Source organism: Microtus oregoni, unplaced genomic scaffold, assembly GCF_018167655.1.
Source record: "Microtus oregoni isolate MIOR12 unplaced genomic scaffold, Mior012 000015F_ref0000493, whole genome shotgun sequence".
In the NCBI taxonomy this organism is placed as follows: domain Eukaryota; kingdom Metazoa; phylum Chordata; class Mammalia; order Rodentia; family Cricetidae; genus Microtus; species Microtus oregoni.
In genome coordinates, this window is record NW_024543074.1 from 16138486 (window position 1) to 16210226 (window position 71741).

At 42.5% G+C, this 71741-nt stretch overlaps 2 protein-coding genes and 1 non-coding gene across 3 annotated transcripts; 1 reads left to right on the forward strand and 2 right to left on the reverse strand.

The window, feature by feature from the left end:
• Positions 1–373: 373 nt before the first annotated feature.
• On the reverse strand, positions 374–1990 carry Znf830 (zinc finger protein 830). Its single transcript, XM_041664780.1, has one exon. The coding sequence runs from the start codon at positions 1965–1967 to the stop codon at positions 849–851; it is 1119 nt and encodes a 372-aa protein (XP_041520714.1). The 5' UTR covers positions 1968–1990; the 3' UTR covers positions 374–848.
• A 317-nt stretch (positions 1991–2307) lies between these two features.
• Positions 2308–41471, forward strand: Cct6b (chaperonin containing TCP1 subunit 6B). Its single transcript, XM_041665365.1, has 14 exons — positions 2308–2327; positions 4167–4230; positions 6133–6267; positions 12581–12754; positions 13642–13745; positions 23206–23316; positions 23927–24086; positions 25499–25581; positions 26636–26732; positions 27411–27558; positions 37205–37338; positions 38670–38772; positions 40693–40765; positions 41251–41471. Exons 1-14 carry the CDS (start codon positions 2308–2310, stop codon positions 41321–41323), a joined length of 1479 nt encoding a protein of 492 aa, XP_041521299.1. The 3' UTR covers positions 41324–41471.
• A 5511-nt stretch (positions 41472–46982) lies between these two features.
• Positions 46983–47086, reverse strand: LOC121457261. The gene has a single exon (XR_005975755.1). It is a non-coding gene; the product is annotated as a U6 spliceosomal RNA (small nuclear RNA).
• Between the last annotated feature and the right edge of the window lie 24655 nt (positions 47087–71741).

Consider the following 71741-nt stretch of genomic DNA (forward strand, 5'->3'; position numbering starts at 1 on the left):
TACAGGGGCAGGGAGTACAGCAAATTTACAGACCATGTTGGAGGAAAACAAATTCTGAGAAAATAGAGAAACAGATTTGGACACAGGGCAGCTGCTCTCCAACCTGGGAATATATTAGAATAACCTGGGAACATTCGAGAATACTGTCATCTGAACCTCATTTATGGAATCTAAGGCTAAGGTTCACATTAAAGCTTCATAAGTGATTCAACAGTCTACGCATAATCAGAAGTTTCACAGGTGATACAGACCTACACTTCACAATCAGTGGTCTTATCAAAAGAAATGTTGGCTTAAGGAGGCTGGGCATTTCTGACATGTTCTCAGTGATCTCACGAAGTATGTTTTTGAAAACAAAATACTCATTCACCGATTTAAGAAAAATATATATGTTTATGAGTAGCCTTTTAAAAATAACCTCCCCAAAGTCCCAACCCTTGGGAGTTTAAGGCTCAAAAATATATATGTACATCGAGGTCATATAAACGTGTGTCTTTTTTGTATGACTTCTATTTATAAGTTTCAAACAGTGACTTTATGTAAATATATACTTTGCTACGTACAGTATTTACAATTTAAGATTTTACAACTGAAAAATCAACATTATGCCTGTAAACGCAAAAAAGTTGGCGATTTGCGGTTATAATTTCAAAAATGTCACAAACTGTTTTACCTTGAATATTTTATAATAAATAGCACCGCAGTACCTTCCCCAAAGTATTACTGCTCAGTGGCTTATTTTCTCTCAACAACTCAGGGTACCCAAGGACCGAGTAACCCAAGTACTAGGACACAGCACTTTTTTACGGGGCAGCCGAGAATGATGGACAACCTGGATCTTCAAAACCTTACAGCAAAGCCCCTTTCACCCGCCAATCCTGAGACAGCAAATCCTGTAATTCTCCCTCGTCATCACTGTCCACATTCTCTTCTTCTTTTTTCTGCAATTCTTTTATGGTCAGAACCTCTTTAAGTTTGTTTTTTATCTCATCCTGGCGATTCCGCAGCTTTTCCACTCGACGGTAGCACTCTATCTGCTCATCAATCTCTCCAATCTGCCGGTCCAACCGTCCCTCCTCATCCTCTTCAGCAACTATAGCTTCGGAAATTGTGTTGACTTGCCTCATGGCCTTTTGAAACTCGTCCCACTCTTTGTCCATCTGATCCTTTGGGGCATCAACCTTCCGGACCTTTGCGTCTACCTCAGGGTCGTCGAAGAACCCTTCTGGTAATGCTTCGGCGGTGTTCTCTCTCCTTTCCACCACTTTTTCGTGTATTTCTGCTTTCTCAATGGAACCTGAATGAGGAACTAAGGGGGCCTTGGGAGGGTTTGTATTAAAGGGATCGTTTGGCAGCACATTGCTTGTTGTCTCCCTCGGAGGAACAAGCGAGTGTTCTTTGTCTTTGCCCTGTGCATCTGTAAAATGCTTGCTGCTGTCCCTCCTTCCTTCTTCACCCCCCTCTTCTTCCTCCTCCTCTTCCTCATCTTCATAATCAGGGAGTAAACCGAGTCCAGAAGGTTTACTGGAGGTTGCCCTAGCGGCCTCCTTTCCCGATTTCTCAAAGGTGGCAGACGAGGCCGAGGTGGAGGGCTGTACCTGAGGTCCCACGGAGGCCTTGGCTCTCTTGGTGTCTTGGCTCTCCACATCCGTCGCTCTCCTCTTGATGGGCTGAGGCGCTGCGCTGGCCGACGGGCCTTGGGTTGCTCCCTTGGCGCCTTTCAGCTCGGCTACTCTCTCCCGGTGCTGCTTTCCCAGAACATGGGTCTGCCACAGGAGCTCGCTCTTGACCGGAGTGTTACAAAGCGCGCAGCTCAACTGCCCCAGACGGTTGTACTTGGCGAACGGGGATTCTATCCTCTTCCGGTTGGTGCTCAGGCGCTGCTTCTCCTTCATCAACCGCCTCAGTTCTTCCTGATTCACCACCCGTTTCCCCGCCGGAGTCCCAGCGGAGGCGGAGGACGCCATGTTTGCATCAGAGAGTCAGGCGGTTCTAGCTTCTGAACCGGCGAGGCGTGATAGCGTCACTTCCTGTTATGGGGCCGATTGGCCGAAGCTCAGGAGGGTGGGCGTGGCGCCAGGGTTCCGTGTCTGCAGGTTGGGGGCTTGACCGTTGAACCACGGCAGCGATCAAACTCGCCAACCCTGGGGCTGAGGTGACGCGCAGCCAGGCGGCTTTGGCTGTGAATGTCTGCGCCGCCCGAGGGCTGCAGGATGTGCTGCGGCCGAGCCTGGGTCCTAAGGGCGCGCTAAAAATGTGAGATGCCGCTAGGGTGTGTGTGGGTTGTCGCGGCGCCCTCTGGGGCCGATGATGTTCAGTGAAGACCTGCGAACAAAGCTGCAGTTTTCCTCCCTCTCGCATTCTGCTCTCAGATCTTCAGCCTGTTCGCCCAAAAGAAAAGGCACCACCAGTAGCTGTGGCACCCTCCTCCCCCACCTTTTCACTAGCTTTCATAAACAGCTATTCGTACCGTGACTCCCTGTAAACATTAAGCCTCGAACGCTTCTGGAGCTTCCTTCACCATTCTCCTTTTTGGGGATGTATTTAACCTTGTGCGCGCGCTCAGCAAACGTTGGACTGCAGCCCCACCATAGACCGGATTGTTGTGACTTGGCAGTGTGGTGTACCACTGGCTTTGGTGCTAGGCAGGCTTAGGTTCAAACTCAAGTTTCATCATCTGTTAGTAGTCAAGTTCCTGCAACTCTCTGTACCTAGAGTTCTTTATATTTATCTATCCATTTGGACATACATTTATTTAGCACCATTGTTTTACACAGGAAGAAAAGAAAATGGGGAGAGGAAAAGGTCTCTTAGCAAAGTGGCACCCCGAGAGGAATGAGCAAACTGACATTAACAGTAAACGAGGCCACTTAACATCAGATGCTGGGAAAACAAATGAGAGAGTTTCTATTCATTTCTAAAAAAAAAGAAAAAAAAGTTTGATTTATATGTGTGCACCTATCTGAATTTATGTGCACGAGGTGTGTGCAGATGCTCCCAGAGGTCAGAGGGTGTCAGATCCCCCGAACTTGGGTGAGCCATCTGATATGGGTGCTGGAAACCAAGATCAGATCCTTTGCGAGAACAGTAAGTGCTTTTAACTGCTGAGCCATCTCTGCAGCTCTTGAGATAGCATCTCAAGGACATGGTAGTGACAGGTGGGTCAATTATATATAGATGCAAACGATTTTACAGAGGAAAGGGGTCCAATTACTAATGGCTGAAGGAAAAACCTCTCAAATAACAGGTGATGTCTGATCAGAGTTGTAGAAGAGTGAGTTGGGCAGTTGGTGAAAGGACTAAAGGCCTCTCAGTGGTGTAAATCCCTCAGAAACCAACATTACAGTGCATTAAGGGGACTGGAAGACCTACTGTGGGAATGATGGGCGATGGAACAAGAGCGTTTGGGAAAGGCCAAGTATGTTGTTTTTTTTTTCTTTGTTTTTTTTTTTTTTTTTTTTTGGTTTTTCGAGACAGGGTTTCTCTGTGGTTTTGGAGCCTGTCCTGGAACTAGCTCTTGTAGACCAGGCTGGTCTCGAACTCACAGAGACAAGTATGTTATTGTTAACTTACTTTGAATTTTACCTTGAAGATGGTGGAGGACATAAAATCATTGAAGGGCTGTCTATCAGGAAACTAAGTCACATTGCCTTTTAGAAAAATATAGTGCAAAGAGTTGATTCAAATTTGGAGGCAAGATGGCTATCTAAGCAGTCTAGAAATGATAATAAAATTGGAGAGAAGGGGCTAAGATTCAAAGGTATTTTAAATTGTCGAATTGGCAGAGCTTGGTGCATCTAATAAATGCAAGGATGAAAGCAACTAAATTCAGTGACTGAGTTATGACATTTACCAAAATAAAATCGTACAGGAAATTTGCAGATTTGTGCATTGTTTTATACTTTTCATTAGGCAATGTTTATGACCCATCAACTACTCTCTAAGCCCATAAATGCTCCACTTGGAATGAAATCACTATAAGGTCATCTGGGAGAAATAATTCTAGGGGCTGCAAGTGGCAGTCATTACCACAGTATCACCCCGTTCGATGTGGAGTTTCCAAGCCCAGTCATCTGTGTTTAGAACAGTGGATGGCAAGAATTGGGAGTGAATGTTTTTTGAGTCTTGACTTGTGGAGTTAATAAGTACCATTGTTCTTTGAACAGGCTTGTTTCAGGGGCAGGTGATATCAAACTCACAAAAGACGGCAATGTACTGCTTCATGAGATGGTGAGCTAATGCTCTTCTTTGTTTTCTTTTCTGAGACAGGATCTGCCTGTGTAACCATGACTGGCCACAAACTCACAATCCTGCCTCAGACTCCTGAGTGTTGGACTCAGGCATTCTATACAATGCCCATCTGCTGCTGCCTTTAATAAAATTTATAAGCCTTAATTAAAAACATGGCACACAGGCTGGGAATGCAGCTCAGTGGTAGAGCACTTCCCTAGCATGTACAAGATTCTAGGTTCAACATTGCAGGGGAAATGTACACTTTGTATCTCATATGCAACTTTATTTATTTAAAGGTAGTTTTGTGGGCTGACGAGATGACTCAGTGGTTAAGAGCACTGGCTGTCCTTCCAGAGGACCCAGCTTCAATACTCAGAACCCACATGGCAACACACAACTGTCTGTACCTCTAGATCCAGGGGATCCAACATTCTCACACAGGCATGCATCCAAGAAAAACATCAGTGCACATAAAAGGAAAGAAATTTTTTTTTTTAGCCAGGCTTGGTGGTACACACCTTTAATCCCAGCACTTGGGAGGTAGAGGCAGTTGGATCTCTGAGTTTGAGGCCATCCTGGTCTATAGAGTGAGTTCCAGGACAGCCAGGACTGCACAGAGAAGCCTTGTCTTGAAAATTTTTTTTAAAAAATAATATTTGCAATGTTAGGGATTGGGCATTGGGCCCTCTCATGTGCTAGGTAAGTGCTCTTTACCACTAACGGTAGCTTCAGCCTTACAGTTCGTAGTTTTAAAGATTTATTGATTTTTAAATTTTACTCGTATGAATGGCTATCTGTATGAGTGCATGCCATGTGTATGCCGGTGCCTGATGAGGCCAGAAAAGGGTCCCTGGAGCTGGACTTAAGGCAAGTGTAAGCTTCCTGTTGTGGTGCTGGGAACCAAACTCCACTTCTCGGGAAGAACAGAACATACTCTTAGTGGCTGAGCTCTCTCTCTAGTTCCACAGTTTCTTCTTTCTTTTCTTTCTTTCTTTTCTTTTCTTTTTCTTTTTTTTTTTTGAGATAGGATTTCTCTATATGTAGCCCTTTCTGTTCTGGAACTCTATAGATCAGACTGGTCTCATATTCACAGAGATCTACATGCATCTGCCTCTCAAATGCTGGGATTAAAGGTATGCACCACTACCGGCTGGCACCACAATTTTGTATTTTTTTAATTAATTTTTTTATTTATTTTACATGCCAGCCACAGTTTACCCTCCCTCCACATTTTTTTTTGTGTGTATTTATTCTTTTTTTTTTTTTTTCCCAAGACAGGGTTTCTCTGTGTATCTTTGGCTGTCCTGGAACTCACTCTGTAGACCAGGCTGGCCTTTCTCACAGATATCTACCTACTTCTACCTCCTGGGTGCTAGGATTAAAAGCTTCTACCACCATGCCTGGCTCACAATTTGTATTTTTAAGATAAAGCTGTCAGCTAAAAACTACATTCTTGAGATATGGTTGTTGGACTAAACATCAACAGAATGAAATTTGACTATTTTCAAATGTTTATAGAGTCTAATAACTTAGGGATACTTACAAATTAATAGCATCTTTTTGGAGCACTTCATTATAGTCTTTGTAATCATGGAAAAAGAAAAAGTCCTTTGCCATTTTCATATATGTATTCATCTTTGAGATTGAAGGGCTTAATCTTTTCTTGTAAATGTCATTGCATTTTTAAGCAAAGACTTTCATAAAATGTTCAAACCTCATTAATTCTCAACTGTAAAATTTTGGATTTGACATTTACTAAATATTGATAATGTAAAACTTGTAAATGTGCAACATGAAGTTTGTTTCTTAATTTTACTATTGACCCTTGGGTTATCTTGGGTTTAGTGGCCTTCTTTATCATAGTCCCTGTATTTTTAAATCAGTGTTTACCTTTTCCAGCAAATTCAGCACCCAACAGCTTCCATCATAGCGAAAGTAGCGGCAGCCCAGGACCAAGTCACAGGAGATGGCACCACCTCCAATGTCCTGATCATTGGGGAACTGCTCAAGCAAGCCGATCTTTACATTTCTGAGGTATTAAAATTTCATACTATTTCAAAGAAAGTTTTTTAAGTTTAATTTTAGAGAATAAGAACTAATTGTAATTAAGATAATTTAGGGGACTGGAGAGATGGCTCAGCCGTTAAGAGCACTGCCTGCTCTTCCAAAGATCCCCAGTTCAATTCCCAGCAACCACATGGTGGCTCACAACCATCTGTAATGAGGTCTGGCGCCCTCTTCTGGCCTGCAGGCATGACTGCAGGCAGAGTACTGAGAATACTGTATACATAATAAATAAATCTTTTTAAAAAATGGACTTTAAAAAGATATAATCTTAGGTAGTCATAAGTGGAAACCGATTTTTATTTTCCAACAAAGTAATATCCTTTTTGCTGGGACTGAGGTTTTCCTGGTCCATACATTCCTGAGAAGGGGAGTGAGGACTGGGGAGAGAAATAGACAAGTGACAGAAGGTAGAGTCGGGAGGGCTTTCAGTGATGCTGTAGAAAAGCCCCAAGCTTAACACTCACAGTCCTTATATACCCTAATCTAAAGGGGAGGGCACAAGACTCCCATGATACAAGGAACAAGCAAGCATAATTACCTCTTTACATCTCAAAACACCTAGTAATCATGCCCAAAGGCAAACATCCTGTTGTCTGGCCTTCTAGGAGCAAAGCTCTCAGTAGCCACACCTTTGTTCAAGCATCCTATTGTTCATTCTTGAGAGCAAGAGTAGGTTTGAACTCTGATCTTTAGTCAAGATGGAATGGATCCAAAACTGGGCTCTCACATTTTTATTGCAATTATGTATTTTTAAAAATATAAATATTTGGGCTGGAGAGATGGCTCAGAGATTAAGAGCATTGCCTGCTCTTCCAAAGATCCTGAGTTCAATTCCCAGCAACCACATGGTAGCTCACAACCATCTGTAATGAAGTCTGGTGCCCTCTTCTGGCCAGCAGGCATACACACAGAATATTGTATACAAAATAAATAAATAAATATGTAAGAAATGTAAATATTTAAATATGTATAGAAAGGTTAAAAAAAAGAAAACTTCCCATGTACCCATGAATCATGCTTACAAAAGAAAATATTACTATTAAAGTTGAAACAAAATTATGTTTCTTTAAAATTAACTGGGGAAAAATTACTGGAGGGTTTTCACCTTGTGCCTGTGTTTACTTTTCTAGTCCATCCTTCCTTCATTAACCACCTCTCTGCTCTCATCTCTTCACTGGCCTATGGAGTCGTCATTCATATTTCTGTGTCTGTGCCTTTGCCCAGTCATGCTCTTTCCTCAACATTGGAGATGTCTTTTCTACAATTATTTGAGTGCTCCCTCTTATTCAGAGACTATCTTGGCAAAGCATAACCTGGTCGAAGTGGAGATTCTGGCTTCTTTATGTTCCATTTAGTACTGGGCATTATCTATTCAGTGCCTGCAACTTATCTCATTTAGAATGATTGGGCTTAAATACTGGAAACTTAACTAAAACTGTCTTAACTATGCAGAAATCCTCATCTCATACAAGAGAACGGTAAGGGATAAGGTAGGGTCTGTGGCTGGTAAACTTAAAAGTTCAGCCAACCATCAAATACCCAGGTTCTTTTGGTCCCTAAGCTCTTCTGAGTGTAATACTGCTTCCTTCTAAGTTGGATCTTGAAGGTCAAACAATCAGAGGAAGTCAGTGCTACTTATTTCTTCTCTGAATGGTTGAGAATAAGTTGCAATGTGTCCTACTTTCAGTGTGACTTTTTTCTTCTGTTTTGTTGTCACTGTTTGTTTGTTTTTGTTTTGAGACAGGTTTCACTGTGTAGCTCAGTCTGGTCTCACACTTGTTGTGTAGATGGGACTGACTTCTAACTTACCACCTTGCTCCAGTCTTCCAAGATCTGGGGTTACAGTCATGTACTCCCAGCACTTAGCATAATTTTTAGAATCACTGAATTCTCATTTATAGTCACAGTATATATATAATAAACAGGAAATTAATCATAGCATCAAACAGCTACAGAGAATTCTATTATCCAGTCTGCAGATTTCTTTCAAATTTCACCATTTGTCATAACAGTGTCTTTCCCAGAGAAAGGAAGCTCTAGGGTAATGCCTTGTGTGTAGTTGGCATATCCCGTTAGTTCCTGAAGTGCCGTTTATAGTTCACGGCATTGCTACTTGAAAAAATTACTCTTATTATTTATATGTGGAGGTCAGAGGTCAACCTGTGAGAGTCAGTTCTTTCCTTCCCTTTGTGGGCCCTGAGCAAACTCAGGTTGTCCCTCTTGGTGGCTAGTACCTTTACCTTCTGAGCCATCTTGCTGGCCTGGAATTGATACTTGAAAGTATCTTAGATTTATTTTTATTTTATGTATGTGAATGTTTTGCCTACATGTATGTATGCCAATCACATGCATGCCTGGTGCCCTTTGAATTCAGAAGAGTACATTGTATCCCTTGGAACTGGAATTGTGGATGATTGTAGGCCACCACGTGGGCTCTGTAAATTGAATCCAGGTTATCTGTAAGAGCAACAAGTGCTCTTAACAAAATATAAAAAAATTGGAATAAACCCGTGTATCTTATCAGATCACCATGACTTAAAATTAGAATTCAACAGCAACACTAATTCTAGAAAGCCCACAAACACATGGAAATTAAACAATGCTCACCTGAAGCATCAATGGGTCAAGGAAGAAATAAAGGAAGAAATTAAAGACTTCCTAAAATTCAATAAAAATGACCACACAACATATCCAAATTTACGAGACACAATGAAAGTAGTGTTAAGAGGAAAGTTCATAGCACTAAATGCCTACATAAAGAAGCTGGAAAAATCCCACGCTAGAGAATTAACAGAACATCTGAAAACTCCAGAACAAAAAGATGCAAACTCACCCAGAGAATTAGATGGCAGGAAATAATTAAATTGAGAGCTGAAATCAACAAAATAGAAGCAAAGAGAGCAGTACAAAGAATCAATGAGACAAAGAGTTGGTTCTTCAAGAAAATCAAGTGATGTGAGATTCCCCTCTGTATGCTGTGAATACCATTGGTTAATAAAGAAACTGTCTTGGGCCTGCACAGGAAATAGAGGTAGGAAGGGAAAACTAAACTAAATGCTGGGAGAAAGAAGGGTGGAGTCAGGGAGAAGCCATGTAGCCCTGCTGGAGACAAATGCCGGAACTTTATCCAGTAAGCCACTGCCATGTGGCAATACACAGATAAATGTAGATGGGTTAAATTAAGATGTAAGTTAGCCAATAAGAAGCTAGAGCTAATGGGCCAAGCAGTGATTTAAATAATATAGTTTCTATGTGATTATTTTGGGTCTGAGGCTACCCTGAAACCCAAACCACATAAAGACATTACTAAGAAAAAAAATTATAAACCAATCTCACTCATGAACATTGATGCAAAAATACTCAATAAAATACTGGCAAATTAATCCAAGAACACATAAAAAATAATCTGTCATGATCTTGTCAGCTGCATCCCAGAGATGCAGGGATGGTTCAAAATATAAAAATCTGTCAATGTAATCCACCATATAAACAAACTGAAGAATAAAAACCCACATGATCATTTCATTAGATGCTGAAAAAGCTTTCAACAAAATATAATATCCCTTCATGATAAAGGTCTTGGAGAGAGTAGGGATACAAGGAACATACCTAAACATAATAAAGGCAATATACAAAAGCCAGCAGCCAACATCAAACTAAATGGAGAGAACCTTCCAGTGTTTCCACTGAAATCAGGAATAAGACAAGGTTGCCCACTCTCTCCATATCTATTCAGTGTAGTTCTTGAGGTCCTAGCTAGAGCAACATGATACCAAAAGGAGATCAAGGGGATACAAATCAGAGAAGAAGTCAAACACACTATTTGCTGATGATATGGTAGTTTACATAAGGGACCCCAAAAATTCTACCAAGGAACTTCTACAACTCATAAACACATTCAGTAATATAGCAGGATACAAGATTAACTAAAAAAAAAAATCAATAGCCCTCCTTTACACAGGTGAGAAATGGACTGAGAAAGAAACCAGAGAAACATCACCCTTCACAATAGCCACAAATAGCATAAAATATCTTGGAGTAACTCTAACCAAACAAGTGGATGACCTGTATGACAACTTTAAATCTTTAAAGAAAGAAATTGAAGAAGACACCAGAAAATGGAAAGATCTCCCATGCTTTTGGATAAGTAGTATTAACATAGTAAAAATGGCAATCTTACCAAAAGTAATCTACAGACTCAATGCAATACCCATCAAAATCCTAGCAAAATCCTGGCCTCGAAAGACCAGTACTCAACTTCATATGGAAAAGCAAAAAACCCGGGAGAGTCGAAACAATCCTGTACAATAAAGGAACTTCTGGAGGCATCATAATCCCTGACTTCAAACTCTACTACAGAGCTACAGTACTGAAAACAGTCTGGTAACGACATAAAAACAGACAGGAGGACCAATGGAACTGAATTGAAGACCCAGATATTAATCCACACATCTATGAACACCTGATTTTTGATAAAGAAGCAAAAATATCAAATGGAAAAAGAAAGCATATTTAACAAATGGTGCTGGCATAACTGGATATCAGCCTGTAGAGGCATGAAAATAGATCCATATCTATCACCATGCACAAAACTCAAGTCCAAATGGATCAAAGACCTCAACATAAAGCCAGCCACATTGAACCTCATAGAAAAGAAAGTGGGAATTACTCTTGAACGCATTGGCACAGAAGACCACTTCCTAAATATAACCCCAGTAACACGGACACTGAAAAAAACAATTAATAAATGAGACCTCTAGAAACTGAAAAGCTTCTGTAAAACAAAGGACATGGTCAACAAGACAAAACATCAGCCTATAGAATGGGAAAAGATCTTCACCAACCCCACATCAGACAGAGGACTGATCTCCAAAATATACAAAGAACTCAAGAAATTGATCATCAAAGAACAAATAATCAATAAAAAAATTGGGGTACGGACCTAAACAGAGAACTCTCAACAGATGAATCTAAAGTGAGTGAAAGACACTTAAGGAAATGCTCAACATCCTTAGTCATCAGAGAAATGCAAATCAAAACAACTCTTGAGATTCCATCTTACACCCGTAAGGATGCCAAGATAAAAAACATTGATGACAGGTTATTCTGGAGAGGTTTTGGGGTAAAGGGAACACTCCTGCATTGCTGGTGGAAGTGTAAACTTGTACAGCCCCTTTGGATATCAGTTTGGTGATTTCTCAGAAAATTAGGAAACAGCCTTCCTCAAGACCCAGTAATACCACTTTTGGGTATACACCCAAAGGATGCTCAATTGTACCACAAGGACATGTGCTCAACTATGTTCATGTCAGCATTGTTTGTCATAGCCAGAAACTGGAAACAACCTAAATGCCCCTCACCCCAAGAATGGATAAGGAAAATGTGGTACATTTACACAATGGAGTCCTGCACAGCAGAAAAAAAATAATGACATCTTAAAATTTGTAGGCAAATGGATGGATCTAGAAAATATTCTGTTGAGTGACCCAGAACCAGAAAGACAAATATCATACGTACTCACTCATAAGTGACTTTTAGACATAAAACAAAGAAAATCAGCCTACAATTCACAATCAGAGAACCTAGACAACAATAAGCCCCCTAAGAGAGACATACATGGATCTAATTTACATGGGAGGTAGAAAAAGACAAGATGTCCTGAGTAAATTTGGAGCATGGGGACCATGGGACAGGGCTGAAGGAGAGGGGAGAGGAAGGAAGGGAAGCAGAGAAAAATGTATAGCTCAATTAGTTCAATAAAATCAATTAAAAAAAGATTGTGAATTTGAAGCCAGACTGAACTATGCATGCATCAAGATCCTCCCTCTAAATGAATGAATTCTTGTGTGTGTGTGTGTGTGTGTGTGTGTGTGTGTGTGTGTGTGCTGGCAACTGCTCTGTAGGCTCAAGATTGTTTGAGGGACTGAAGTGATGTCTCAGTGGCTAAGAGCACCTGTTGTTCTTGCTGAGGACCTGGGTTTGGTTCCCAGAACCTTCATGGTAACTCAAAATAATCCGTGACTCTAATTTCAGAGGGCCCAACTCCATCTTCCAACCTCTGTGTGTAGAAGCATGCACATGGTGCATATACATACATGCAAACACTCATATACATTTTAAAAGAATTTTTTCAGATATAAAGCCCGAGAAATAATTTATGAATAATACATACTTACATTAGTGTCATTGCTGTGGGTCACATTTTACCATGCTTGTTACTAAAAGAGCATAGCTAACTTTTGTTTTGCATCTTTATTGTGTATTTATGTTGCTACACCAGGGCCTGCACCCTAGAATCATAGCTGAAGGATTTGATGCTGCAAAGACGAAAGCACTTGAAGTTCTGGATGAAATTAAAGTAGAAAAGGAGATGAAGAGGGATATCCTCTTAGATGTGGCTAGAACATCCCTGCGAACGAAAGTTCATGCTGAACTGGCTGACGTGTTAACAGAGGTATATGATCCAACGGTTGTCTAGCAAGGATAGCCATACATTTGGTGATACTCTTCTTTTTTTCTACAAGATAACCAAATACTGCACATGACTTTTTAGAAATATCAAAGAAGAAGGCAAGCCTTTAAAATTCAATCGATCACAACAGTATTTTTAATTTCCCCAAGGCGTCACGCTAGTGCTTACATGGCTTGAAAGCTGGGAGAGGTTCACTTCCCGTGGCTTATCTCTTGTGGAAGCTCTTGGACAGTGTCTTCAGCCAAACCTAAAGGTCCATATTTGATTATAGCAGGTGACACGTGAGCAGGCTGTTTTGGCAGTTGCCTTGTAGTTAGGGTTTCTGCTTTGTTTGTTTGTTTGCTTTGGAGCCTGTCCTGGCACTGGCTCTTGTAGACCAGGCTGGTCTCGAACTCCCAGAGATCCGCCTGCCTCTGCCTCCCGAGTGCTGGGATTAAAGGCTGGATTAAACCCATCGCCCAGTTTAGGGTTTCTGCTTTAATGAGGCAAGATTGACCTGATATGTAAGATTCTCATGTTTATTTGATTTGCTTCTAAAGGCAAACTATATGCAATGTAAAGACAAAACTGCCTAGGCAGTTCTGGCAGACTTTGTATCCAGTGGTTATTATTTGATTATATTATTGTTCCTCAGCTTTGCTGTTTCTCCTCAAACTCCAAATCAGGAACAAGGAATTGACAATAACCAAATTCATGAGGCATTGCCATGTGAAACAGGCACAAGTGTGCCTCGTGTGGCACTTACTTGGTGGCCATGCCTTTGACTTTGAAGCTTGAAGCCCTTTCCCTGATTAGTCTGGTGATAGGTCACTTGGACCAGAAGTTTCTTTTAGTCTGGGTAATATGCCCCTTGTATGCTTCTCTTTCAGGCTGTGGTGGATTCTGTCCTGGCTATTAGAAGACCAGGTGTCCCTATTGATCTCTTCATGGTGGAAATCGTGGAGATGAGGCACAAGTCAGAAACAGATACACAGTAAATTGCATAAAATTTACAATACTCCCCCGTTCCCCCCATCCCCCCTCCATGTGTGTGTGTGTATGTGTGTGTATGTGTGTGTGTGTGTATGTGTGTGTGTGTATGTGTGTGTACCACAGCATGCTTGTGCTTGTGGAGGTTAAATGACAGCTTGAAGATCTCCCTAAGCAATTTGTATATTCCAGGGACCAAATTCAGGTTTTCAGGTTTCTTAGCTTCTAAGCCATCTCACCAGTCACATTTTGGCAATACCTAAGTTCTGAAATATTTGGCTTTCTTCAAATGTACTTTCATTGATTTCATTAGTTTTACTCCATATTAATGTATTCATTTAAATATGAGTTAGCTACAGTGGGCCCATCACTTCCAGGTGTTGAAATGAGAAGTAAGCCAAACACATTCTCTTCAAGATGGTTACAGTTCTAATCAATCTAATCCACTGGAGGCTGGAACATAATCATGAGTGTTTTTTAATTTTTTTATTTATTTTTATTTTTCCAAGACAGGGTTTCTCTGCAGCTTTGGAGCCTGTCCTGGAACTAAGTTTTTGTAGACCAGGCTGGTCTCGAACTCACAGAGATCCCCCTGACTCTGCCTCCTGAATGCTGGGATTAAAGGCGTGCCAACCACCGCCTGGCTTCATGTGCGATTTTATAGCATTCAGAGAAAATCATTCTGATCAGAAAATGAACTGCAAAGCTAAGAGGCCTCTAGTGAAGCAGGGGAGCTGGCCATGTCAAAAAAGAACCTTCTAAGCAGAGAAAATAATAATTGAAAATACCTGGAAGTAGAAATGGGCTTGGAGTGATCAGGGTGCCTGCAGCACAGGTGAGAGGAGACAGCAGTAAGGGCTGAGGTGAGGGCCAAGAGGAGCAATGATGACTGTGGACTTGGTTATTTAGAAGTTTTAACCCAAAAAAATATATAAACAAAGAGCAGTGGTCTCTCATGCACCTCTGGCTTTTATCTTTATCAGTTTTCAGTCTAATTTCAGCTGTATACTTCCCTTCTCCATCTTCCCCTTCCTCCTCTGAAGCTCCTCCTTACAGATAATTTTTCTCGCCTTTGAGATGAGGCCTCACTGCATAGCCCAGACTTGAACTTGAGATTTGCCTGCTTCTCATGTGCTAGGACTAACCGAGATCATTTTGAAGCAAATCTTGAAATAATATTTCACTTTAAAATACTTTATTTAGAAATAGCTATTATCAATATTAACTAATATACCTCTAAAATAGTACAACTCCTTAATATATTATTGTATTTAATTCATAGTTCAGTTTTGATGTTTGAGTGTTTCCAGTGAGTTTAATTTTGGTTGGGCTACAAACACTATCTACGTAGCCCATATGCAGCTTACATCATTTCCTTAGGATCAGTTAGGTTTTCTATTCTGAATCTTCAAATTTTAGAACAAAATGGTCATGAAGATCCCGTTCAAAGGATTTACTTCACTCCCATTCTCTCTGCCCACCTTCCCTCTCATTTCTCCCTGGCTTTTTGTTTGTTTGTTTTTGTTTTGTTTCATAAGGCCTTTCTCTTTAATTTTTTTGACTTTTGGTTAATGGGGAGTGGGAGCTTTTTGCTTCTTCTGTTTTGTTGAAACAGTGCTCAGGTCTTTCATTGTCTGCTTTCCTCGGTATTACTTAATTACAGCCCTTCACTTTTATTTTATTCATTTATTTTTGCCTTTGAGACTGGCTCCCACTTCCTAGCTTGCTACCCTGGAACTTCTAATTCTTTTGTCTTGGCCTCCGGAGTGCCAAAATTACAAGCATATGAATTTTATTACTTTTAAGATAGTTTCTTCTTTGCCTTCCAAAGATTTTACTGAAGAGTGGTTTAGGTATAACAGGACTATCTTAAGGGCAAGATTCGTGTTAAAAGTGCAGACAGGAGTAATAGAAAGCAGCTTGGAGGTGAACCTCTCTTGGAGGCAAAGTCTCTGTCGCCCAGGCTGGTCTGGAGTTTGTGGCAGTCCTCCTGCCTCAGCTTCCTGTAGGAATACAGGCAGACTCGTGCCCAGCAGTGCAGCCTGCCTTTGGAACAGTATCTCCTGATTCGTTCCTGGTTTCAGGACATTCTTCTGCCCCTGTTTGTTTCACTCTTCTGCTGATCTGCTTTGTAGTGGATCTCAACCTTCCTAATACTGTGACCCTTTAATACAGCTCCTCATGTTGTGGGGACCCCCAACCGTAACATTGTTTTCTTTGCTACTTCATAACTGTAATTTTGCTACTGCTATGAATTGTAATGTAAATATCGGATAGGCAGGAGATCTGATATGCGACTCCCCGACTCCCCGAGGGGTTGCAATCCACAGGTTGGGAACTGCTGCTTTAAAGCCGTAGCCAGTCTCCTCTTTGTTTTTTCCCTTCTGCATCTCTTTTTGTATCTGCAGAAGCTATTTGTTGTCAAGAAAAGTTGGCTTAAAAGTGAGTTTTGCTTTGTTTTTGGGTTTTTTTTTGCATGCTTTCCTAAGGGTGTGGGTTTGGTCCCACTGGCAGACAAACTGGCTGAGGATTGTTGGAAAATGTAATACATTTAAAAGGTTTTCTAATTTCAATTTTCAACATGTGTCTTAATTTCAAAATATATAGAATAATTTAGTTATTGACTCTGGTTTAATTATATAATGGTAGGGGATACATTCTATAATATTTCACTACTTTGAAATTGGTTGAGATTTGCGTTAAGGCTTAAGTATAGAGTCAATTAATTAGTTTATTTTATGGTTTGTTTTTCAGGGGGCAGAGTTTTACATTTACTGCCCAGGCTGGTCTTAAGCTCACAGTAATCCTCTTGCCTCAGTCTCAGGAGTCCTAGGATTACAGATGTGAGCTACCATGCTTGACTTAAAAGAATTTATTTTTAATGTTTTATGCTCTTGAAAAAGAAGGTATGCTGTGGTTGCTGGGTACAGTTTTCTATCAAGGGATCAATTTTGTTAATGCTGTTGTTCAGACCTTCAGTGTCCTTATTGATATTCTGACTGCTTATTTTGTCAATTACTGAGACATGTTGATATCTTTAAATATTATAACAATATCACCATAGATTTAGTTTTGACAGCTTTCATATATGTTAAATGCATATTAAATAAGGTCTATCTATGTAGCCTTGGCTATCCTGAAATTCACTATGTAGAACAGGCTGGCTTCGAACTCACAGAGCTCTACCTGCTTCCTGAATGCTAGGATTAAAGCCCATGCCACTATGCCTAGCAATTTTATATATTTTGAGACTATCTTGGCCTGGAGATATAACTGAGCATAGAGCTCTTGACTAATATCTTAAAGGCCCTGAGTTCTATCCTCAACAAAGAGAAACAAAAAACCAAAACTGTCTTATTAGGTGCATACAGGAATTTTGTTGCTTCTGTTGTTTGACAAGGTCTTGCTAAGTACTCTGGACTAGGCTTTAATATAGGATCCTCCTCCTGCCTGAGCCTCCTAAGTGCTGAGATTACAGGTTTCTGTCTCCATGCCCAGCTTTAGGTGTGGCCAGCTTTTAATATAGCGTATGTCCCTCACACAATGAACTTTTTGTGCCTGTATTAAGTGGCCATATTTTCTCTAATATCTTTTTATTCCAGTATTGAGGATTGAGCCAGGCTCTTGCATATGCCGGACATATGCTCTACTACTGAGTTATAACTCCATCCCTCTTCTCTTATTTTTTATTATGAGATAGGATCTAATTAATTTATGAGGGCTGGCCTTGAATCACTCTGTAGCCAAAGGCCTTTGTTTCTGATTCCCCTGTCTCAGCCTCTCAGGTATCTGGGATTACAGACCTGAGCCACCAGATGTACTTAGAAATGTCTTAAAAGTAGAATCTATTCCACGTTGATACAGTTTCTATACCAGTTTTCTCTTTTTAAGGTTTTTTTGGGGTGGGGTGGTGTGGGAGGCTCAAGACAGTGTGTCCCTGTGTAGCCCTAGCTGTCCTGGAACTCTGTAGACAAGGCTTGAACTCAGATATGCCTGTCTCTGCTTCTCTAATGCTGGGATTAAAGGCATATACTCAACTATGAATATGTTTTCATTTAAGATTTTTTAAAAATTATATTTTATGAGTGTTTTGTCTGCATGCATGTATGTGGAACATATGCATAGCCGGGGCCTGTAGAGGTCAGAAGAGGGTGTCAGAATCTTGTTATCTACCACATGGGTCCTGGGGACTGAATCCTGATCCTCTGAAAGAGTAGCACATGCTCTTAACCATTGAACCATCCCTCCAGTTCCCACCAGTTTTCTTTTTATTAGTATAGGCCTGTCATATTTTTTGTTTTTCTTTCAATATTCTTGTCCTTATATTTTAGAAGATTTTTTTTGTAAGTGATCTATGGGGCCAAGTAGAAATTCTTAATTGGGCCGGGCCGTGGTGGCACACGCCTTTAATCCCAGCACTCGGGAGGCAGAGGCAGGCGGATCTCTGTGAGTTCGAGACCAGCCTGGTCTACAAGAGCTAGTTCCAGGACAGGCTCCAAAACCACAGAGAAACCCTGTCTCGAAAAACCAAAAAAAAAAAAAAAAAAAAAAAGAAATTCTTAATTGGGTAATCTTTATATTTCAATTGAAATAACTAATTTATTACATTTAACATTGTTATGAGTATATTTGATTTCAAATCTATCTTTCTACTTTCTGTTTATTTCCCATTGTCCTATGTTTCTTTTAATCGACTTTTCATTTTATTGGCTTCATCATTGTATTTTTCCCCTCTACTAATTTGCAAATTTCACACTTCCACTATTTTTCGATTAGTAGAGATTATGTAATTATAGTAACTTATAGGAGTCTACCCTTAATATCTTAATATCTTTTCTGGGTAGTATTCCCGTTTACTCCTTCCTGAAGCATATTGTTACTGTTCTTTAAAATCCCACTTGATAACTACTGCTATTTCATACTGTGTTTGCAAAGATTTATCTTCATAATTCCAACTTGCTTTGATGTTTATGGCTTTTTACATCTCAGCTTCCACTTGAGATTGCAGCTCTCTCCCACTTACTTGCCGGAGATATTTTCCAGGGTTCCCAGTGGCTGTCTAAATAGTACAGCCACTGTTCAGCCCTCTTTCTCCCTGGCCCTTTCCTGTGTACCTGGAGGTAACACATTCAGCTCAGTTTCTTCGTTTTCATCTTCCTTTTCCTCCATGAATGACTCTGCAAGTTCACAGATTTCCTTGTTAATATTACTCTGATGTGACAGAGGGTCACCAAGACCAGAGATGAACCTGAGGAACCTCCTTCAGACAGGGAGCATTGTTGCATTTTCCTCTGCTCACTGTTTGTCTTGTAGATCTCTTCTACTTGTAGTTGGCTGGAGGCACACTGTCAAATGTTGATTTGCTTTCATTTTTCACCTTTTGGTGTTTTTATTGGGCCTAAAACTAGGCTTACAATTCTAGATGATTCTCATGGTTCTTCAGCTTTACAGTGGTGTGAAGGTGATACACATTCAGGAAAACCTGTACTTTGAATTTTACATTTTGATTTTCCTCCAGCAATATATTGTATGACACTTTCTTGTGATGCCGAGTAGTGGAAATGAATCTCTGAATTCGCCAGCAAGGGGGCTGTAGAAATGGCATAGTGGCTAGGAGCCTGGGTCCAATTCCCAGCACTCACTTTGTAGCTCATGACTGTAACTCTAGTTCTAAGAGATCTAGGGCCTTTTTTCTGGTCTCTGCTGTTATTACATGTACATGGTGCACAGACATTACATGCAGACAAAGTGTATACACATTAAAAACAAAAAATGGGGGCTGAAGAGATTGCTCAAAGGTTAAGAGCACTGACAGTTCTTCCAGAGGTCCTTAGCATAAACAGAGACTGCACCTTTGTTTTTCTGGTCACCCAAACCCGAATAATCACAAAGAAACTATATTAATTACAATACTGTTTGGCCAATGGCTCAAGCATATTCCTATCTAGCTCTTGTATCTTAAATTTACCTATTTCTATTAATCTATGTATCACCACGAGGCTGTGGCCTACTAGTGAGGTTCTGGCATCTTTCTCCTTCGGCAGCTATGTGGCATCTCAGTCTGCAGTTGCCACCCAGATGCAGAGGAAGCAAGATGAAAATGCTGAGCTGAAAAAAAGGAACCAAGCCATGTGGCTAAACAAAGATAAAAGTTATGGGTTAATTTAAGTTATGAGAGCTAGTTAATAATCCTGAGGTAATAGGTCCAACAATATAATTAATATAAGCCTCTGTGTGTTTTTTTTTTTTTTTGAGATTGAATAGCTGCAGGACCAGACAGGACAGAAACTACACCTGAGTTCAATTCCCAGCAACCACATGGTGGCTCACAACCCTCTATAATGAGATCTCATGCTTTTTTTTTTGTGTGTGTGTGCAGGGATACATGCAGGCAGAACACTGTATACATAATAAATAAATCTAAAAAAAAACCCCACAAAAAAACCAAGAAAGATAACCATAGAACTGGAAGTAGTGATCCATCAAATTCAAATCCCCTTACCAGCCATGATGTGATGTTTCTGATTTCATCAGAGGTGCAGAGGAAGAGAATCTGAAGTGCAACGATCAGTTCACATCTAGTATAACAGTAATCACTACAAGAAAACCCCTTGTGGTCCAGGTTCTAAGACAGGGATCATTTTCAGATAAGAATCTATGGTAACTGAATAACTTACACAGTTCTTCTGAGATCGTTAAGTGATTACTTCCATCACTATTGAGCAGGGAGTGGAGGCTGAAGTTACCATTGCAACTGCCTAAATCAACTATTTTAATATATTGACTCAATCAGTTTTTTTTAAACCCTGAACTTTGGAAACTTCAATGTTTAGAATTTGAAAAGAGATTAAAAATTCACCAATGGAGTTGGAGAATGGGTGATCAGGGAGGTGGGGAGGTATCCCAGCAGAGTCAACGGTGTTGAAGCATAGTGTTGGGAACTGGAAATTGATCAGTACATTGATTCAGTAAAGAGGCAGAGATGAAGGCAAGCCCAGGAGAAAATGGTGAGAGACGAGGTGTACTGTGGTCGGTTTTGATGTCAACTTGACACTAATTAGAAGGGGATTTGGGAGTGGAGGAGAATTCTTTGTTGAGAAGAATTGGAGACTGGTGGGGACTTGTGGAGGTGGTGATGGGATGGTTTCTATGCGGAGAGAATAAGCATGAAAGGTAAAGAATAGTGAATGTATAATTTTTTCCTAAATAAGGTCTTTATCTTCATTTGGGAGCTAGAGTATTCTAGTTAGATTAAAAACTTGAAGATTCCTTTATATCTATGTTGAACTTTAAAAAATGTCCTTCCTTCCTTCCTTCCTTCCTTCCTTCCTTCCTTTCAACAAGATTTTACTCTGTACCTAATAGAGCTACAACTCACTGTGTAGACTAGGCTTACTTCAAACTTGTGGCAATCCTCTTGTTTATGCCTCCCAAGTACTGGTATTATAGTTGTGTGCTACTCTGCCTAGCCAAAAATGTAATTCTTTAGTACATAGCAAATATTGGGTCTAAGTATTTCTTAAGGGTCTGGGAGTATAGCTAAATGATAGAAATAATCTAAAATGAACAGGACCTTGGTCTAATCCCTAGCACCACACATACTCAAAAAAGATTCTTACAGGGCAAGGAGAGGGCAGGTAAAGTGTTAGCTTTATATATGTCTGATGACCTGTGTTTGAGCCCTGGAAGCCATGTAAAAAGCTGCATGCATGGGCTAGCTAGCCTGGAGTATGTTGCTCAGTGGCAGACACAATAGGAGTGAGCATGCCTCATCAAGATGGAAGGTGAGAACTGATTCCACAAAGTTGTCCTCTGATCTCCACATGTATGCTGTGGCATGTACATGCCCCACTCACACATACAATAAATAATTCTTTAAATTTTTTTCTAGTGTCATCCATTTGCCTGCACGTTTCCTGGTATCCTTGTTTTTTGTTTTTTTTTGTTTTTTTTTTTTTTACTGTTGAGTAATACTCCATTGTATAAGTGTATCACATTTTCTTTATCCATTCTTAGGTTGAAGGGCATCTAGGTTGTTTCCAGGTACTGGCTATTATGAATAATGCTGCTATGAACATAGTTGAGCAGGTGTCCTTGTGGTATGATTGAGCATCCTTTGGGTATATACCCAAGAATGGTATCGCTGGGTCTTGAGGTAGATTGATTTCCACTTTTATGAAAAACCACCATACTGATTTCCAACGTGGCTGTACAAGTTTTCACTTCCACCAGCAGTGGAGGAGTGTTCCCCTTGTTCCACAGCCTCTCCAACGTAAGCTGTCATCAGTGTTTTTGATCTTAGCCATTCTGACAGGTGTAATATCTGATTTGCATTTCCCTGATGTTGATGACATTCCTTAAATATTTTTCGGTCATTTGAGATTCTCTGTATGCCAGAAGAGAGAGCATCAGGTTCTATTTTAGATGGTTGTAAGCTACTGTGTGGGTGCTGGGAAATGAACTCAGTACCTCTAGAAGAGAGCAGCCAGTGCTCTTAACCACTAGCTATCTCTCCAGCCAAGTGACTTTTATAAAGTTGTAAATTACTCTAGAAAAAGTATATTTGGAAAACTGAGAAGAGTCCCATAATCTATTCCTCCCACCCAAGTCTAGACATACCCTCAGGGTCCTCCATCTATCTACCTACCTATCTAGTTAGTTTTTTTTTTTAAATTTTAACATTTGTTTTATGTGTATTGTGTTTTGCCTGCAGGTATGTATGTGTATCAGATGCATGCCTACTGCCCTCAGAGGCCAGAAGAGGGCATCAGATCCCATGGTTGTAAGGTGCCACAAGAGTGCTGGGAACCCAAAGGTGCTCTGCAAGAGCAGCAAGTGTCCTCGGCTGCCGAGCCATTCTCTCCAGCTCTTATATATTTATGTTTGTGGTCCTGGGAATCAAAGAATGGAGAGTCTCGAGCATGCTAGACATGTGCTCTGTGAACCAAGCTTCATTTCCTTTTAACTGTCAACAAAAAAAAAAAAGAATAGTTGCAATCATGTTTGACATATAATATACACTGGGTTATTCTGTAGTTATTGGCTCTCCCTGTAAATATTTTTCATGTTACTACATAGTTTTCATAACCATTGAATTTCTGGGCCATCACTGGCTGAACTATATCCTATTGTGCTGGACATTTAGGTTAACAATTTTTAGTTATTCTATATAATTATTTTGAACAAATATCCCTAAGAAATCCATTGTGTGCCTACTTTTTATTATTTGATCAGCTATTCCTGTTTTGAGCTGTATAACTTAGAGAATAATTCTGGATTGGCTTTTCATTTTGACTTACAGTCACACTGTTAAAATAGATTCTTTCCCTAATTCTACTAATTATACGTTAGGTTTGAAGTTATACTAGGAAACAATGTGTGTCCTGGCTGTTGCCAGTTTTGAATAGCTTTTGAAGTTCTAATTTTAGAATGTGTATTCCATGAAACATTTTGTATTTTAATAGGTTGATTCGAGGATTGGTTTTGGACCATGGTGCCCGTCATCCAAGCATGAAGAAGCAAGTGCAAGATGCATTTATCCTCATTTGCAGTGTTTCACTGGAGTATGAGAAAACGTGCGTCTCAGTCTGTCTTTATAACCATTGAAACTCTTTTAACTTTCCTTCTTCTTTTTTGTAAATTTATTTTTAATTATGTGTATGCACTGTGTATGGGTATGTGCATGTGAGTAAAGGAGCCCCAGGAGGCCCGAAGAGGGCCTTTGTGCCCTGGAGCTGATGTTGCCAACAACTGTGAGCCACCTGACCATGTTGCTGGGAACTGAACTCAGGTCCCTTTAGCCTGAGCCATCTCTCCAACCCCAATTGTTAAATTATCTTTTCTGTCTCCCTCCCCCTTCCTCCTCCTTTCACCACTCTCTCTTTTTCTCGATAGGAGTTTCACGTTTTAGTCCAGGCTGGTCTCGTACCTGTAGCTCTCAGTCTCCTAAGTACTGGGATAACAACTGCGAGCCATCGCGCCCAGCTCCCTGTTCTCTAAAGGTGTTTTGTAATCTCTTTTTCCCTTCTACCCTGCCTCACTCACTTTTCTCATTTTTTTGTTTTTGTTTTTGTTTTTTTTCCCCGAAGAAAGGGACTTGCGTTGCTCTGGGTGACTTCCAACTTGTAAACCTCTTGCCTTAGCCTCCATTCCTGGTTTACTAACTTGTTCTTATTAATTCTTTAGAGAAGTGAGCTCTGGTTTCTTTTATAAGACTGTAGAAGAGAAAGAGAAATTGGTAAAAGCCGAAAGAAAATTCATTGAAGATAGAGTGCAGAAAATAATAGACCTGAAGCAGAAAGTCTGTGCTGAGTCCAATAAAGGATTTGTTGTCATCAATCAGAAGGTGAGAAGAAGTTCATAGCCAAAGTGCTTGTCACTGTGTCTCAGCATTTCTCAGTGTGGCCTGTGACCCTAAAGCGTCCCTATGACATTTTCAGGGAGTTTGGGGAGGAAACTCTTTTTATGATAATAATACCCTTTACACTGTGTGGGCTTTTATTAGGAAGGGTAAAGCTGCTAGCTTCTTCCTGCACACTAGGAGAGCAGCGCCGAGCTGGGCTCTTCCTCATACTCTTTACTACCGCAGCACCAGGGGAAGGGCACTTCATTCACCAGTGTCCTGATGATGGGTGGGAAGGTGGCTCAGCGGTGAAGAGCATGCACTGCTCTTGTGGATCTGAGTTCGGCTCTCAGCACCACAGGGTCCAGCAGACTGCAGCTCCAGGGGCTCTCTTGCCGTCAGGCCTCCACACATCTGCACTCAGGAGCACATATCCACATACAGACATACCGCACACACACACTTTTTTTTTTTAGAAAAGAATGTCTTGAAATGTTAACTGTATTGATTTTATTAAATATTTGTCCTTAAGTATTCATTCTCTTTTGTAATGTTGTGTGATAACATTGAAATATACACAAAGCATTTCTTCATTGCAAAACATGATGGTTGTCTTGAAGAAAGCCTACGTGTAATTGGAGTTTGAGTTAAACTAGTTACTTTTTCACGGAAAGCCTTTTTTAGTTGAAAGAAGGTTCAACAGATAAACTGTGGTTGCCTAGATTTGGATGTCCAGTGGATTTTTTTTCCTGAAAAATTAATGCAGCAATTCACTACTCCAAGGAAGGAGGACACCTCCCAGAGTGTGCTGCCTGACTCAATGAACCAGTAGTTCCTAAATGACTAAAATACACATAATCTTGCAAAGACATGCATGAATAAATAACCCCCTTAGAATATAATATTAATTATTTTTTAAAATTCTTTAAAATGTTTTCCTTTTTCATTTATGTTTAGAGATATGTGTCTGAAACTAGAGTTGCAGGCAATGGTGAGCCACCCCACACAGGTGCTAGGAACTGAGCTGAGACCCTCTGATGGGGCAGCCTGTATTCATAACCACTGAGCCCTCTCTCTAGTCCCCATTTTTATAACTTGATACAGCTACCACTCACTATATAGCTTAGGCTGACAAGGAACTTGCTATGTAGTCTCTTTTGGTCTGAAACTTTGGATCTTCCTTGCTTCAGCCTCCTGAGCGCTGGCATTACAGCTGTGTGCCATCATGCCCCGCCTTGACTCTTCTTGATTTTTAAGAATGTGAAGTAGTGTTGAGACCAAAAAAAAAAAAAAAAAAAAAAAAGCTTGAGAAATACTGGTTTAAATTTTTTAAGGTTAAGAGTAGAGCTCAGTGGTAGAGCACTTGCCTAGAGTAGAACAAAAACCACTCAACTTTTGTGTTAACTTGAACACAGGGCATTGATCCGTTTTCCTTAGAAATGCTTGCAAAATATGAAATCGTAGCTCTTCGCAGGGCAAAAAGAAGAAATCTCGAAAGGTAAGTGCAAGTTATGTATCTCAAATCTTTTCTGTCACTCTTGGCGATGCTATCCTTTTTGTTTGTAGTGCCAGGAACTGAATCCAAAGCTTTCTAAGTTCTTTCTTTCTTTCTTTCTTTCTTTCTTTGTAAACAATTGTTGGGTGCGGTAGATGCCTTTAATCCCAGCATTGGGGAGGTAGAGGAAGAGGGATCTCTGTGAGTTTGAGACCAGCCTGGTTTACAGAGTGAGTTTCAGGACAGCCAGAGAAACCCTTGAAAAACCAAACAATGACAACAACAACAAACCCACAAGATCTGGGGCCAGGGAGATAGCTCAGTGTATAAAGTACTTTATGTGCAAGCTTGAAGACCTGAGTTCTGAGTGCCAGAGTCCACATGAAAGCCAGGAACAGCAGCATTGTGAGCCTGGACCCCAGCTCTGGGCTTACTGCTCAGCCAGCCTAGCTTAGACTTCAGGCTTCGTGTTCAGGGAGAGACCCTGCCTCAAAAAAATGAGATGGAGAAGTGACTGAAAAAGACAACCTGTGTCACCCTCTGTCCACCCCCACTTGCATGGGTGAGTGCACCCTCATGTACGGGTACACATACACTCTCTTCCCCTACAAAATATATTTTAGAAACACTGTAATACTGTATGATCTCACTTATATGTGAAATTTAAAAAGACTGCGTTTTCAGAAGTAGGTAAGAGGGTGATAGTTAGCGGAGGCTGGAGTCCTAGGGGAAATGAAGAGTTTGGGAGCTGTTGATCAAAGGTACAAAGTTTTCATTAGAGAGACAGGTAGATACGGGTTTGTTATAAAGCTGGTGACTGTAGGTAACAACTATATGTTTGTTTCTGGGACAGGGTCTCAGGTGTAGACCTGGCTTACCTAGAACTCATTATATAAACCCGGCTGGCCTTAAACTCACAAGGATTCCCCTGTCTCTGCTTCCTTAGTGCTTGGACTAAAGTGAGATCATGTAAAAAAAAAAAAAGAAAGAAAGAAAAGAGAAATTAGCTTTTGTATTTTCTATAACCAAAGTGGAGGTGCTGTCCATGTGATTCCAGGCTTACCCTCGCCTGTGGAGGAATAGCTGTAAACTCCTTTGAAGACCTTAATGAAGATTGCTTGGGGCATGCTGGCCTTGTATTTGAGTATTCATTTGTGAGTATATCTTTATTTTTAGTTTTTAGACAAGATTGCTCTGTGTGTAGTCCAGGCTGTTCTGGAACTCACTTTGTAGACCATGCTGGCCTCAAACTCAGAGAATTGCCAGTCTCTGAATGCTAGGGTTAAAGATATGTGCCATCACTGTCCAGCGCATAGTGAGTATTTCTGTGAATAGCAGTAATAGCACGATTCCTAAACCATTTCTGGTATTTTATACATTTTAATTCATATATTACATTTTGAGGTCGGACAGAACAGAGTTTGCAGTTTATTCCTCTAAGTGTTAAGAGTTTTGCTATGGAGCCACAGTTGGTCTTGAACTGTCTTCCTGACCAGTCCTCCCAATGGTGGGATAACTTAACCACTTTAAAAAGGCATCTACAGTTATACTTTATAAGAAAATTTACATGAAGATTTTATCTTAATAGAAAATAGATTTGAATTTCATGATGACATTGCTATTTTATACAAATGTAATAATGTAATCTGTCAAATGTTATACCTGTTGTGCATGCATGTGTGTGTATATATACGTATGTGTGTGCATGTGTGCGTGTGTTTTCCTGGGGATCCGAGTCAGGATCTTACGCATGCTGGGCAAAGTGCTCTACCACCTGCGCCCTCAGCTATATCCCAAGTCTTACAGCTATATCTTCTCTTGTCCCCTGCTAGGGTGAGGAAAAGTTCACTTTTATTGAGGACTGTGTGAATCCTCTCTCTGTCACCTTGTTGATCAAAGGACCAAACAAACATACTCTTATACAGATCAAGGATGCTTTAAGAGACGGACTTCGTGCAGTCAAAAATGCGATTGAAGATGGTAAACAAGCTCTTTTTGTGGTGGATATGAGCCTCATGCTTTTTTGTAGTAATAAGTCTGTCATGGTATATATAATATTTTAAGGTACAAATGATTATTCTTTTATTAGACTTTAGACAATTTTCTAATTTTCCTTTGGGATATCTGTTAAGAATAAAGATAAGGTATGTTGCCTTATTAATTAGCCCCTCTGTAAGAGATGAAAACCACTTAACTTAATACTATACTGTTACTTTATACATTTAGGAATTTATTTTTCAAACCATGAGAGAGCTTTTATAGCTCAGAACTTGCTTCTTCCCCTCAGGTATAGTGTAGTGGTAAGAAAGGTTGGGAAAGGATGTTAACTTCTTAAATTCTTGATAATTTAGAACTAGCTTGTATTTAAAAGGAGTTAAGGGAGGTAATTCAATAAAAGCATCCTTTAAACAGAGTAATAGACGTATGGAAAGATGTTAAAAAAAAAACCAGTCATTAAGAAGTGGAAATCGCCAGGTAGTCGTGGTGCACACCTTTAATCACAGCACTCAGGACTCAGAGGCAGGCAGATCTCTGCGTTTGAGGCTAGCTTGGTCTAGAGTGAATTCCAGGATAGGCTCCAAAGCTACACAGAGAAACCCTATCTTGAAGAAGAAGAAGAAGAAGAAGAAGAAGAAGAAGAAGAAGAAGAAGAAGAAGAAGAAGAGTGACAAGCAAAAGCACAATGCGATGTGATTTTGCATCCTCTAGGATGACTGCAATACAAAAGCTGGATAACAATTAAGTGTCCTTCCTTGGCAAGGACATAAAGAAATTGGAACCCTGATGAGAACTGTTGGGTGATAGGTGCTTCTGACTGGATCAAATAGTAGTTCTGTCCTTTTATTTTTTCTTTTCTTTTTTTTTCTCTCCACACACTGATTTCTGTAGTGGCTGTATTAGCTCATACTATTACCAGAATTTAAGGGTTCATTCCCTCACAACTTCAGTGGCATTTGTTGTCATTTTGCTACTGGCCATTCTGATTGAGTGAGGGGAAATATTGGTATAGTTTGAGTTTGCATCACAGTAATGGATAAGGATGGTGAACATTTTCATGTATTTATTGGCCTTTTGCACTTACTTGGAAATGGTGCATTTACCTCTCTAGTGATTGAATTGTTTGTTGGTTTGGGGCCCTTCACATGTTCTGGATAGTAATTCCCCAGCAGAGGAATAACTAGGAAAGTCTTTCTCCCATTCTTAGCATTCTTTACTGTTTTCTATGCTGTGCAGAAGCTTTTTAATTTCTCGCATTGGGTCCCTATGCAGTCCTTGCTATTTGGTTGGGCTTTGGGGAACATATTCAGAAATGTTTTGCCTGTTCCATTTATTTATTTGTTTGTTTTATTTGTTTTTGAGACAGAGTTTCTCTCCATAACCAGACTTGCCTTGAATTTACAGAGATCTACCTGCCTCTGTCTTCTGAAATTATAGGATTATACATGTGCACCAGCATGTCTGATATATGTCTGTATCTTAAGTTTTTTTCCTAGTAGTTTCAAAGTTTCAGGCCTTTATATTGCTGTCTTTGATCTGTTTTGAATTAATTTTTGTGCATGGTGAGAGGTAAGATCTAGTTTCATTTTTCTATATATGGATATCTAGTTCTCCCAGTGCAGTTTGTTAAATAAGCTGTCCTTTCTCCAAGTGTATATATTCTCTGGATGTGTTTGTTAAAAAGTCAGTGGCAGCTGGGCATGGTGGCACATGCCTTTAATTCCAACACTCTGGAGGCAGAGGCAGGCAGATCTCTTGTGAGTTTGAGGCCAGCCTGGTCTACAGAGTAAGTTCCAGGACAGCTAGTACTGTTACACAGAGAAACTCTGTCTCAGAAAACCAAACACAACAACATTAACAACAAATAAACTAAAACCAAAAAACCAGTGACTATAGCAGCATAGGTCTATTACAGGATCCTCTGTCCCATTCTTGTTAGCCTGTGTGTCTGTTTTTGTGCTAGCACAAAATAATTTCCTCTTATCTAAGTTCGGAGCACCAAACTATTGCCTGTGAGTGAAATATGATTGCTGCATGTCTTTAGTAAATAGGTTTTTAGTAACTCAGTCGTACCCCCTTGAGTGTATTGACTGTAGCTGTTCTGTGCTGTTGTGGTGGGTGAGATAGCTGTAAAGGGACCCACAGAACCTAAGCTGTTAGCTGACTTAGTTGTTTTTCAGTACTAGGGATAGAATCAGGGATATGAATGTTCTAGGCAAGCTTTCTATCGCTGAACTGCACCCCTCGATAAGTAAAAATCATATTAGTGTGTGTGTGTGTGTGTGTGTGTGTGTGTGTGTGTGTGTGTGAATGAGGATGTGCTTCATGCCTTGGTGCATGTATAGAGGTCAAAGGACAGCTTTCAGAAGCTGATTCTCTCTTCCCACTTAGGCTCTGGGATCAAGATTCAGTCTTGCATGGTTGGTGCTTTACCCAGAGTTGATGGAGGAGGGTCATCTCTCTATCTATTGTTTCATTGGTTAAGTAATAAAGAAACTGCTTGGCCCCTGATAGGGTAGAATTTAGATAGGTGGAGTAAACAGAACAGAATGCTGGGAGAAAGAAGCTGAGTCAAGGAGTCGCCATGATTCTTCCACTCCAGACAGATGCAGGTTAAGATCTTTCCTGGTAAGCCAGCTCGTGGAGTTACACAGATTATTAGAAATGGGTTAGGTCGATATGTAAGAGCTAGCCAATAAGAAACTGGAACTAATGGGCCAGGCAGTGTTTAAAAGAATACAGTTTCCGTGTAATTATTTTGGGTAAAGCTAGCCATGCGGGCGGCCGGGTGCTGGGGACGCAGCCCCGCTGCTCCGATTTCAACAGATTTCTATCTCAGAGTCATCCTGCTGGCCCTTACCTGGCCTTTGCATAAAGTTTAGCCACTGATCTAAGTTGTCAGCTTTATTGGCATAAAGTTGTTTATAACATTTCTTGCTTCTTCTTCTTTAGCTGTAAGGATGCATTTTCCTTCTTCCTCCTTCTTGCTACTCCTGCCTTCATTTCTCTTTCTCTTCTTTCTTGACAAGGGTTCACTCTAATCCAAGCTGGCCTGGAACTCAATGTGTAGCCCAGACTGGCCTTGAAGTTATACCAATACCTCCATCTGGCTTTCTTAGTGTGGTTTACAGGTGTGAGCTCTATTTCTCATTTCCCAGTTTCCCACTCTGATCTCTCCTAGTGCCATTCCTCCACTTACACTGGGTGCTGTGTGCTCCGCTCTCCCTTCCTGGGTTTAGGGATTTTGTTCTTTTCTAATGTAGGTAGTTCTAGAAATTTCTCTTCAGCTTTATGCTATGTTTTTATGAGGAATGGTTTCTGGGAAGCCCTCAGAGGTACAGTAAAGTCTTTTAAGATGGGTGGGGTAGGCAGTACGTGGGTACATGTGTTTATTTGCATATTTAGTCTTTATATCTCTCACATACAAATATTATTTTGAGTGTATTCCTTCTTAAGAAGGAACTTTTCAAACTGTGATGAGATATAAGGATATACTAAGCTTATAGCTGAATAACTTCTTCAGCACTCATGTTATGAAATGAATCAGAAAAGAGAGATGGTAATAAAAGTGCTGAGTGAGAAGTATTGATTTTATATTGTTTTGCTATAATTATAGGTAACTCCAGAGCAAATTTGTTGATTTAAATAAATCCAAACCCTTACGACACTATACAAGCAGGACTGGGGATCTATTGTTGAGTGGTGGAGTCCATGCCTGTCCTGAGCAAGGCCCAGGTTTAATCTCCAGTCCCACAATACAATTACCCAACGCTATGCAAGCAGATGTAAAACTCTTATCCAGGGTGAAAATTGATATATTTTAAAACAAAGCTCTTGGCTTAGAATACAAAGACACTTTTTTCCTCCTTGGGTACCAGTTTAGATTCTGCTCCAATATAGAAAACAAATCCTTCATTGGGTCCCCAAAATTCCGTACCCAAATGTCTGGCCACATTATTTGCCCTAATCCCTACTTTATTTTAATACATTTTCATATTCACTGAACCGTGGGGGAAGGTTCTAAAAGTCACACTTTCAAACTGATTTTAAATAGCAATAAGCAAACATAATTTTGCATGGTTTTAAATCCTTTATTTTATTTATTTATTTATTTATTTATTTTTGATTTTTCGAGACAGGGTTTCTCCGTAGCTTTTGGTTCCTGTCCTGGAACTAGCTCTTATAGACCAGGCTGGCCTCGAACTCACAGAGATCCACCTGCCTCTGCCTCCCGAGTGCTGGGATTAAAGGCGTGCGCCACCACCGCCCGGTTTAAATCCTTTATTTTTAAGAAACTATACCGACCAGTTTCTGTTAAGTAACAGTGTACTCACTCTCCAAAGCATAATGAAGACATAATACACTGTCAGTAAGTCATTGTTCCCACTAATGACATTCACATGCTGAGATTAGATGGGGTCAGGTACATTCAACGCTGCGGCATGGCTCTATGCACTGCTTCAGTTAAATGGCAGCATGGACACGTGGATGCCACTATTGAACTGTGTGGTGAAACAGGAACGCTGATCTAGAACTGCCACATCTTGCATTGGCTCCAGCAAACTTTGGAGAGTTCTTTTTTACTTCATTGTATATGGCGCTATGCTACACAAGGACACTTGACACAACTGTATAATGTATATTGAACATGCTTCCCTCCATATCCCGTCCTGCCTCCCCCTTCCCGTTAGTACTTTTTGTTCCCCTAGCCAGTGTCACTTATACTTTTATGTCGTATGTGTGACAGGATGAAAGTCGGGGGAAATTATAAGGAAGTGGGAAGGGGAAGGAGCCCCTTTCCCCTTTCTGCTTGAAGTTTCTCGCCTGCTGAGAACTGAGATAGTTAACAACATTCACTTTGAAGGTTACCTACATAGAGAAAGTCTTTCTTTGATATAGTGGTAATTCCAATAAGAATGTTTAAATAGCAATGAACTGTGCCTGAGGCCTAAGTCTGGGTGACCTTTTCCCATTCTCATCTGTAAAGCTGCAATTTTCTAGAACTCTCCTAAGACTCTCCACTTACAATTACAATTGTCTTAGCCACCTTGCCCAACCCTTGTGCCTCATGGTTTTATCTTTATTAGATTTTAATCCCATCCAAAGAACCCTTGGAGCTACCCTGTAATCTCACTTATCATAAAGAGTGGGATGGGACTGGCAACCTCTCGTGGATGGACACACTGCACTCTCTCCTGCCCCACCAACCCTATACCTTCGTCAGTGCTGGGAACTGTGGCTAGATCCATATGGATCATCTGCAGATAAGGCTTCTTTCTTTGTTTATACCCCCTTTATTTCCTTCTCTTACTGCTCTAGCGAAGAATGAAAGCTGAGAAAGTGAACATCCTTGTCTTCCTCCTGATTCTGATGGAAATGCCTTGAGTTTTCCTCCATTTAGTATAATGTTCACTATAGGTTGTCGTATAGCCCTATTATATTGTGCTGAGGTATGTTATTTTTTTGCCTAGTCTCTTCAGTGTTTCTGTCATGAACGGATGTCAGATTTTGTCAAAAGCCTTTTCCGCATCTATTGAGGTTATCATGTGATTTCTGTGATACCTTTAGTATTATTTTTATTGCAGAGCATTGCTTTCACTGTCTGGGATCTTTAAAAAATATTTTATGTGTATGAGTGTTTTGCCTGTCTGTCTGCGCATAACATATGTACAATGCCCACAGAAGCCAGAAGAGGGCGCCAAATGCCCTAGAGTTGCAGATGGCTATGAGCTGCCATGTGGGTGCAGGGGATCAAAACCAGGTCCTCTGGAAGAGCAGCAGGGCCCTTAACCACTGAGCCAGCTCTCCAGAGCTTGTGTGGGGAATTTTATCCACACAATTTTTAAGATTGTGTTCTTATTTCTATGAAGAATGATACTGTATTTTTGATGAGGATTGTGTTGAATCTGTAAGTTAGTTTTTTTTAAGATTTATTTATTATGCATACAATGTTCTGTTAACATATATACACCAGAAGAGGCACCAGATCTCATTATAGATGGCTGTGAGCCACCATGTGGTTGCTGGGAATTGAACTCAGGACCTCTGGAAGAGCAGCTAGTGCTCTTAACCTCTGAGCCATCTCTTCAGCCCTGTAAGTTAGTTTTTGTAGGACAGCTATATTCACAATATTAATTCTTCCAATCCATGGACATGGGAAGATTTTTTTTTCTGTCTTCTAGTGTTTTCTTCAGTAGTGTTTTAAGACATTATATAGATCTTTCATTTCCTTGGTTAGATTTATTTTAAGATTTCATTTTATTTTTTTGGAACTAATTTGAATGACATTGTTTCCTTGATTCTCAGTGTGTCTTCCACTGGTCTATAGGAAGGGCACCTGTTGATTTTTGCATGATGTTTTGTGTCACCTTGTCTTGCTGGAAGTGTTTATCAGATGTAAGAATTTTTTTTTTTTTTTTTGAGACAGGGCTTCTCTGTGTAACAGCCTCGACTGTCCTGGAACTCACTTTGTAGACCAGGCTGGCCTCGAATTCACAGAGATCCTCCTGCCTCTGTCTCCCAAGTGCTGGGTTTAAAAGCATGTGCCACGGCCACCTAGCCCAGATGTAAGAATTTATGGTAGAGTCTTTAGGGTCTCTGTGTATAGTATCAAGTCACCAGCAAATAAGGATCTTTTCACTTCTTTTCCTGTCCGTGTACCTCTTATATCCTCTCTTATCTTATTACAAGCTCTAGCTAAACCTTCAATCTCTGTGTTGAATAAGAGTGGAGAGAGGACACCGTTATCTTGCTCTTGACCTTAATGGGAGTGTTGTGAGTTTTCCTGTTTTGCGTGGTACTGGCTGTAAGTTTGCTGTATTTGGCTTCTTTTATGCTGAGATATGTTCCTTCTATTCCTAGTCTCCTCAGTGTTTTGTCATGCAAAGTGGTAAGATTCTGTCAAAGGCCTTTTCCGCATCTATTGAAATGATCCGTGATTTCTATCCTTGAGTCTATTTATATGCTATATTACTTTTATTGATTTATGTATCTTAAACTATCTCTGCATCTCTGGAATGGAATGAACTTGATAATGATGGATACTCTTTTTGATGTATTCAATTCAGTTTGCAAATATTTTACTTAGAGTTTTTGCTTCTATGTTCATACGACAAATTGGCCTATAATTTTCTTTTGTGTGTGTGTCTTTATCTGGTTTTGTATCAGGGTAGTACTGGCTTCATATGAGAGTTTGGAGCATTCCCTCATTTTCCATTGTGTGGAATAGTCTGCAAGGATTGGTATTACATTTTTAAAGGTATGGTAGAATGCAGCAAATCCATCTAAGCGTGGATCTTTCCTCCTCCTCCTCCTCCTCCTCCTCCTCCTCCTCCTCCTCCTCCTCTTCTTCTTCCTCCTCCTTCTCTTTCTTCCCTTCCTCTTCCTTTATTTCTCTTCCTCCTCTTCCTTCTTCTTCTTCTTCTTCTTCTTCTTCTTCTTCTTCTTCTTCTTCTTCTTCTTCTTCTTCTTCTTCTCAGGGTTTCTCTGGCTTGGCTGTCCTGGAACTTGCTCTGTAGAACAGTCTGGCCTTGAATTTACAGAGATTCATTTGCCTTTGCCTCCCAAGTTCTGGGATTAAAGGATACAGTCATTTAAATTACTTATCTCAGTTAAATTTTGGTAGCTCATATGTTTCTAGAAAGTCTCCATTTCTTTTAGATGTTCTAATTTAGTGGAATATACATTTTCAAGGTTTATTTTTAGGACTTTATGAATTTTATTGGCACTCCCCTTCTAAATTGGTGCTGTCTCATTGAATCTCATGCTTTTGGTATGTTGTGTCTTCATTTTCATTTGACTCCTTTCTGTATTTGCTGAGACTTGCTTTTTGTCTTATAATACATTCTACTTTAGGGAAAGTTCTATGGGCTACAGAGAAGAACATATATTCAGCAGTATTTGTGTGAAATGTTCTGTAGATGTCTGCTAGGTCCATCTGAGGTATTGACAAATCCAGATGTTTCTCTGTTTATGATTCATTGGGATGGGAATGGGGTACTGACATCACTCAGTATTCTTGTATTGGTTATCTGGGTCTTGACCTCTAGTAATGCTGGGTGCCCTTGTGTCCAGGGTTTATATGCTCATAACAGTAGTATTGTCTTTTAGAGTAGAGTGTTCTTTTAGTCAGTATGAAGTGACTTTCTTCATCTCTTTTGACTAATTTTGGTTTGGAGTTTATTTTGTTAAATACAAGAATTCTGTTATAAATCCAGCCCTTTAAAAATTTTTTTCTTTTAATGTTTTATTTTATTTTATATTTTGACCATAGTTTTCGTCCCCCATGCCTCCCTGTCCATCCGCTCCTCCTGTGTTTTTATTCAGAAAAGGGTAAGCCTCCCATGGATATCAACAAAACACAGCATATCAAGCTATAGTAAGAATAATCTCCGTGCCTTGTAGTAATTCTGGGCTAGGTGACCCAGTATGAGGAACAGGGTCCCAAAAACTAGCGAAAAGAGTCAGAGACAGCTCCTGTTTCCACTGTTGGGAGTCCCACAAGAAGACCAAAAATTTTTTTAAGGGCTGGATTTATAACAGAATTCTTGTATTTAACAAAATAAACTCCAAACCAAAATTAGTCAAAAGAGATGAAGAGAGTTACTTCATACTGACAATACGACTGTCAGATCTATGCAGAGGGCCTAGGTCAGTCCCGTGCAGGCTCCCTGGCTGTCAGTTCAGTCTCTGTGAGCCCCTATGAGCCCAGGTTAGTTGTAAAAGCAGCCTTTCAGTCTGTCTTCCGTGTGGGGACTGGGGACCATGGATGTTGAGAGTTATTACTGAAGGTTATGCGTTGGTTCCTGTTACTGTTGATCTTATGGCGACTGATGAGTTTGCTTAACTCCTGGTCTAGCATCACCTCTTCTTTCCTGTAGTCTCATAGCGTGTCTTTCTGTTCAGACCTCAGAATTCCTTTGAATAACTTTGGTAGAGCTGGTTTAGTAACCATGAATTCCTGGTCCAGTCATCGAAAGGTTTTCTTTGCCCTTCAATTATGAGAGATAGTTTTGCATATAAAGTAGTCTGGCTTAGCAGTTATTGTCTTTCAAAGGTTGAAATACATCATTCTAAGATCTTTTAATTTTTTTAGATGAGACAGTGTATCCAGCTACTTGCTACTATAAATTATAAATAACAACTTTTCAATGTTGTCATATAACTATAAGATGTAGGTAAAAGAAACCTCTACCTAAAAAAGATTTGTGTGTGTGTGTGTGTGTGTGAGTGTGCCTGTGTGAGTTTATGTACACTATGTTAATGCAGGTTAATGCAAGACAGACAGTGTTAGATTCCCTGGATTTGATCTATAGATGGTTGTGAGCGGCCTAATGTGGGTGCTAGGAACCATCTCTTTGGCGCCAGCAATGCCACTTTTATTTTCCAGAGGATGAGCATGAAACAAACTGTTTGCGACCAGTATTTGTATTGTGCTTAATTATTTGATTTCAGAATGCTTTATGGGCAAACCTAGTTATTTCTGAACTGTAGAATTTATTTGATCTCTAAATATATTCAAAACATCGCAGAGGTAGTCAGCTAATTAAAGGCGCTCGCTTTTGTAGTGCACTGCTTTTCTCGCTCCCCTCCCTTGCCTGACATCTTCCCGTTGTTTCACCTCTGGCAGGCTGTGTGGTCCCAGGGGCTGGAGCAGCTGAAGTCGCCATAGCAGAGGCTCTCGTGAACTATAAGCACCGTGTGCAGGGACGATCTCGCCTTGGAGTCCAAGCCTTCGCTGACGCCTTACTTATTGTCCCGAAGGTGCGACTGTCTCCAGGCCAGATAACGGCCAGCTGCGCCGAAAGATCCTTAGTTACAAACTGCCCATCTTTCCCATCTTTCCCAGCAGTTCACGGAGTTAGAAATGAGCCTATTTGCATTTCCTGTTGTGTTAAATATTTTACAAAGCCAGCAGAGAAACTGCGGGGACAGAAGCCTGCAGTTCTTTGGGGAGCTCCAGGAAGCAGTCAGGGTTTCCTTGTGTCTAAAAGCTCCTGCAGAAAGTTCATTACTAACCAATCCTAATGAACAGTTTGAAGTTTAGGTTTTGTTAGTTTTTTTTTCCCTTTTGCATAGATTCTTGTTTTGTTGGTGGCATCTGACAACATTAGTTATTGCTTTAAATTGTGAGAAGAGAAGGAATTCTTCAAAATGTTTAGTGTCGCCAAATACCACTAGCTTGAATTTGTTGTAATTTTTCAACAAGGAGCGACACAGAGAGAGGACAGAGCAGTCCTTCCTTCCTCTTTGCCTTCTGTCAGCTGTCAGCCACATAGAAATATAGAAAGCTGTTCCCAGCACGCTATTGCCATGAGTTAAACCATTATTAACAATCCTGGCAGAGACTTAAATAATTTATGTCAGAATTATTCATAATTTGTGGGTTGTTTGTGAATATCTATTTTTTTCTTTCCTCCAAGCAGCAAAGTCATTAAGTAATGATGTTGCTGGCATGAGTTGGTGGCCCTGGCACACGGTGGCCCTTTTCTCTATCAGCCGTTAGTGGAGAAAGTGGGCTGGTGAGGAGTACAGGCATCTCCATCCCAGTTGCTGCAGTTCATGGCCCTCCTTCCCAGCCTAGGGGCACATGATGCTGCAGATGCTCTGCTTCTCTCTAGCATGTGCTGGGAAGAACGGGAGGGCATGTGGCTCAGGAGGCCAGGGCAAACAAGAGTGATCTTAAATCTTCTATAAGGAAAGAAATAAACGGACGTGGTGGCACGTGCCTAACGCCAGCACGTGGGAGGTGAAGCAGGACTGGGAACTCAAGGCGTTTCCTGCTTCGTAAGGGGAGAAGGGGCTTGAGGCCAACCTGAACTACATGAGACCTTGCATAAAAATCAAGTGGGAGGGGGCGGTGTGGTCCTTAGAGCTCAGGGTTCTGTTCGCAGGGGGCTATTCAAGTATAAAATGTGCTAGGTTGATAAAGCAATCATTTGGTTTAGCTTAGGAATGGAATTCTTCTAACGGACATGAGCACTGTACTGTGGTTGGGTTTTTACAAGACTAAAGGGTAGTACCTTACTTTTGTATTAGATTTTCAAATCCACACGTGAAGGCATTCCACACATACTTATTGTTTTTTCATGAAGGTTCTTGCTCAGAATTCTGGTTATGACCTGCAGGAAACATTGATAAAAATTCAGACTGAACATGCAGAATCAAAAGAGCTCGTGGGCATAGACCTGAATACAGGTGAGAAACTGAACAAAAAAATTAGCTTTACTCACTAAGTTGTTCTTCCAGAACCCAAATCTTATAACAGAGAGTGGTAGGTTGGGACATTTTGTTACATCAGTCTTGATTGCCTGTAGCTTACTCCAAAATATAGCTAATGTGTGTAGGTGTTTTGCCTCCGTGTATGTCTGTGTACGATGTGCATGCAGTGCCTGGAGGTCAGAAGAGAGCATCAGATCCTCTGGAACCGGCCCTGAACCTAGGTCCTTTGCAAGAGTAACAAGTGCTCTGCGCGGGTGAAACACCTCACCAGCCCTGAAACAAAAGAATTTTTAAATGTGGACCAAACTCAGACTTGGTCATTGTGTTTGTACAACAGTCGATGACTGAACTATTTACCTCTCTGGTCCTCTCTGCCCCCACCAATGTTTAAAAAGATAGAGTTAATTAAGTGCTATTATCTGAATTCACACCGGGCAAAAGAGCGCTTCTCTTATAGTGCGTGAAAACAGGCAGCAAACAATTACCTTGACAAATAAATTATTTAGCATCTACGAGAACAATAAACTTGATGAAAAAATAAAAGAGCAAAGGAAGGATGATCATGAATGCTAATGAAGGAGGGTAGGGAAGAGATGAAAAATAAAACATTTGTACAGTATAAACTAGGAAAGTGTCTACTGCAGAAGCTGGAGGAACTAAAGAGTTAGCCATGAAGGGGGCAACATAAGTGCTCTCTCAAGAGACAGAAGAGCCAGTGGAGAGGAAAGGAAGGGAGGCGGTAGGTTGGATTGTACAGTGGCTGTGAGCTTAGTCTGAGGACTTTGGCTTTTGTTTTTAATCCTTGCAGTGAAATAGGGAGCAATTTTGAGCAGAGATGTGGCATAGTCTATGTTTAAAAGGGTCACTCAGACCACTCTGTGGAGAGGAGCATGTTAGAATTGCACTAACTGTTGGAGAAGGCTAGAGTTGGTTGTGGACTGGGGGACTGTTCAATTTCGACAAAGTGCTTTGAACTACTTATGGTCTTCTTGGGGGGAAAGTGGTTTAATATATTGAGCTCCAGAAAGAGATATGTTATCGGGATATATCAGATAGCTTAAACCCGGAAAACTGGATGAGACCGCCTGGGAAATACGTTGTGCTAGCTAGTTTTGTGCCAGCTTGACATGAGCTAAAGTCACCTGAGAGGAGGGAACCTTAATTAAGACAATGCCTCCTTAAGATTCATGAGATCTGGTTGTAGGCAAGCCTGTGTGGCATTTTCTTAGTGATTGATATTGTGGGTATGCCATCCTTGGGCTGGAGGGCCTGAGTTCTGTAAGAGAGCAGGCCGAGCAAGCCAATAAAGAGCACCCCTTTGTGGCCTCTTCGTCAGCTCCTGCCTCCCGGGACCTTCCTTATTCTAGTTCCTGCCCTGACTTCTTTGATGATGAACAATGTGGAAGCATAAGCCAAACAAACCCTTTCTTCTTTGAGGTTTTGGTCATGGTTTTTCATCACAGCAGTAGTGGTCCTGACTAAGACAGATGAATAGTGAGAGAACAGAAGAGTCTTGAACTGGGTGGGTGATGGAGGAAGGTCATTGGCTAATAAAGGAACTGCCTTGGCCCATTTTATTGGTTAGAGGATAGGTGGGAGGAGTAAACAGAACAGAAGCTGGTGGGTGTTCCAACAGTAAGGTGTCAGAGAAGAAAAGGAGCCATGAGTGAAAGAGAAAGGTGAAAATGGTTCCTACAAGCTGAGAAGGAATTGCCAGAGGAGGGCCATGAGCTGTCAAGCAGAAGGTAAGAATAGCCACAGGACTTAGCACAGGGGTCTTTGGTGACCTTGATAAAAGTAGTTCTATAAGAGGTTAAATATTGCTAGAATTTGCCAGTCAACATTGACAGGGTATGTCAAGATTGCTGTATTAAACGGTTTGTTTTTACTTTACAGGGGAGCCAATGGTAGCAGCAGAAGCAGGCATTTGGGATAATTATTGTGTGAAAAAACATCTTCTTCACTCATGGTAAATTGACAATGAAGAGAAAGACCTTTAGGGATATAACTGATAACTTTGAACATTTCTTATTCTTTTGGTTTTGGAAACGTTGTGAAGTGTATGACACCGTAGTTCCCAGCTACTGAGACTAGCTTTTGTCTTCTCATAGTCCCCTAAGCATTGCATTTGCAGCATCGTAAGTCACAGGAGAAGCTAACCTAACCTTGCTGTTTGAGTAGGAAGGGGAGGCGGGGAGTAGTGCAGCAGCATTGTCTGTGTGGCAGGGAGGGACAGCGACATGTGGAAATTAAGCACAGCTTTGCTGGGGCATAAATCAGACTTCCACCGAGGCAACAAAGCAGTTGAAATTACAGTGTGAGGAGGGGCGCCCTGTTCCCCGTGTTCTCACACCAACATAACCGGAGGGAAAAGTGCCCCGCGCTGCCGAAGATGCTGGGGAGACACAGGCGTGCATCAGGAGGCTCGACTCACTCTCATCTTCTCATCCTCAGCACAGTGATTGCCACTAACATTCTCCTGGTTGATGAAATTATGCGAGCTGGGATGTCGTCTCTCAGAGAGTGATTGAATTCAAAATCAATTCATCTGGAAGACAAGATAGCATGCATGTCATATTCAACACCGTCTTACGGCCTTAACTGTTACAAAATAAATGTGGTGTGCATCTTTTGGTCTCAACTGTTTCAAAAACACTTAATCAAAGCATAAAGAACACACAAATTTTCCCAGTAAAGGAATAATAATGGCAATATTTTCTGAGTCTTAACTCCCCTCCCTATAATAGATGTTATTTCAGTTTTCATAAAATAAAATGTGTCACGATGCCTGTACCTTCTGGGCATAGGTTTTAGAGTATCCAAGTCAATTTCCAGTTATCATAGATCATAAATATAGTAAGATAAATGCTCTCTTTCCTTTCCAAAGTCCTTCAGCAATTTCCTGCTGCCACTCTCCCACGAATGTGGCATCACTTGCCATATAGGTTTCTCATGCACAGTCCCTAGCCCAGATAGTTTGCTTAGTCTTTAAAATTGTGGCAGGGTATGGTTATGTAGCTTGGGCTGGAATTTATAATCCTCCTGCCTCAGTTTCTGGGTACTAGTGTTATAACCCCAGTTTTTCAGCAACCGGTACTCTCCCTGGTTCTGATAGCTCTGACTAGACAGCAGGGCCGTCTCTCTGGAAAGGCAGGGCCCATTAGCATGGGCTCTATGAGAACATTCAACTGCAGCTGGTCTGTAGATATGCAATCCTATATCCATTTGTTCAAGCTCTGCAGTTCATCTGTCATACTTACCATTGATAGGTAAGTATCTTTGTCCATGTTCTTTGCATGGATCCTAGTTGATAAGATAGTAAATATCTCAGGTGCGTTCTTGGAACTTGTTTACAGTGTTAGGAGAAGGTTCCCTTGACTGTTCCATGCCTTGTCTGAAAAATCTACAATTTTATCGCCTGTTTTATTTCACTTAATGTGTTTGTAAACCTTCTTGCATGACAGTTCATTTCAAGACACACTTCTCTTTAGTTTACTATTTATATTTTAAGTTTCCATTGTCAACTTACCTTGTGCATCAAGACTTCTTTTTTTGGGGGGGGGGTGAGATTTTTAGGAAAGAGTCTCACATTGCAGCCCAGGATGGATCTGAACTCTCAGCATTCCTCCTGCTCATCCTCCCAAGTGTTGGGATTACAAGGCATGGGCCAACATGCTTTGCATTTTCTTAGAGACATCCAGACATCAAGGGGCTGTGAAGACAGCACATTTAGGAATGCACTTTCCTCACACGCGTGCAGGTCTGAGTTCCGTCCCCGTGGGAAGTGCTTGGTGTGGCCTGCACTTGTAATCCCAGCCCCAGTGACACAGAGACTGAGAAGGAGAATCCTGGGGCTTGCTGCTTCCAGGCCAACTAGAGAGCCTGTCTCAAAGGGAGGTGGGCAGTATTCCTAAAGGTGACAGTTGAGGTTGTCCTATGGCTTCCACATGTATGTGCAAACCCATGTGCCCTTGTGCACATACATGTACACACCTTGCTTAAGAGGATGCTGAAGCACCACCTGTCCCTCTCTCTGTCATGTGCTCTCCTACCCAGCCTCCACAGATGTAGTCTTTGACACTGTCTTTTTAAGCTTCTAGTATACATGCACACACCTGTGTAATATAAAACATTCTCTCTAAGGCTGTATTCTATAAATAGGTTATTCTGCAGATATATATTTTACTGCTTTTATTTCCCACTGAATGGTTTTGAGATTTATCCATTTATTTTAGCAATTTTGGAGCGCCCTAGTATATTTCATATTCATCTTATTAGTGGACTGTTTGGTTATTTCTAATTCTACATAATTTTAATCACCACATGATGAAGTTTTTTGTATGTCTTCTGGGAAACGAAGTGTCAGAGTTTAGCTTTACTAAGTAGCTTCATAAGTTTCTTAATCTCTCTGCAATAGATAGTATATAAATTCCCCGTCTCTACAATCTCAAAGTCCTGATCTTAACTTTTTCCAGTGTGAAGGGTAGTGGTTGCATCTCACATCTGGAAATTGCCTTGGTCCCTGAACTGAACATGTTTTTCTTAAACTCTTGGCCATTTTGTTTTTTTAAATCATCATACATGGTGTGGTATGGGAAGATGTGTGTGTATAATGCGATATTCTGCCTCAAGAAATTCCTCTCTACTTAAATAATAAAGATGTTATGTATATTTTACAATTAGTTTTTTTTTCAGGTGCTTTTGTATATGACATGGTGTGGCTCTAAATATTTGACATGCTGCCAACCAGGTGCTCTCATGCCCATTTATGTGTGATAACACTTCCGTGGTATACCAAGGTTTGGATTCCATTGCGGTGGTCACATTTTCTTTTGAAATATATTATTCATTTATTTAGTGTGTGTGTGCATGCATGTGTGTGTGTGTGTGTGCGCACGCGCGCATGCATGTACTACAGCATACATGTGGAGGTCAGAGGACAACTTGGGGAGTCAGTTATCTCCTCCCACTATGTGGGTTCTGAATGTCAAACTCAGGTTATCAGGCCTGGCAGCAGATGTCCTTAACCAGCAAGACATCCCACTGATTTTGATCAGGTTTTCATGATTTGGGAGAGCACCAAATCCTAAGCTTTAGACCACTGGGAAAGATAAGTTTGTTTTGGTTTGATTCTTTTGTTCCATTATTCTGTCAGATTGTCATTCTGTCATTACCACATTGTTTTAATTCATTTTATTCATTCATTCATTATTCCTTCCATCCATCTATTTTTGCTGTGAGATATTGGCAGGTAGCTACACAAGGTTAAATCTGTTCTTATCTGTTTTGCTTTGAGTTAAACTTGTTGTTTTTTGAGTTTAAGTGATTTTCTCCATAAATCAAGATGTTTTGTTTTAATGTGGTAAAATGGTCACCTATTTTAGACCTTTGAAGACCTTTTAGACAGGTCTTACTATATAGCCCTGGCTGATCTAAAAATGGCTATGCAGATCAGGCTGGTCTTGAACTCAGAGATATCTGTCTGCCTCTGCCTCCCAAATGCTGAGATTAAGGGCATATACCACCTCATCTGTCCTATTTTAATGCATTTGTAAACTACTTTTTCACTCCTGAGATAAACCCTATTTGTTATGATTTACCATATTCCTCAGTTGTGACATGCGTATTTTTGATACGTCAACATTTCTGTAATTAGGACAATGGTGTCTTCTAATTTCTCCTGCTTAAACCTGGTCACTTGTCATCCCTGATAGACATCTTACAGACCATTTGGAAGGAAAATGAATCTTGTTTGACCGACGTCTTACTGTTGTCATTTTCTAGCAAGTCAAAGAAATCTTCAGCATCAAAAGTTAGAGACTGTGTGTGGGGCTCAGTAGGGAACACACCCGAGCGACAGGAAGGATTCCTGGGAAATCTTAGTAGGGACGGGAAGGATTCCTAGGAAATCTTAGTAGGGAACACACCTGAGCGACGGGAAGGATTCCTAGGAAATCTTCCCGAGCGACAGTAAGGATTCCTAGGAAATCTTGAGTTAACCACCTCTTGATTCCAGGAGTGATGCCAACTGCATTGAACAGTGACTTAAAAGTTTGAAAAGCACCTTGTTTATCTTGCCTGTGTTTCATTTATTATGAATTCATTGACAGTGATCTATGGCAAAAATCTGTATAAACAAGTCTAAAAAGTTCCTTTGGTAAATATCAATAAAATGTATGAGTGACAAGAGAGCATTGTCATGGTTGAAGTGATAATATATTTTTCTCTTGTATATGAAGAGATGCTACATCTCATAGGCAGTGATGTTTTAGCTTTGATGAAATATTACATTTTATGCATTTCTGGGCTCAAGGGTAATATTTATTTAGAAAGTTTTGGGGGTGCGTTTTTTTTTCTTTATTACATTGGCAACTCAAACAGCAGCAGGTAAGCAGTGCGTGGGCAAACTTCCTGTTGCCACAAGCAGACATCGAGGTTTCAGATGTGCTTCGGGCAGCACTGGCTTCCACTGGCTTGTTCTTCCATCCTAAAGTTTGGTGTCAGCGGCCGTTAGCTTTCCAGCCTGAGCTGTCAGGGAGCCTCTTTGTCTTTCCTGGGGCACAGTCTGAGTCATAATGACAAAGGGTTATCTATTTTTTGAAAGCTTGGCCTGGTCTAGTAGTTTCTTAAGTGGCAGATAGAGTTTTGGCTCAATTTTCTTTATTGCTGGAGGTCTCAGATTTTCTATCATTTTGAGTCTCTTTTGGTAATTTATATTTTTATAGAAATCCATTATAAAGTGATTTTTCCCTTAAAGTTTATTTTGCTTTATGTTATTCTAGATGAGCCACCTCTTTTGATGAGGGATTGAGAAAGGGACCATTTTATTTTTATTTGTTATATGCTAAAGCTTGAATCCAGAACCCACGCATGCTCGGCGAATACTCTGCCATAGAGCTACATCTCTTGCGCCAGATAATATCTCTCTTAAGTAGTGATTTTGGTTATTTTTTTCTGTTATTACTTACATGTTGAATTTATTTCTAACATATGGTTTTGATGTCTTTTACTTAAATTTATAAAGTTTTTTCCCTTTCATTATCTTTTTTTTTTTTAAATTATAACCACACTGGAGGACACAGGTGAGGTCAGAGGATAACTTTGTGGCCTTGATTCTCGCTGCCACTTCTCCATGACAAGTTCCCTAACCAGTCGAGCCGTCTTTCTGCCCTACCCCACTCCTTTCACTGTTTTTTGTTGTGTTCAGTTTTGTTCAGTGCCCCTTTTCCTCCTCTGCTGATTTGAAAACGATACATCCAGACCCTGAAGTCCAGCTTGGATTCACTTTCATCACTTCTTTTTTAACTATTCAGTGCCAGTTAAGCAGACCAGCTCTGCCCTCCTTTGTTCTCATTTCTATTTTCTTTTTTTTTTTTAAAAATCATTCTCTATTCTTTTTTAATTTTCCTTTTGATAGATCTTCCCAGGGAACGTAAATGAGACCGTTCTTTGGGGGAGTTCTCTGTGTATTAGTTTCTAGAGAGGATTGTTGTAGGAGAGGGCCGCTTGTTTGTTCCCAGACGCACGGCTAGCTTAGACCTGAAATAATCACACAGAAACTAAATTAATTAAACCACTGCTTGGCCCATTAGCTCTAGCTTCTTATTGGCTTACTCTTACATATTCATTTAACCCATCTCCACTAATTTGTGTATCACCACGAGGTCATGGCCTACCAGCAAAGTTTTGGCATGTCTATGTCTGGCAGCGGATCCATGGCGTCTTGTCTCCGCCTTTCTTCTCCCAGCATTCAGTCCTGTTTTCCCTGCCTACCTAAGTTCTGCCCTATCAACAGGCCAAGGCAGTTTCTTTATTCATTAACCAATAAAAGCAACACATAGACAAAAGGACCTCCCACACTATTTCCCCTTTTCTGTAGGAAATTTCACTTTCTCCAAGCCCCTGACTTAGTGCTCCCTGCCTGGGCAGGCAGCGGGATCAGGTCTACTAGGCTTGCACAGGTGCATGGTGGATTCCAGCTGCCATACACAGAGATGTTTCCGGCTGTGCAGTGCTCTGCATGGCAGATTTGGCCATTACTCAGATAAAAAGGGTTTATGTGCTGAGCACGGCTCCTGCCTGGCAGCCCCAGAGCTAACAGTGGTGGTGCTTCCACCATTTTAAAAGTGGAGAGAGAGGCAGTTGAGATCATTTTGGCCCCAAGACTTCTAATCATTTGAGTCCGGCTCCTTATGGAACGCTTCACGAATTTGCATGTCATCCTTGTGCAGGGGCCATGCTAATCTTCTCTGAATCGTTTATCTATTCTTTTTTCATTTTCCTTTTGATAGATCTTCCCAGGGAATGTAAATGAGACTGTTCTTTGGTGGAGTTCTCTGTGTATCAGTCTCTAGAAAGGCTGATTTTTTTAGTTTGCTTAATAGATTTATTTGCCTCTTTTTATTTGTAATTCTCCCTTTAGGCAGAGGGATCCTCTCTTCTTTTGCCCCTACTCCCATCCATATAAAGCACAAGCAACACATGAGACCTATGGAGGCACTATGAAAAGATGAAATCTATGTATCATGGGCATAGATGTATAATTTTACAGTAAAGGAATAGAAAAATTTCAATAAGATAATCACAAAATTGACCAAATCTAGGGGTAGAGATGCCCATCCACATATAGGAGACATTTGGAACACCCAACATGCAAAACTGGAAAAGAGCCCCCATGTCATATCGTAGTTAAAAACACTAAGTTTAAAGATGAAAGAAACCATATTGAAAGTTGCAAAAGAGAAAAGAATCATAAAGACAGGCCCATCAGAAAGAATAACAGAATTCTCAACAAAATCCCTAAAAGTCAAGAGGGTTTGGAATAATGTCTTTCAAGATCTGAAAGACAACTGCCACCCAGACTACTATACCTAGCAAAACTATTATAATTGAAAAAGAAAGAAAAACTTTTAACAAAAACAGACTACAAGAATTGATGATCACTAGGAAACTCTATAGAAGATACTTGGAAGAATCACATAGATGAGGCAATAGGAGGAAATAAAACACCTTACACTGGTAGTTATACAAACAAATAGTGAAAAACAAAATACTGGACTGGGGAGAGGGTTCTTCCAGAGGACCCAGTTTTAATTCCCAGTACCCACATGGTGACTCACAATCACATGTACCTTAAGCTTTGGGGAATCTGGTGCCTTCTTCTGATCTCTGTGAGCACTAATAGAATTTTTTGCTCTTGCAGAGGACCTTAGTTCAGTTCCCATCAGCAATAGTGGGTGACTCACAAATAATCTGTAATTCTTCAGCAATCTGAAGCCATCTTCTGGCTCCTACCAGCATTGTAGCCATGTGCATAAATTCATACACATGTACACATACACATACGTGTGTGCACGTGTACACACACACACACTTTAAAAAGCCTTAAGCAACCAAACACAGCAAAACAATAAGAATACCCAGCTTTTGATCCCTAATTATAAATGTTCTCAATTCTCCAATCAAAAGACATGTACTAAAAGATTGGATTTAAAAAAGGGGATTCAGAGCAGGCAAGGTGGCTCAGTGATTAAAGATGCTTGCTAACAAGCTTGATGACCTGAGTTTATTCCCTGGGACATGTGTGGTGGAAGGAGAGAAGCAATTCCCTCAGGTTGTTTTTTTGACCTCTATATGCTTAACATGGCACACACAAAATGGAAAAAAAAAACTTAAATGTGAGGAAGGCTGAAGAAATAGCTCAGTGTTAAGAACACTGGCTGCTTTTCCAGGGAACTGAAATTCTATCCCCAGTGGCTCACAACTCCAGTTTCAGTGGATCCAATGGCCTCTTTTGGCTTCTGGGCAACAGGTATGTACATGGTGCAAAATCATACATGCTAGCTGTCATAATCACTGTTCCATTGCTGTGACAAGACACCACAACCAAGGCAACTTAGAAAGCATTTAATAGGGAGCTTGCTTACAGTTTCAGAGGGTGAGTTCATCATCATCGTGGCAGGAAGCATGGCCGCAGGCAGGCAGGCATGACACTGGAGCACTTTCTATCTGAGAGCTTACATCCTGATCCACAACTTAGGCAGAGAGAGACACTGGCCCTGGCATGGACTTTTGAAATGTCAAAGCCCACCCCTACTGAAACATCTCCAACAAAGCCACAGTTTCTAATTCTTCCCCAAACTGTTCCACCAGGCATTCAAATATATGAGCCTAAAGGAGCCATTCTTACCACCACCTGGGCAAAATACCCATATACATAAAAATTAAAACGAAAAGTTTTAAAATGTGAAATAAATCAGGAATCATCTACTTGCTACCTCCAAGTTATGTACTTTCCTATTAAAGTCAGATTGCTAACAACTGAGGGTGAAAGGATGGAAAAAGGCATGCCAAGCCAAAACAACAGGTGTCACCATTCTAATATTTGGTAAGATAGACTCCAAGCCAAAATTAGAGGTAAAGAAGGTCCCTTCATACTGATTAATGGAATAGCCCATCAAAAGAGTGTTACAATCCTAAACATACTCATCATACATGGGTGCATCCAGTTTTATAAAACATAGCTAGAGGTAAGGACATAGGTCAACCCCAGCATAACCATATAGATGATGTCACCCATTTTCAACAATAAGCAGGCCATCTTGACAGTGAACAGTGAGGCACTGGGTAAACGACAGATCAAATGGACCTCATAAACAGTTACATAGTATTCTACCCTAAAGATACAAAGCACACTCTGATGTGAGATTCCCCTCTGTAGGCTGTGAATACCACTGGTTAATAAAGAAATTTCTTTGTGCCTATTGCAGTGTAGAATAGGGCAAGGTGGAAATTCCAAGCAGATAGAGGAGGAGAGAGTAGGCAGAGCCAGCGAGATGCCATGTAGCCACCAGAGGAGACAGATGCTGGACAGAACCTTACTGATAAGCCATAACCATCTGGCGATGCACAGATGAATAGAAATGGGTTAATTTAAGATATAAGAGTTAGCCAGGAATATGCCTAAGTTATTGGCCAAACAATATTGCAATTAATATTGTTTCTGTGTTATTATTTCGGGTCTGGGTGGCCGGGAACAAACAAGCAGCCTCCACCTACAACATTCTCAGCAGCCCATTGAAGTTTCTCTATAGAGCATACAATAAGATACAAATCAAGTCTTAATATTGAAACACTGAAATAATTCCTTGTAATTTATCTGACTGCAATGGACTAAAACTAAAAATCCACTGCAAGGGAACTTCATGGAACACACACAAACTCAATGCCCCACTGAATAACAATGTCACTGGAGGAATCAAGAAGGAAATAAAAACTCCTAGAATTAAATGAAAACACGACATCCCAAACCCATGTTACAATGAAAGCAGTCCTAAGAGGGAGGTTTACAGCTACAAGTGTTTACATTAACAGCTCAAGGAGATTTCAAACAACAATGCACCTTAGGGTCCTGAAGAACAAGAATAATCCAGTTCCCAAGTCAGGATTAAAAACAGCATAGGAGGTGTGTGTGGCAGGGAATATGTTCAATGTACTTGATACGTATATGCATATGCACACAGGTTTTATATAAAAGTGTCACGTGACACTACTGTGTGTAATGATAGTCACAACTGCAATAAGTAAAAACTTGCATTGACAGTTGGATTTATAATTTTTTTATTCTTCCAAAATGTTTTTTAAAAATTTAAAAAAGTTTTTTTTGTGTGTGTGTGGTGCATGAATGCTTGTTAGAGGCATATGCATGCATGTGTGTATGCATGTGTATGTGTGTTGCTGTAACTCATACTGGGCATATGTTCTGCTTTAGACAAAACTCCCCAGTGAGTCAAACCCCTAACACTTTTTAAAAATGTATTCTTTATAATTTTTTTATTAGATGTATTTTGTCTGCATGTGTACAGATGTGCCACTTAAATGCTTTTGGTGCCCATGAGGGCAGAAGAGGGTGCCAGATCCCCTGAAACTGGAGTTATGGGTGATTGTAACCACCATGCGGATGCTGGGAATTGAACCGGGGTCCTTTGCAAAAACAAGTGTTCTTGACTACTGAGCCGTCTTTGCAGGCTCCTGAAATGTGTTCTTAATCAGTGTCTAGACTCTACATGGGTTCACTCCTCCACTCACTGCTATTGGCCTTCCTACTGTCCTACTGCCGTCTTCTTCCTTTTGGGGCCACTTTGATGCCGCAGCCTCCCTTCTCGGCCGTGCAGTGCACCGTGAAGGAGTGTCTTGTGCGTCCCTCAGAATGTCTCTGTTGTCCTTGACCGTCTGATGGTAGTTTGCCCGAGTAGAGAGCTCTCACTTTTCTGTTCTCCTTGGCATTTTGAAGACACGGTCCCACTGCTTTCTGCTACCACATCTTTGTTCTTTTGAGACACATTTCCAAGTCCCCATCTACCGGAAGCTGTCTGGATGCCCTCTAACATGGCGTAGCTCTCGCGCTTCTGTTTCTCGGCACAGCTGAGCAGAGCGCGTTCTCCACTTTTCAGTCCTTTTTGTACAGAAACGGGAAGTGGAATGGTGGGTCATGTGGCGGTTCCTTTTTTAATTTCTTTCGGCATCGCCATATGTTTTCAGGCCCAGCAGTGATGAGCAAGGAGCCCAGGTCCCTCGGCATCCTCACCAACAGTTACTCCTGGCCAGAGCCACCTTAATAGATGGGAAATGACATCTCATTGTGAGCTGTCTGTCTTCTGCAGCGTTTTTATGTCTGTAAATTGGGGTGAGGTGGCGGGTAGTCCGAGTCAGGAAGAGTTGCTGTGCACTGGAACTACCAGACCTCTGTATTTTTAATGCAATTTGTCTAGCTCATTCTTCTATCTTTTGGAGAGAATCCAACTTATAAGTACATAAAAAATTCATGACAGTTCTCTTAAAAATAAAAAAAAGCCCTTATCCTAAGATTGTTTTATAAATCTCCTGGTTTCTGTTAAAGTATCATGGGGCCAAGAGTCGTTATCCCCCTATCTGCCGTTCTCCTATTTGTTTCCCACCTCTTCTTTCTTTTACAATCCGTTCTGTAGCTATAACTATCTCTCTGCAATCACTTTATTGGTGCCATCACTATGGCTTTATGTTTTGATCCTTTCTCATAGTCAGACATAACTGCCCTCCCAGCCTCCAACAGCACCGCCGCCATCTCAGGGGTTCGGCTCATGAACGTAACTCAGCTTAACATCTCTAGGTATTAAGGCCTTGTAACAATCCATTCACTCTTCCTTTACAGCTGCCTATATAATTGTCAAAGAGATCTAGGGGAACAAGGATACAGTCATTAAGGGCATTCGTGGTGACTCTGTAAATAGCCTGCCTTTTCTTATTCTGTTCTAGGTTGGGGTCTTTGAGATTACCAATGAGTAAATCAAGTGCCCCATGAATTAATCTTCAATCATATTTTTTTTTCTGGAGAGATGTTTAGACTGTACAGATGGTCCCTGATTTATGGTTCGATTTATGATACTTCAACTTTAAGGGGGTGGAAAGTGATACGCGTTTAGTAGAAACGGCACTTCAGTTTCTGAGTCTTGATCTTTTTTCAAGGCCGACGATAAGCATTACAACCCCCGTCTAGTGAGGCTGAGCAGCTATAGAGGCCCAATCTCCAGTTAGCCACCCGGGCATGAAGGTAAAGCACAGGTGGTGTACTAGTTGGTAGGTTAGGGATATTAAATGCTTTAAAAAATATCCAACAATTTAATTTTTTAATAAAAATTTTTAATTTTTTTATGTGTGTGGGTTTTTCGCCTGCACATATGTCCGGGCACCACCGTGTGCCTGGTAGCTTCAGAGGCCTGAAGATGGAGTCTTGCTGCATGGCACTGGAGTTACAGGTGGTTGTGAGCTGCCACGTGGGTACTGTGAGTCAAACTTGGATCCTCTGAAGAGCATCTGGTACTTTTAACCATTGAACCATCTCTCCAGCCCTTTGAATGCATTTTGACTGCTGATGGGTTGATCAGAATATAACCATGGGATGTTGAGGAGTCCCAGTATAGGAAAAGAGCAGAATCCGAGCCTGGGCTTTAGTGAAAGGCATACCCTGCTAAGTGATCCCTACACGGGGCTAACTGTAGCTTCCTGATCACTCTGCTCTCTTCCGTGTATAACTTTTGACTTTCTCATTACTGTTCTTGTTGCAGTGATGGTGTTTGACAGGAGCCCTCAAAGAAAAGAAGGAAGATTTGTTCTGCTTCACATGGGTTCAATCCAGCATGGCAGGAAGGCATGGTGGCAGAAACATGAAGCAGTTGGCCACAGTGCACTTTCCAGTCCATACCCCCAGCCTATGGGATAATGCTGTACATATTTAGGGTGAGTCTTGTTACCCCAATTAGTTCAGTCTAGAAACCCCTACCCAGGCATGCCTGAAGGCTTGTCTCCTGGGTGAGTCTCGATCTACCACAGTATTAATCATCAGACTTGGAGACCCGAACTAGGCCTTTGCAGGAGGATATTGTATGTAAGGGCACAGAGAAAGGAAGAGACAGGGTGCTGGCATTTCCCCAGAGCCCCTGGATGTTACCCCCCATGGGTGTCCTTTCCCCATGAGCATGGCCTGCCATCTTCTTCATGCTCAGCAGAGTCCTTGTCAGTACGGAACCGAAATGATGACAGCCACAATCAGAAATGATGGCGGTTTCCTCTTGTCTGGAACTTTGTCAATATTTTCTAAGTGCTTGGTCCAGGAATCAGATAGCACCACCTCCTCTTTGCCCACTGCCCGGGGCCAGCACAGGGCCGAGTGTCTTGTTGGACAAATAGCCTGTGCACTTGAATCTGGCTCTTGTCCATGCCTGGCAGATAGATTTAGTTACAGAGGTTGAGAAAAAGGGTCGAGCCATATGCTCACCTGGCAGGTGCTACATAAAACCCTCATGGTGTGGAACAGAAGGCTTTGAAGGCAGAGAGCCTAAGAGGATCTTTCCTGTGCTGTGGCTCTGGGGCTCTCCAGGACAGAATGACTACAGGGTAGTGTTTGTGAGATGAAGTGCTTCTGATAAGGGCAGCATTGTTCATTGAGTTTGACTGTTCTGTCTTCTCTAGGATGCCTCCTCTGGAATGCAGGCATTGATAGCTGGTACCACACTGCATTCCTTATAAAAGCAAAACAGGCCCCCTCCCCCATATTTCCAGATACCTTCTGGAAGGTGCTACCACGGAAGAAAACTTCTCACGGCGGCTTGCATGTCGCTGTGTAGCTGGGTTCTGTGTTTTCACTAAACTTTAGTCTCCAAAGCTCTTCTTTTCTATGCTACACCCCAACACAATGGGGGAACCCAATAGGCGAGCCTGTGAGGAGGAGAATGCTGGAAAGCCCTCTGTCCTGGAGTTGCCTCTAGGGAGAGCAGTGATGCCAGCAGCTGAGAATGCTGACTCAGGAACCACAGCGGGATGCAGGATCTGACTCCATCCCTAATTCTGGGGGCACCGTCTGTCCCAGGGCCGTTACTTCAGTCTCTACATCCCCTTTCTCTAAGATAGAGATGGCTGTTGTCAGAAATTGCTTCCCAGAGTGCTCAGCCCATTCTTTGAGCTTAACAACTAGTTATTTTTATTATCTATTGTGTGCATAAGAGATGGGTCAGATATACAGTTTTTTAATATGAAGAGAGTAAGATAAAATGACAGTTTGGGCTCCAGTGGTGGGGAGATGTTAACACTGCTTTGGCTTTGCCTGTGCTCATGGGGGCACAGAGTGTGGAGACTGTGGCTAGTGTTGACTCTCCTGGCTCCTTTTCAGTGGTGTCCTCTCAGTCTCTGCCCTAGGAGTGGTATTGGGGAACTTGCATTAGTAGGGCTAAGATGGCTAAAATCAGGACTTTGTGAAAAAGCATAGGACAAGCGGCTTTTCTAGACAACATGATCCAGAACATTCTGAGGATTAGGTAAGTACATGTATTGTTGAGAAAAGGGCACCTGCTGAGTTTGAGTGAGTTTGAAATTAGGAAACCAAGTCTAGCATCACATACAGCATGACATTCCCCAGAGTCAGCTGATGTAACACACCGTATTAACAGAGCAAATTCAGACCCACATAACTGTTTCTTATGTGGGCTTCTCTCCCAGTGCCTTGGAAAAAGTGGCAGCTTGGAACTTAGAGCCAGAGGAAGTGTCCGACGGGGGTTAGCAGTGTGTCTTCTGCTGCTTTGGGGATAATTACCTTCTAGGGTGCATAGGTAGATGCAGGGATCCGCTGTGATGTCTCCCTCTCCCTCGTATGTATTTTTGGAGATGGACTCTTACTATGGAGCTGAGGCTGGTCCCAAGTTCATGATCTTCCCAAGAGCACAGGTTGCATGTGTGTTACATGTAACTTTCTAAGGATGTTCAATAAGTCTTACTGACTATACACTTTCAGTTTAAAAACTGAGCAAAAACAGGGTTGGTGGGATGGCTCGGTGAGTAAAGGTGTTTGCCACCAAGCCTGAGGATCTGAGTTTCATCCCAGGGGCCCACACAGTAGGAGGAGAGAACTTATTCCTTGACCTCTGTGCAGGTGCCAGAGAACTGAGATGGGAAATAGTAGCAACTTGAAAGTGATACAGAAATTTGCTTCTCTTTCAAGTCCAGAAGCACAGAGCTCAGAAGCTGGGCATTCTCATATCACCTAGAGCCCCAGCTTCTAACTCCTCGGACAGTACTGTTTTCTTGGTGGGGGCTGTTTGTAGCTCAAGCTCTCCTAGCAAGTTTTCTGCACCAGCTTCCCTGGCGCTGGGATTCCAGGTATGCTCCACCGCGCTCAATTGAGCATCTGAGTTTCATCCTCAAGTTTGCCTGACGACCCACGATGCCCTCTGAAGCATCAACCACCATCCCTGAGTTCCGGGCGGGAGGCGGGAGACACGGAGAAAAGGCCCACTTCAGCAACCTCACTGCTTCCTGTGAGGGAAGCTGTCCCAGAAGTCCGGATGAGTGATTCCCTCTAACTTCTCCAGGCAGAATCCAGCCCTATGGGTCCACTTCATTGTAGCAGAGACTTTAAAATGTAGCCTTTAGTTAGGTGCACAGGCCGTAAACGGGGCTCTTGGGCTGTAGAACAGGTTCACTGGCTCGGTCTCAGCTGCACGTTCCCTGCGGAGCCGATGGAAGCCTTCGGTGATATAGTATGGGGGGGTGGGGGGTGGAGGGGAAACCAGCAAGCACAGAGCAGGAGCCAGCGGCTGCTCCCACACTTTCCTCCCCTGCTGGAATGCTTTAGCCAGGAGTTATGGGCCTGAATAGAGGATGTAGCTGACAGAGGCACTAACCAAGGGATCCTTTCAAGGTCAATGCTTCTTGCTTAAATACTTAGCTCAGTGCACGACACTAAATAGGAACCCGTTGAGGAGCATTTGAGTACCTAAATTAGCACAGGTTTGAAGCTAGACAGACCTTGTATCTGAATCCTACCCCTGCACCCCTAGGAAGCCCCAGGATGTTGGCACTTCAGGTGTGCCCCATCAGACTCACCTAGCTGGGCATAGGATTTTTTTGTTCTTTTTTTTCAAGACAGGGTTACTTTGTGTGTAGTCTTGACTGTCCAAGAACTAGCTCTGTAGACCAGGCTGGCCTTGAGCTCACAGAGATCCTCTTGCCTCTGCTTCTGCTTCCCAAATGTTGGGATTAAAGGTATGCGCCATACGCCACCCCTGCCTGACTGGGTATGTGATTTTTGACCTCTGCAATTGCAGCATCTTCATGTGTAGATGGGAATAACAGCTGCTCCCCAGAGTTGTTCAAAGGATCAGCTTGGCAGACAATGTGTAAACTTCCCAATCATAAAATGAATAGCCAGGGACTGTGGGGGAGAACATAGTATCACCCCAAATTTGTTTCTCGGCTTTTTCCCTCCCTCTGTGCCCAGTCTGCTTCGAGTTGCCTCTGGTCCTGGACATCCTACCTGGCTATAAACGCGGACTCGAGCCTGCCTGCCTGGTTTGAATCCCAAATCTGCCACTTTACTGGTTACTCTGAAGTTAACTCAACCGCTCTGCCTTGATGTTCTCATCTGGGCCGTGAGCACCCACTCCATAGGGCTGTTGGGAGGATGAGGGGACCACATAAGCTTCAGAACAGCCAGGGATAGTGTTAGCTACTGCTACGGTTAGTCATCTTCCTCATCTCCGCCTGACTTGTCCACACTTTAGGTTCCTTTTTGGTCCCTTCCCCATGGAAACTTATGGTCTCTTGTTCACCACTGGTTAGCATCAATATCAAGGACTGAGACGCAGCTGGCATGTCACCTACCTTCTCTTCTCCTGGCTCCATATTCCAGGCTCCAGAGAGTCCAAGTACTATTCTCAGTTTTCAAAGCAACTTTACGCTGCCTTCTCTAACGTCCCCTTCAAGTTTGTAGCTAAGGATGGCCTCGAACTCCTGATCCTCCAGCCTCTGGCTCCCAGGATTACGGGCGCACGAGCACACCTGGCACAGTTATCATCACTTACTCAGGGAGGCAGACTTTATTCTAATACCTGTTTCCTAGCAGTGTTGTCTATAGATAAATGCGGTTGTGGTGCAGCTCTGGGTGGTGGTGAGGTCCCTGGCTCGGAGATCAGACCAGCTCTTTGTGGGAGAATTTGGTAGATATGCAAGCCCTGGTGGTTCAACTCCATGGACTTTATGACCCATTCAAGCCTGTAGTTTATGATTCTTCTATCGTTATCTTCCTCATGAGGACACTAAGGCTTAGCGACATTATATGCCTTGCTCGATATAGAGATCTGGGGAAGGAGAGGCTCATCTGATTTGTACCGAGCAGCATGCCCTTCCACCTCCTCCTCCTCTTATGTGCTGGCACAGAGCCAAGAATCTCAGGTATATGACTTTCTCATCCTCAGAACGGGCCATGGATGACCCAGGTGCTATATGTGATGTCCACCACGAAGGCCACGAGGCTAGAGGGCACGGCTCCCCCTGCTTCTTGCTCAGGCATCAGCTCCTGGTCCAGGACCTGTTCAGGGCCAGCTCCCCCCCCCATCCCCTATATTTTTCTGCAGGCTATTAAGTCCCCCCATCTGCACCGTCTCTCATTAATTAGAAATTCTACAAACCATCTGCTTGAGAAAGCCTCTGAGAGGGGTCTGCCTGCTCGAGGAGGAGACTCTCATGCTTCCCAACTTCAACTGAAGCCTTTTCTTTAAGGATAAAATCTAGGTGCCCAAGCCCTCTTGTAGCTGTTGGCAATGACGGTGACAGCAGCAGGGGTGAGCTTGGTGGGCCGCAATTGACAGAAGCTTTGGAGTCAGGGATGGTGACACTGGCGGGATTTAGGAAGCTTGGTTTAGCCAGCTTGTTGAGGCTGAGGTGAATGGGGCAAGGAGGGAACTAAGAAATAGGCAGCCAGATGATAGGGGCAGTCACACAAGTGGCTCAGCTTAGGTGTCGGAGAGCCCCAGAGGTCTAATCCTATTTCTGCCCTGCATTATGTGGGACCAGAGACACCTGCCTATGTCCCTGGGATACTAGAGTCAGCCTTGGTCCTTGACTGTCTATAACGGGTGGCCTGGTGATGGGGAATCAGGGTCTGGGCTCCCCACTGAAGACCCTCTTAGGTAGCAGGGCAGACCTGATCTTTGTTCTGGCTCTGAATTACTTCCTCACTCTGGAAGTCACTTCTTTCCATTGTCTTGGCTCATGTCTGGTTTCTTGGAAGCAGGTGGGAGGAAGGTAGTACCTCTTCCCCATCTGTAGATAATGGTCCCCAGCTTGATAAACATGATCTTGTGAGCTATCCTCCAGCAAGGTAGAACAAGATTCTCATTGGCAGCTCCCCCGTTTTTGTGGAGAAGGCAGCTGAGGGCTAGAAATAGAAAGTAACATGTTCAAAGTCAGGCAGCAATTGAATCTGGTGCCGGTTGGAACACTGGGACCTCTGGCATCAAGGCCAATTCTCTTTCCTCCACATTGCAGTGTGCATCTGATCCCTGCCCCTCAGAGCTTGTTGCAAAGAACCTTAATGCCAAGTTGGCCCAGGTCACAGGGGCACTGATGGCCTTTGACTTTATCATTCAGAAGTAGCTGATTTGTATCTATTGCCAGCACCTACTTTAGAACCTCATAGAGGTTTGATCTCAGCCCTGTACTTGGGGGACAGATGGATGAGGGGGAGGAAGGAAGAGGGAGGCCAGTCAGTTCTGAGAGGGGAGAGCCCTTCTGCCAGCCTCTCAGCCCCAGAGGGCAGAGCAATGGGAGCAAGGAGAGACTCTCGTTTATTGAGACTCATCCAAGCCTCTTGTTTTGACAAAGTTGCTTAGCTTTCCAAAGAGACAGGTCCAAGGTCACAGGCCACACAGGAGATGGAACCCTCATCTGATTTTTCTTTGCTCTTGCCCTGGCAGAGATCAAGGTCAGGAGGCTGTGAGCCACTTAGAATGGGCTCCACGTCAAGTCACGCCAGCCTTGCACCACCGAATCTCTCCAAATCAATTTGCAAAACTTCCATTAATACCGTCAGGAAATCTGCAAGCTGTTTCAAGCCTGGGCACTGTAATAACTACAGGTGTAACGACTACCTGGGGGAGACAGATATTAACGGGATAATTAAAGATGAGTGTGGCCTTAGGCAGTTCAGCAAAATTTACCTTCCTCGGCAGCTGGTTTCAGAAGAACTTTGAATTACAGAAAAGCCTTGCTCACTAAGCTCCGGGCTGGGTGCCTGCCTCACCACCTCTTTTTATTAAAGTTCTGCTCTCATAGGAGGCTATCTCCTAGGGTAGGGCACACAGGATGGTTTGGCTAGCTGTGGCCAGTCTGGCCCAAATGAATGGCACCGAACAGGGCTTCCTGAGCTCGAAGGGGCAGGCAGCATGCCACGTGGGCACCCAACACTGCAGATTCCAAAAGGCCAAGTGGCCACAACTGTGAATTACTGATGGATTCCCTCCCAGCTGATGCCGATGCTTAGAGATGTTGGACCACACGGAGGAGTAAAGCCACGGGAGGAAGTCAGAGATGAGGACAGGAGCCGTGGCCTGGATGCTGATGAACTGTTTGATTGCATTTGGTTTTATGTGAGGGAAAGGGGAGGGAGTCCTGCCAGGCTGTTGGTAACAGTACTTTAAATTGGGCCCTATGATGGATGCTTTCTCACAGGGATCAAGACAGACACACTCTGAAACTGACTGTTTAGGTCAGAATTCTAGCTCCAGCTCCAGGCTCCAGACAATGGAGATAAGAATAGTACATACTTTATAGAGTTGTTGTAAAGACTAAACAAAATTTATCTAAAGCATTAGTTCTGAGCGTGTGGGATGCGATCTACATTAGGGACAGTTGTTTTCAGTCCCGAAACACACACACCCCACACACAATTCCAAATTGTTTATATTTTTAAAGAGTGTTTAATTTATCAAAATCACGTGCTTTATAAAAATCTTATTTTTTGTTTCATTTTAGCACCATAACTTTTTATTACTTTACTTGTAATTCTACCAGATGCTGGCTATCATTTTAAGGAACTTGGTTGCTGTTCATTCCATGCACAAAATTAACCAAACATTTTCAAATATTTAAAACAGTACTTCACAAATTCAACATATTTAAGCTCTCTCTATTCACTACTTGAGTGATAAACCTTTCCATATGATTAAGTAAATCTTACGAATCTAAGAGAATCTTAAGTGTGTACAAAGGTAAATGAGTGGTTTTCAATAGGAAATAAAAAAACCTAATTTAATTACTAAGTTATACTTTATATTGGATTTATGGGGCTAGAAAGAGATTTAAAGGCAGACCTATCTCTCAAGTACATCAAATTCTTAAACATCCTAAATACTCAGAGTACCAAATACAACCAGATTCTTTAACATCTAAAAATATTCATTCTGTGTGTTTGTATAGTTCAGCCATTTCTATACTGAAGGCTGAAAAAAAAAATCCTTACCCACTAAGAAGACAATTGTAACTCCCAAGTAGTTGGGGGTCACCTTCTCAGACTGTTGAAGCTGCTGTTCTGGAAGAGCTATGGGAGGTCAGACTGGATTCTTATCAGTGGCATTGATGGAACCCACTGAGCTTGGCTTTCTTGCTATTTTGGGGGACTCCATAAATTACAGAAGGGAGGGGCACATGGCTCCTGCTCCCGAGTTCATTCAGCTCTCAAGCTTCTCATAGGCCACTCCAACAACAGCTGGGCTTGGCATTGCCTTCTGAGAGATGACGCCAGGGGAGTCTATGGTCTGTTCATTCCTGCTGTTCTCAGTCACACTTTCCAAGGTATGGAAACAGCGTCCTGTGGATTCTGATACACTCTTGCGATTTGGTTTAACTTTGTAGTCAAATGGTCCCAGGCATGTTTTCGTAAATAAATGTTAGCATTGATCACCTTCGTTCCTAACCCAGACGCTCTTAGAATGGTGGCAGGACTGCCAGGAGCCTGTGAGACATCTAGGAGGACACCATGTGGTGGCTCTCGGGCTCTTTGGGCCCTGCAAAGCTCTGGTCACTCTTTCTTGAAATTGATGCTGTAAACAATGGAACATCTGAGCTCAGGCTCAGATCTGAGAACTGTCAAATGGTGTCACCTCTCTGGGAGTCCATTTCCTGATTTGTACAATTGGAGACTGTGCCCGTTTAAATGTCTCCCTGGACGGGGAGGGGATCAGGAAGAGCTGATGAGATAGGCACCCCAGCTTAGTAGTCAGGGCAAGTTATGTTCCTATTGCTTCAATCAAATTTCAAAATAGCAGTTGATTGCAGACCCTCCCACAACGCACAGACACAACTCCGTAACTACAGGGCAAATGCAAATCCAAGGCAACGGGAACAGATGTCTTTTCTTCAAAGTCTTTTTATTTTGAGATGGAGTTTCACTGTATAGCTCTGACTTGCCTGGAACTTACAATGTAGACCAGGCTGGCCTTGAACTCACAGAGATATCCTTGCCTCTGCCTCCTGAGTGCTGGGACTAAGGATGTGCACCGACTAGACACTCCACTTCTTCAAAATCTTACTGAATGAAAAAAAAGAAACAAAAAAGGAAGGGACATAACTGCTTCTAGGTGTTGCGGAGGACGAGGTTTGTTGTATCTATGAGGGAGAGCACAGTCAGAGAAAGAGACATCTGGGAGAGTCCAGAGCAAACATGACCTGAGCTGGGCCGTGTGAGGAGAGGGAGGGAGGAAGAGGAGCTGCTGACCAAGAGAGGTGGCCTGGGCCAAGAGACTAGCATAACCAAAATGGCTGAGTTATATGTGTTCCAGAGGAGCTGGCTGGGAGGGAAGCCCAGCCCAGTCACTGGGCTGGCGAGTTCTGGTTAGTGGGCAGGGTATGCAAGCCAGGAGAACCCTTTAACAGGTAGAAAATAGGGGAAGCTGGAGAACCTGGCAGCCAGCATCTGCTTTGATATGTTAATGGACGCCTCAGTTAGTCATTTGTCCCAGGTCTGAGACCTAACACTTATCAAGATGTCCACTGTAGCTGGCTGGTTAAGAGAGGTAATCACCCTGAGAGCAGGGATTTTCTCAGTTCAGACCTATGGCCAGGAGACAGAAGAGGCTCGTAGGGAGTCACAACAGTCCGTCCGCCTGTCCCCCTCAACCCTGCTTTGGGTCCATTTCACTCTCAATGCTTTCCCTGAACGTCCTTCTAAGGGACACACAGACATCTCTAGAGGTGGGGGAAGAACACAGGTTTTTTTTTTTTTTGTTTGTTTGTTTTTGTTTTATTTTTTTGGAAGTTTTGCTCTATTTTAGTTGACAATTGAATGAGGGGATTTACATAAGTTTGAAATATCTGGGTTGGAAAAAAGGGATTTCAGGAAAAATGAGCAGAAAAGGGAAGAGACAAAAAGAGAAGAAGTGTTTGACCTGCAAACCAGTCTGCTGAAACTTTAGTTTGCACTCTGATGCCCCATGAGAGGGACATCTATGGGAAAGGAGCCATTCCTGTGTGGTTTCCTACCAGCCAAGCGTGTGATGGTTAATTCTGTGTGTCAGTTTGAACATGCCATGCAGTGCCTGTAATGGTTTAGATAAAACGGCACCATTCCCCGAGTGCCAGCAGCAGGCAACAGGCCACAAGGGTCCCCACACAGCAGGTGAGAGAAAGAGACAGATTGACAGGCCATGCAGAGTGAGGTTGGATATTTATTTAGTGGGTTATAGAAGGGAAGGGGAAAGGGAGAGGAAGGGAGAAGGGCGGCGAGGAGAGAGAGGCAGAGAGAGAGAGAAAGAGAAACGGGGGGGGGATGAGGGGAGAGGAGCCATGGCTATAGCTGCCTCTTCAGAAGAGATGGAAAGGGAAGAAGCTCAGACAGGAAGCAGAAGGAAGATCCGCTTGCCTCAGTAGACAGGGGTGGGGGATGGAGGGATGGGAAGATGGGCGGGGCTTGTCTCTTAAAGGGACAGGACAGACGATTACAGTGCCCAGATTAAAAGTCATTTCCATGTGTAGAACACAGGTTTTAGTCATCAGACAGACATGAATTTGAACTCCAGCTCTGTCATTTCACAGGCCATGGAGACCCAGGCCAGCCTCTCTTCCAGGACCTCTGCTTCCTTATTTTCAGAATAGCGACAATCATAAGATATGAGAGAACTGTGCTGACTGCAGAGACCTACACACACGCTCATTGTAAAGATCATTGGCACATAAATGTCATAAATAACAAGCAATGTTTCTGCCCCATCATCTGGCTAGCAATTAAGTTGGGGGGGTGCGGGGCAGTACAAATGCACCCCACACATTTCAAAGCCTCCTCATCTTGCTACCCTGGAATCCAGCACAGCCTCTATCAGAGTTGTATAATGCTGAAATCTAGGTAGTGGTGTGTAGGTCAATAAACCTCCACATGGTGACCTGGGCCTGTGTCTTTCTCCCCAGCACAGAACACAGTGATCTTACTACCGACAGAGGAAAGCAAGCTGTGCCCTGTGTGCCCAAGCCTTACCTAGGGAGCTGAGTCCTCCTTGGAGCCCACTGCCCGCATCACCCCTGGCTGGGCCTTGGGCTCCCTCCTTGTTTGTGCTGGGACCCCTAAGAAGAGCTTCTGCTCCTTGCCTGAAGCGCTGAATGCAGAAATGAGAAATGTGTTTTCTTATTGTTTTAGGAAACCACTTGGGGAGGGGGAGAGGGGGGAAGAAATTGAATCAGAAGCAACAATTTATCTTATGCTAAAGGGGACTGCAAGGATTCCTGGAAGGAAGCTGGATACTGAACCCTCATCTATTTGGAAGACAATTAGCTGGTATAGCTGGAGCCTCTGTGTACTCCCCCTGTGCCCCTGTGCAGGAGGAAGGAGAGTCAATGGCCTTGACTGGCATTCTGGTTCTTCAAAGATCTTTCTCAGCATGGTAAGGGCAATTAAGGGCCTTGGTTACTCATGTTTTCTTTTCCTTTCTTACTCTTCTTCTTCTTCTTCTTCTTCTTCTTCTTCTTCTTCTTCTTCTTCTCCTCCTCCTCCTCCTCCTCCTCCTCCTCCTCCTCCTCCTCCTCCTCCTCTCTCTTCTTCTTTTGAGACAGGGGTTCTCGGTGTAGCCCCAACTGTCCTGGAACTCACTATGTAGACCAGGCTGACCTCGAATTCAGAGATCTGCCTGCCTTTGCCTCCTGAGTGCTGGTGTAGGGTTCAGTCAACCATGATAAGCTTAATAGAAACAGACCACCCAGTGGAAGTTCTTCCAACCATTATCAGCTGCCAGTGAAGGACTCAGCCACCCGTAAGTTTACTGGAGTCCTGAGTCTCAGTAGTTTACACCTGGTTGCAGGAAGAACCACAAACTGAGATTACCTGAGCACCACCCAAGAACAGACCATCCAAAGGAAATACCTAACGTTCCAACGGTTGTAGATCACTTCCAGCACACATTCACCAGGACACCCCTAGACAAATGTCAGCCAATCAGGGGTCCTGAATCTTAGAAATCTCTCACCCCCACTTTTACTACTATAAAAACCCCACTCTAACTGAGCTGGGGGCTCTCTGATTATTCCAATATGTTGGACATGCAGAGAGACGGAGTCTGCAAACTTGTATAAAATAAAAGCGTTTGCTTTTACATAAGAGTCTTGGTCTCCTTGTTGGTTTTTGGGGGACTTCGTGGATCTGGGCATAACATTGGCTCACTCTTACTTATTGGTTTTTCTAAATCCTCCTTTGCCATCACCACCAATGACCATGTTCCTGAGGCTCTTCAGTTCTTTATAGGAGATGGGAACAGGAAGGATGTGACAGCTGCAGCTGTGTCATTACTGGGAGGGCCCACTAGGGTTGCTTGGCCTATCTGAAAACAGGAGAAAGAGAGGCTCACATAGACTGGCCGAAATTACCTGGCGCCAGTGAGAAGGAAACACAGAGCACGCAACAAACCTGCTACGGAGTTTATTAGAGGGGGCGTGTACAGGCCTGGGAAGTCAGTGTGGAGAGAGAGAGAGAGAGAGAGAGAGAGAGAGAGAGAGAGAGAGGAAGATGGTACATCCAGCCTTGACTACATTATACACAGATGACGGGGCTCACGCATGCATGCAAGGGCTTAGCTGAGTCACACGTGGATGATGCAACCACTCATGCGCGTAGATCACGCGGGGGTGGGGGTGGGGGACAGGACCATTAGGCACTTCTGTCTGAGGGCTTGTTTGTACGTGTGTGACCCTAGAACCCGGAAGTGTCAGCTTTATTGTGGCTGAAATCGTAACATTCCACCCTTTTGTTTATTCTAAAAATTTGGGGAGTTTGGGGTCTTTAATGGGTGGGAATGTGGTCTTTCATGACTGATTCCTGTTGATTTTGTGGGCGTCAGAGAGTTAAGATGCTTGACCATGTCCTGGGGTGGCTGATTACTTTTGTGTTTTTTCCGGGTTCTGTGAAACTGGCTGGCTGGCAGATAGTACCTCTCCGTGACCCTGGAATAACTGACTGCTGGGTGGGTTACAACCCCTAGACTAAGTAACCCACCAAAAGCGGTTTACAAATAATGGTTTCTGTATTAACAGCTGAGTGGTTAACTAGAAATTTAAGCATGACATTGGAGATACAGAGAAGTTGGTAAAGCAGATAGGAAAAAGAGGAAGAGGGAGAGTATATGGAGTTTTTGGTATAGGAGAGTTTAGTACGGTGATGAAACTTTAATTTTTCTGGAACTGGAGACAGAGTGGCTAATCTTGGTGCCTTCTGGGACTTAAGGGAGCAGGGCTCTGATTGAGTTGCCATATATGAGGGGGAATCTTGAGCCTGAAGTTTAAGGTGGGACAGGTGGATTCGATGAGAGTCCCTTGAGCTTGGCAGCTGTGGGAGTTACAAGAATTACTTTAAAGGGCCCCTGCCATTTAGGGGAGAGAGTAAGGGGTGTTGGTCTGGGGGACAGAATAATACCTGATCTTCTATTTTAATAGACAGTGGCAATGAATTAGCACACGGTTGAGGTAATGAGTAGTTGGTAAAATCCCATAATAGGGAGCCAAGATTGGATAACATCGGAGTAAGCAGGTGATCAGGAAGGGGAGAGGTTTTAGATGAGAGGCCAGGGATTAAAACTGGCAGCCCATACATGAGTTCAAAGGGCAAGATGGAAAGAGGGCTTTGGGAGAGAACCCTAAGTCTAAGAAGGGCCAGAGGCAAAAGTTTTACCCAGTCAAGGTAAAGTTCTTATGACATATTAACAAGAACATTTTTTAAAGAACGGTTAGTTCCTTCTACATTCCCTAAAGACTGAGGGTGGTATGGGAAAGGAAAATGCCAGGGAATGTTAAGGGCCTTAGACACAGTAAAATCTGGGCCATTATCCGACTGAAGAGGTTGGAATTCCAAACTGGTGGATGATTTCTTGGAGAAGAACATCGGAAAGTGTCTGGGTCCTCTTGTTAGTGGTGGAAAACACTTCAATCCACCCAGACATTGTGTCCACCAAGACCAGGAGATATTTAACTCTTCTGACTGTGGGCATATGAGCAAAATCAAGCTGCCAGTCAGTTCCTGGAAGGGAGCCCCTGGCCTGGTGGGTGGGAAAAGGGAAACTATGATATTTGGTCTTAGGATCTGACTTTTGTCAGATTTTACAAGAGACAGTGATAACTTTTAAGAACTCTAAGTCGTCAGTGGTGGGTTGGAGGTGAGCCTTGACAAAATGAAACAGAGCTTTGCTATTAGGATGAAAGAGCTGATGTAGGTATGACAGAATTTGCTGGGTGTCAGGGGGTTTCGGCAAGAATGTAGGCTGTACTGTATGAACCTCCTGAGGTGATTGAGGTAGGTCTGGGCTCTGGAATGCTGCTGTTCCAGCTGCTTGGTCAGCCTGGTTGGGAAGTAACCTCAACATTTTATTTAAACCATTACATTGGTGCCATGGGACTCGGTAGGCCCTCCCGCCCCTCTCCTAGGGTCTCGATCTGGAGCCAGATGTTTTTTCCACAACAACCACGTGTTTCATCTGCCTGAACACTGACCTATATGCACACCAGCAGCTTTTGTGGTGAGTTTTCCCATTCCAACCCCCAACCATAGCCTTCACAGCTATGGCTGAGCCCTTTGCTGCTTTCTATAGCTAAAAAGGTGACTGGTTGACCCGGGGTTGGTCCTCCCACACTCGCACGGCACATGCTGTGCAGCGCAGTCGACTGAGGGCTCAGGGTCCCTCGGATTTTTCTTTCTCCTTTTTTCTTTTGTTTTGTTTTGGACCACTCGTCAGTGTTCCCTGCTGTGAGAGACCAGTCAGAGCAGCCTCCAGCCTCTCTGGCTTCCAAGTCACCCAGACCAGAGCCTGACTGGTGTCTGTGAGGAGGTATCCTGCCTGTAGAGAGAAGATATCCTTCTATAGGCTCCGCGGTGTTTGTTTGCTGTTTTCACACTTCGGCCATTGTATCAACCCTCAAACTAGCTCCGCCGGTGTCCTGCCAGCTCCCCTTCTTCTCAAACTGTCCCTACCACCGCTACTGCTGTCAACAAGATTGATGGGATCCATGAGGTAGCTGTTTTCAATTCCAGCCTTTTGCTCCCCACCATGGCTTTTGGCAGGGTGGCTCAGCAACAGGGAAGATCACGCCTCTAGGTCTCTCTTCCATACAACATGTGACTGCTGCCATTTTGATTGAGGTCAGGTGACCTTACAACCATCTTAACTGAGGCCAGGTGACTTCGCTGCCATCTTAACTGAGAGCTAGGTCAGGTGACCAAGTTCCTCCATCTTTATTGAGGTATTCCCTGTCTGGTTCCCTGGTGTTAACTCTGTTACATAGGTGACTTTACCGCCATTTTGACTGGGGTCAGGTGACCTTACCACCATCTTAACAGAGGTCAGATATCTTCACCATCATCTTAACTGAGAGCCAGGTCAGGTAACCAAGTTCTGCCATCTTTACTGAGGTATTCCCTGCCTGGTCCCAGTTTACTTATGTTTTTGTCTTTAAATTCCTCTTGCTGACTCTGTTACATGTATGTTTTGCACAGTGGCATGCCTTTCACCCAATTCCTGTTCACTCTGTGTGTGTATGTGCATACATGTACCTTAAATGCACCTATGTTTACTGTTAAATATTATAATTGTCTGTTCATTGTATCTCATTCCAGACTGTAAAGCAATAAGTCTCATGTTTTAAACTGGTATGTACTTTTAAGCCTCTTACAAAAATACGGTATATTTAATCCAACCCTGCTTTACCTGTTAAGTTGAGAGCCAGTACAGTCAAGCTTGGACCCAGCTCTCAAGGCAGATTCTATACTATTGTTATAACTCATCTATATCTGATAAACAGCCCTCAACTGCTCAGAGATCTGGGGGAATATGGCCTTTAAATATTTAATTATTAAAAGACTTTTCACAACAAAAAGAGACAGGTTGGCTCTTAGCAGCAGCACTCTGCTTCCACCAAAGAAGACAGAAGACAAATGGGCACAGAACAACATCCATCTGTACTTCATTTCAACTGCCAAGCACTGACCACTGGGCAAAACTGCTTTTCATCTAAACTGAAGATCACCAGACAGTGGACAGAATCGTTGGAATCAACAGCCTAGCTTCTCAGGTCAAGGTAGGTTTGTCTTCCTACAGATTTCTTAGCCCACAGGAACTTCTAGAGCCTGGCAGGCCCTGTGCTAAACAGCAAAAGGCAAATACAACCTTTAGCGACCATGGAGGACCCTGAGGAATAGCTCTAGGTGCCAACCAAGTAAATTCTCTGTCGTTTTTTAAATCAATAACTCAAATAAAATTTTATCCTTCTCAAAGATCTCTGATGCAGTTTGACAGCTGAGAGGTTTCGTCAGTTTAAAAGGACAGCCTCACCAAACAAATTTCAATAAAATTCAAATACAAGTTATTAAGGTGTATACCTACAAGTTATAAAGGAGTAAGGACAAATACACACTATGAAATTTCTCTCTCACGCTGCCTTCCATAATCTTACAAATACTTTTCATTGTGCAAAAACATCTGTCCCAATCATCCTGCTGCCATCTAAAACTTCTATTTTCATAAACCCAAAGAATTCTTGTGAGTTCCAGGGAGCTGAATTGAAGGATCCACTTTAAATAGGTCAGATAACCCCTCTCAATTCCCTGGTCCTAATTTTTTTCCCCCTAAACTTAACTTTGTCCTCTGTTCTGCCAATACCTTAAACAGGTATAAGAGACACCAGACATTTCCATACCACAAATACTGGACAGGAACAAAGAGAAAAGCTACCCCAGAATGTGACCAGCATCCAGCTTTCTCAGGCTCCCCCCAAAGACGATGCCCACAAATATGCTGGAAGCAGTCTTGAGAATCTGCCGGCCCAATTCTGTTATGTCTAACCTCCTGCCTTTTTATTATAAAACAGAGATGGGAATGTAATAGTCTATCCTGTCCCTTTAAGAGATAAGCCCTGCCTCTCTGCTGAGGCAGGCAGATCTTCCTTCCTGGCCCTAGTCCTTTCTTTTCCATCTCTCTCTCAAAGAGGCAGCTTCTGTCTCTCCCTTCTCCCCACTTTTCCCCTTCCCCATCTCTGTTTCTCTCTCTTTCTCTCTCTCTTTCTCTTTCTCTCTCTCTCCCTGCCTCTCTCTCTCTGCTATTCCCCCTTCTCCCCTTTCCTTCCATAACCCACTAAATAAATATCCAACTTCACTCTACGTGATGTGCCTATCTGTCTTGGTCTCTCACCAGCCACATGAGTTTCTGCCTGGGATCTGGCTGCCTTCGTGGCCTGCCATGGCCTTGGGACCCGCTGTCCACTGCCTGCTGTTGCTCCAAGATCTGCAGCATAGTCTCATGGCCCACTGCCCACTGCCCACTGCCACCACTTGGGGACCTGCAACATTTTACTTAAACCATTATGCTGACCTCATCCCATACCCTGCTGGGCTTAAAAACCCAGTCTTGGGCCTGGAGAGCTGACACAGTAAAGTGCTTGCCATGCAGGCATGAGAACCAGTCCCTATACCCATAAAAAGTGGAGTATGGTGGAGCATGTTTGGTACCCCAGTACTAGGGAGGTGGGGACAGGAGGCTCCCTGGAGCTCAGTGGCCAGCAAACCTTGCCTGACAATCCCCAGGTTCCAATGAGAGACTCTGTCTTTAAAAAGGAGACTAGTTCCTGGAGACCCATACCCAAGGCTGTTCCCTGGGCCACACACACATGCAAACACACACACACACATGCACACACACACATCCACACATGCGTGCGCGCATGTAAACAAGTTTGACTTTATACTTAGAGAAGTCCTTTGGGGTGGAGGTCATTCTGAGAGATAGGTCTGAGAAACAGAGCCATACACTCGAGAGGTGACCCTCTGGTGTATACAGAGATATGCCCAGGTGATGCCAGAGAGGCTCAGGTCCAACATGGGCCTTGACACTGAGCTGCTGAGAGAACCCCTGATGGTGGAGCTTTGGTTCCTCTTCTGTCAAATGGGGAAAGCAGTGACAGTCATGTATCAAGGCTGCTGGATGGAAAAGTGAACTGTTGGGTGCTTAGCCAGGCCTAGCAGTTAGAAAACACACCCCAGAGTGTCAGCCATTTTGGGGGGTGTTAGAAACAATTGATTAGGGCCTTGGCATCACTCAGACAGAACTGCTAAGAAAGGTGAGATGGCCCAGTTTCCTTACTCAAAGTGGCCCGTCCCCCGGGGGTGGGGTCTGGTCAGGCAGTGTCAGGATTTGCTCTCAAGAAGATCATTTTGGCCTTTCCCATTACTGACCCAACACCTGCACACATCACATACATCACACTCGACTACAGTCACCTTGGCCACCTGCCCTTACTGTACAGAGATTCCTCCTTCTAAAGGGGGCTGAAGGTAGACTTGCCCACTCCAAAGTCCTCCCTCAAATGGCCATTCAGCCTCTGGTTGGTCTTGAGTATGGCTGGAGTTTAATCAGTGATATGAGTACCTACTATTCCCAAGACTTTCCTATACAGCAGCCCAACTCTCCTGGTGACGTTATGAGCACACATGATGCAACACACTCTGAGGCTGACCCTTGATAATCCTGTTTCACTCAAGAGGAAACTGAGGCCCAGAAAGGGCCCCACTCCAGAGGCCCAGTAGTGGGTTGCTGTGCTCACAGAGGTGTGTGTGTGTGTGTGAGTGTGTGTGTGTGTGTACACAGGTTATTCTGCCTTCACAGAGTGATCGGTTCCTAGAGGAGAGTGTGCCAGGATCAAATCCTACCAAACTGCACCTGATAGGAATGTTGTCAACTTACAGCCCCAACCAGCAGTTTCAACCTTCCTGCTTTCCCAAAAGAATATTGGCAAACCTCAAAACGGTTTCCATGACAGATAATAACACCTGGGTCGTGCTCCAGCTCCTGCGTGTTTCCTGTTAGTGAGATGCTGCCCTCGCCATCTGTTTGGTGTTATTCTATCCCCCTCTGCGAACCTCCTGACTGTCTTCTTCAAGCATCTTTAAAATGGAATCTTTGTCTTTTTCTCATTAATTCCCAGTCCCTTAAGCATTCAGTGTTATCTGTGAGCTCTGGACCAATGAGCATCACCCTTAAATTGACCATTTCTCTTTGAATTTTGTTTTAGCTTTTTTCTGTGGAGCTGAATTGTATGCACTTTGACTTTTCTTGGGTTATGGTTTG

Coding starts and splice junctions, on each gene's coding strand:
- Znf830 (XM_041664780.1), bottom strand. CDS start 1,967: ATGGCGTCCTCCGCCTCCGCTGGGACTCCGGCGGGGAAACGGGTGGTG.
- Cct6b (XM_041665365.1), top strand. CDS start 2,308: ATGATGTTCAGTGAAGACCT. Junction 4,231..6,132: donor ATGTACTGCTTCATGAGATG/GTGAGCTAATGC, acceptor TACCTTTTCCAG/CAAATTCAGCACCCAACAGC. Junction 23,317..23,926: donor TCACTGGAGTATGAGAAAAC/GTGCGTCTCAGT, acceptor TTAATTCTTTAG/AGAAGTGAGCTCTGGTTTCT.